Below are 60728 nucleotides of genomic sequence, written 5' to 3' on the forward strand. Positions count from 1 at the left end.
ACTCCAACTCCTCGATGAATCTAATGAGAATTCTTATTTCTGAACAATTAGTCATTGTAGGAGAAAACTAGAGACAAATTACCTTGATCTGATCATTACACATTGTATACATGTATTACAATGTCACTCATGCACACACACACACACACACACACACACACACACACACACACACACACACACTTACTATGTGACAATTGAAAATGAAAAGGAATGAACTTCATGGTTTTCCATCAAAATTCATAATTATATGTCACAAAATACATCTAGCGATTCTACCATGTATAGCTAGCATACCCAGTTTCCAAGGTGTATGCCTGCATTCAAACACAGAAATGCATTCTTCTACTTACCTCCAGCAGTACCCCACTCCACACTTCACTTTGAAAAAAACATGGGAAAGACACACCCTCCTGTGGCTTTTTTAAGACAAAAAGTACAAGTCTATGTGCACAGTTTTGCTGTCTACTAGCCTCCTATTTTGAAGAACAGTCCCCCAGCAAATGACTGGCTGTCTCTCCTTTCTACTCCAATCTTCCAAAGCACTTGGATATCTTACCCATCACCTCTTCTTTCTGAATTTCTCTTTTTTTTTATTTTTGGTTTTTCGAGATAGGGTTTCTCTGTAGCTTTGGAGCCTATCCTGGTACTCGCTCTGGAGACTAGGCTGGCCTTGAACTCACAGAGATCCGCCTGCCTCTGCCTCCTGAGTGCTGGGATTAAAGGCGTGCACCACCAACGCCTGGCTTCTTTCTGAATTTCTATTTTTTTCTTTTTATTATAGTATTCACAATCATATACACAAAATAACTTATCTTGAAAAACAAAACAGAAAGAAATCCTATCACTGTTAGCTATCTTCCATCAGGTTTCCTTATTTCAGCCAAATGCATTTTTTTTTAATACCCATACTTTTTTTGTATGGGAATCCCACCTATCACCCACTATCATCACACACTAATTTTTGATGTTTTTTCTAAATGAGTTTTATACTCCCATCTCTTAACTGTAATGGGAAAAGTTATCAGTGATATTGAAATTTAAGGAAAATTGTACATCTTCTTTCTGCCCTGCCAAATACAGATACCCACTTTTTGGTACCTGTTATTCTTTAGATATATCCTCCTTCTTCACTACTTGTTCCCTCTCAGTTCCCTTGTTTTTCATTCTCATTCTTTTGATTTGCTAATAGGACATCTCTCCACTGTCTATGCCTGAATGTGAAAGCTTTAAATACTATTTGTTACCTTTATGCTCATGGCTTTCAAGCCAAGTTCATATGTCTGAACTATCTGATGATAGCTATGAGGCTTGCTCAAATAATAACAAGAAGAAAAAGAATCAAGAAAGTAACCAAGTACATACTACATGACCTATTTGACATACTTGACATGCTTACATAATTGATCTTGCATTATTATGATTATCATCATCAACATCAGTGTGTGTGTGTGTGTGTGTGTGTGTGTGTGTTTGTGTGTGTGTGTGTGTGTGTGTGTGTGTGTTGACTATAGGTTCACACATGCCACAGAACATGGATAGAAGCCAGGAGACAACTTTTGAGAGTTGTTGATTCTGTCTCTCCACTGCCATGAGTTCTGAGAATTGAACTCATATCATTGGGCTTTCAAGGCAAGCACTTGTACCTGATGCTCCATCTCACCAAGCTCTACATCAGACTTCTAAAGTTTTACCCCTGTTTTGTGGATGAGGAATTGGAGTCATAGATTCTCCTCTCCCATCCCCTCAATGGTCTTTCTATATGGTGCAGTCTAGCCTCAGTCTTGTGATTCTCCTGCTTCAGCATCAGCCTGACTTTTGTGGTGCTCTGCCTTGAAACCCACAATTGATAAACAGATCTAGAATTTGAGACTAAGCAACTGGCTAAGCAACAGATTCTATGTATCAGATGGTAAATGACGCTGTGGTCCTGCTTTCCTGCCTGTTTCTCAAAACAGAAATCAGAACATCAGCCTTTTTTATCCCTCTACCCCACTGTCCTCATTTGAGCTCTCTGAATTCCCTGACCATTTCAGCCTCCCAGTGCACTTGAATTCACTGTTCCTTCCATTTCTTCTGTCATTCTTCAGTCCAGAGTGCTTCAACCTTAACACGATTGGCATTTTTGGTTAGTTAGTTAATTATTTGGGAGTCTCTACATAGTAAATGCTAATAGCACCTACCAGCCATGCCCCTCAATTTTTATTATTATTATTATTATTATTATTATTATTATTATTATTATTATTATTATCCAGATGTCTTTAGACATTGCCAGGGCTCACCTAGAGAATTGAGACTCACTAACTGTGATGGTTTGTGTGGTGATATCTTGCTTGTACAAATAAAGCCTGTCTGAAGGTCAGAAAATGGAGCTTGCCACTAGCTGACCATAGAGGCCTAGCATATATGACAGACATTTCTGTGAACCAGGATATTCTGAGGGACTAGACTGCCTTGTCTTGGGGATATGTGGTAATAGGCCTCTATGGTTTGCAAGTAGCAAGCTCCATTCTCTGACCTTCAGACAGGCTTTATTTGTATATGCAAGGTGTCACCACCGATTTGACTAAGAATGACCTCCATAGGCTTATATATTTGAATGCTTAGTCACCAAGGAATGGTGCTACTTCAGAAGGCTTAGGAGGTGTGGCCTTGTTGGCTCTCTCCTGTTGCCTGGGGATACAGATGTAGAACTCTCAGCTACTTCTCCTGCAGCATGTCTGCCTATGTGTCACCGTTCTCCCCATCATGACAATGAACTAAACCTCTGAAACTATAAGCCTTGGTCATGGTGTCTCTTCACAACAATAAAACACTGGCTAAAACATTAACCTGTCCAAGCCTCCATCATCTCTTCCCTGACTTACACTCTTTAATTCTCTACCCAACCTTTTTGTTTCCACACTTATTTCAATTTTTAGTTTATTGTCCATAAAGTAAATAGAAAATAGGAATAAAATGATATTGCTCCCTTTTTTGAAATGCTTAATGCTTTCCTACTGAATTCAGGAGGAAAACGCTACTGGAAAACCCCAGATTTCTACTAATCTTTGTGTGATCCTAGATCTGTCAGATTTGCCTCTCTCATTCCATTCTTTCACTTCACTGAGATAGGGCTTTGCTCAGCTCCTGGAATCACTTGAGCTTTCTACAAACATACCTTCCCTCATCTAGGAAACTGGCTGCCTCTTCTCCACAAACAGATACTCCAGATGCTGCAACTGTCCCAGCCTCATTTGTAAAATGGCTCCTGGCCATCCCTCAGGTCTCAGCTTTAGGGTCAAAGGCCATGGACAAACTTTTTCTAATCACCATACAAAAATGTTTCTCTTTGAACCTACTTCTTTATTCTCCATCAACAGTGTGTCCTATTTCTTTTATACTCTCTCCATTAGAGTTAAAGTTGCATTTGCTTTTATTTACATTTTTTAGTCTCCCATATTAGACTGTTGTTATGTGTACTCTTTCCCTCCAGCTGCCTGGGTCCCATCACAGCTTCAGCCCCCAAATAACATACAATACACTATATTAATTATGAATCTGTTGGCCATTGATTAGGGCTTCCTATTGGTTAGCTCTGTCTTAATTGCTAACCCATTTCTATAAATCTAAGTATTTCCACATCGTCTTATCTTACCGGAAAAAAGGTCCGTGCCTCTTACTCCATTGCAGTCTACATTGTGTCTTTCTGTGCCTACACTTCCCAGAATCCTCCTCATCTCCTAGACCCACCTAACTTGCTTCCCTATTGGCCAACAGTGCTTTATTTATCAGTCAATAAGAGAAGCATATTTATAGAATGACATCTCCCATCAGACTGTGAAGTTTCAAGGGCTTGATCATGTTCAATCTTGTTTAGCTTGGGGTTTCAGACCCATTGCACAGAGCCTGGTGCATAGATGCCCAGGGGGTCACTCATTGAAGGATTTGAAGATTGCATGGCACTTAGAATTTAGAGTGGAAATTTTTTTTCAGAGATTTATAAAAAGTCCACTTGTTAATGGAATGCAGTCTTGGGAAGAAGGGTGTGAGTAGAGGGGAAGCTAGCCACAGCCAAGATTTCATCAGAGCTAGCATGGTTTATCCTGGGAAAATTGGAAATCCTTGCTGGGCAACCCATGCATCCCCAAGCCAGAGCTGAGAATCCCCCAGCCACAGGCAGCTTTCTGGCCACAGTTACCTTCTGCTGTAGAGGTCTTGAGTAGTGTGGTTTTCCCCTTTTCAGTTTGTGGTTGGAATCTGGGGGAAGTACTCCCATTATCTGTTCTGCTGGACTCCATAGGCAGGAGGTTAGGATATAGGAATTAAGTGTCAGCCTCCTGGAGTAGTTTCAACAGTTGTGGTTTCTGGGGGAAGTGTTCCCTTCTCAGAGCCAGCTTAAGAAGAATAGAGAGGCTGTGGCCATCATTACTGTAACTTTTCTCTTACTATAGATGCAGCATCATCCTGCTGTGTGTACATGCAGATATTCCTACATGCTCATGATCTGAGCATTTATGAAGTTCAAATTCCTCCAGAAATATGTAACCCAACCCTCTCAGTTCTTGGAAGGACATTGAGGCCCTGAGAAATTTGGCTTGTCCACTGCCACACCATTAGTTAATGGAAGAGTTGGATTTACATAGAACTCAGCCTTCTACCCCTAACTTATTGTTTTAAAGGCTCACTTGAAAACACAGCTTCTGCCTATATTTTATTTATAGGTGAGGACTCAGAGCTTTTATTTTTGGTGTTCTGGGTTCTATGAAATGTAAAAAGACCATTTTTGCTTCCCTACCAAAAGGCCACTGTCAACAGAAGTCATAGCTCCAAGTGAAAGCCCAGCTTGGTCCCCTGACCTCAGCCCAACCCTTCATCACCACCTGTGTGGTTTCTTTTGATGTTGTTTTGAACTTACCAACCAGAAGACAGCTGCTGAGGCTCTTACTGGTATCTGCCCATTGTGCTCATGCCTCAACCACCTGTCAACCTCCCCTTTGACTACAGACCACTTCCTGACCTGGTTTTTGCTTGTTAGAAATACACATTAGCCATGCTTAAGACCTGAGCATCAGCTAACCCATTGGAGTGTTCACTTGTTAGCAGAAGACTCTGTTGATCCATCAAGAAAATACAAGCTACCAGGTTGATTTATATTGCTTGTCTGCCTCCCCTAGCCTGGATGTTCTGAGAGTTCTGTCCATCCAACAGAACAGGGAATCTTAACTGTTTTCCAATTGTGACATCTTTTAGCCCAAGAAATTTTTGTGTAAGTTCATGTATATAGGTATATAAATAACTTATTGACAGTAAATCACAAAGTAATTTATTTTAAAAGCAATTATTTCATAGGCTTAGGCCTAAAATTTTACCATTTACTAAAGATGAATGAAAACTTACATGCTAATGAGATGGACATGTTTGCTTATTTTTGCATAAAGAATTACATCTTGGATGAAATTTGATGCAGCAGGATATAGAGCAGTATCAATGTTCTTCACAGTTGATTGATATTTTGGTTGTATAACCACAGATGCTGAGAATGTAGCTCTGTGAATGTGTGGTATAAACTGGCAGAAAAAATGCTCAGAGTCATTTTAGAAATTGTTGAAAATCCTTTCTTAATCCCAATCAAAATTAATGATTTCTTTTTTATAAAATAAATCTCAAGTCAAAGATTCAAACTGAAGTTCTTAAGAAACCAAACATCCAAATCCAATAATATGAATCTGATATTATATGCTGAGGAATAATGGCAGGACAGTATGAAGTCTTTGTTTTTCATAACTAAACCATTACATTTCTATAAGAGCAGAAAATGATACTAGGAGAGGCCTGCATTCATCACCTACAAACATCTTAAATCTGTGCCAGAGCTTTTCAGGATGTGCTTGTTGGCATTGTGTGATGGGATGACCTACACATTGTAAGGTGTGCATGTTTGGTGTTCAGAACCAAAAGAAGTCATAGGATGTGCCATGGGGTCAGCATCGTCAGAGTCACCCTGAATTCACAGGGTGTTTGGTTTTGAATTAACTTTTGTTTGTAACATGTTCAGAAACCTTTGATTCTTGCCAGATTTTTCACAACTTCCTACATTCAGTTTACATGGCCTCATATAAGGTCATAACCCATGGTATAAGAAGAGTGACATAGAAAACTAGGGCATTTTGGGTATAATAAATTTATATAATTTATTATATAATTTATATAATTTATATTATATATAAATTTATATTATATATATAAATTTATAATAAATAATAAAAAATTCTTTTTTATTATAGTTTTAAAATATATTGTATTTGTGAGCCATTTTTTTCTTGGAAGAAATATAAAAACACGTACTTATTGAGAAAAATATATAAAAAGCAATAGTATATTTACTGTGACAGAATTAGCCAAAGAAGGCCAAATCATGGCTAAAGTGTGGACTGTACAACTGAAAACCACACCCTTTGAGTAATATGCTTTGTATGGGACCTGAAATCTTTTGCAGGTGACATAGGCTGAGGTTGTGCATAGAGACAAAACCATCATAGCAACTGTTTGGGCAATGGTGGTGGTGACAGCAGCAGGAGGCAATGGCTGCAGCAATCAAAACATCTGTAGCAGGCCTTAGACAAGGTCTTCTGGAGAAATGATGTTGAGCTTGCATGTTTTCCTCACATCTCTGAATGCTCTGCATGTTCACACATCTGCTTCACTCATCTAATTTAGTGCTGATTCTGTGAGTTTCCCTAAATTATTACAATAATTTTCTTTTCAAATATTATATTCATTTGTGTGTGTGTGTGTGTGTGTGTGTGTGTGTGTGTGTGTGTGTGTGTGTGTGAGTGAGTGTGTGTTTGTGTGTTCCATGACCTGTGTGTGGAAGTCAGAGGATAACTTGTGGGAGTCATTTCTCTCCTTCAACCATATATGTCCTAGGGATTGAACATGGGTCCCCCAGCTTGTCAGAAAAGTGCCTTTACCTGCTGAACCATCTCTCTGGCCTTTTAATTTTATTTTTATTTACTTTAGCTACTGTTTAATACACTGGGTGGTGTTTATACATACTGGGTGAATGAGGTGAATTAATCCTCTGTAGAATTCTACTTGGGCCACTAGATATACTCAGTGGTATATGGTATACAAGTTACTTTTTTGTGTGTTGTGGAGGAGTAGGTTAGAGAAGATCTCTGTGACCTGTGCTCTCGAAGGAGGTGAGGGGAGTATGGACATCAATGAATGTGATTCTACACATTTGCATGGCCACAGAAATAATGCTAATTGAGTAAATGAATGAAATTCTTCACCCCCACCTTCCTCCCCTTGATGCAGGTTCTCACTCTGTAGCTCTATTTGCTATATATCCCAGGGTGGCTCCAAAGTTTTAGTGATTCTCCTGTTCCCTGCTTTCCCTCTTGAATGCTGGTATGACAAAGATGTGCCAGCATACCTTGCCAGGAAATGTTTCTTGAGAGAAATTTGATTCATTTTTCAGTTTCCTACCCAGATAGATACATATATTGGTAATGATGATAGACATTAATCTGTGTGTGTCTTATTCCATTTAAGTAAGAGCCTCTGATCTTATTTAACATAAAAAAATCTGTATTATCTGATATATGCCTTGCTACATGGGGGGAATAGGATCCTGTATATTTTGACTTTCTAAGCTCTATCTCATTTGCAGGCTCTAGAAGGAAGGCATCAGAAGAAGGATTTGTCTCTGTTTACTCAATCATTGTGATTGTCTAGGCAGGGCTTACATAATATCTATGGGTCACTCTTGGAATGCCCCCATACCTCTGAGAAACTGTCTAGAGTCAGGACCTCATTTTCAAAAGGGATTGGATGTTTGGGAAGGGCTGAGGTGACCTGCAGGGCACCATTCAGAAACCACATGGAAGGCAAATTCTTTGAGACCAGGGTGGTATCTACATAAGCATCATTTCAGATAAACCTTTTCTATTTTGTTCACAGTAGATTGCTCCACGTGCTCTTGTTCTGCTTATTCTATTTCAGTGGCCTTGCGAGAGGCATGAATAAGAATCCTTTATTCCCACAGAGAACATTTTCTCTAAAAACAAAACCTCACCCTGGATTGGCTCCAGAAGAGTAGAAAGCATTCACTCCTCTGAGAAGTGAGCTGTGATCAACTGAAGAAGTTCTCAATGCATTCCCTATGGAAGGCTGCAGTAGAACTCATCACCACCTTCGTAGAGTTGAAGACACAGTATGTTCCCTGCTGCATTCAGATTCAAGGGCCACTTAGTACAGAAGGCTCACAGTAGATGTGAAAGCTGAGAGCATGCAGGGAAATCACTGGCAGCAGGTTGGGTCATGGACAGAGACACATGGATACAGTGAGAGCATTCCAAGCTCATTGAGTCACCAGGAGATCGATTTACCAGCCCAGAAGGTCACTGAAGATTCAGCCCAGAGAAAAGAGTGTCTGGGAGTCTGAAGACCCAGCTAGGGCAAACACAGGTAAGGATTTGAGAACATTTAAGGAAAGAACCTGATTGATCTTGCTGAATAGTATCCTCCTCATTTACAAGGTACCAGCATCAAACTTTGTAGGATCTTAAAGATTCAATCTTGGATGGATTTGATGAGAGAGGGCATACATCTATTTACATTTAACATGATGGTTTGACTATCTTCATATCCTCTCCATTCAAGATATGAATTTCCTCCCTTTAAACTACTCACATTCAAGTCTCTTCTCCTTTTCACAGGGGAAGGAATGGAACTCAGCTATCTGACCTAGAGTAGGCCGACCTAGAAAGGCTGTGCTCTTCTTTCAGATATATTTCCCCTGGAAACATGGGGTAGGGACGATGGAATTCATGATACATTGTCTTTTTTGATGCCATTTCTCTAAGGAACTTGGAGCTTGAGTGACAAAAGCGTGGTTTTTGCTGGCTAAAAGTTTAAGATGCAAAAAAAAAAAAATAATAACAAAAGGATTCCTTAAGCTCTGCTTTTTTTTTTTTTTTTCCAGAGGATTGGGGCATAAGAATTAGAAGAGGGCCATTCTGTAAACCTGTCAAGAGCCGATGGCTAAGAAGGTCACAGGTCCTATGAAACACATACTTCCGATGTTTTACTAAGTGGACATATCCTCAAATTGTCTTCTAAATGTTTTTGTGTTTATACCCATCCCCTAATGCTGCTTTAGCCACAAAGACGCTGCTCCCTCTCCCAGTGGACAATAGTCAATGCAGAGACTCATCTGGTTAATAATAACTGTTGAGTGCTCAGCTCTGAATGGAACTTCCATATCATCCCCTCCAGGGCCCAGAGAATGTTGCAGAACTTGCCATGAAAAATTTGTAACAGCCAGAGGATGGGGAGGACTGCTATAAAGTGGTCTTCTGGATGTGGTGTGACCATCGTACATCATAAGCTTACAGCAGTGTGGCTACCTCCATGAGATGTGCATAAAAAATCAAAGATGAGAAAGTAAGGATGGGACTGGTTGGGAAAATGAGAGTCATCTGGAGTGAGAAAGACAAGAGAGGATAGCGTGTGTGTGTGTTGGGGGAGTGAATATGGTCACACTGTATGATATGCATGCATACATTGCTAAATTCTCAATTAAAAAATAAGAGTGTTTGGAGTACAAGGAGGGATTTCCCAGTTAGAGCTGTTTGCATACATGGTGGCCCAGACCGACTGAGATCTGCATAGAGACAAGGGTGCAATAACTGTTTTGGAAACTGTGGTAGGAAGGAGGTAGTGAGTCAGTGCTTACTGCCCCCAGAAAAAGATATTGCTCACAGGGAGGCTTTGGACCAAGTCGGTACATGCATGCGGGGTGGGGCTGGAAAGATAGATTGGCCTATGGGAACTTAGAAGAAGAAAGCGGGGGAGAAAGATGTTAGTGGAGGGAAGGTGGGGAAACACATTGGAGAAACAGTACCGAAAGTGGGTTTCTTGAGGCAGGAAGAGCTGTTGAAATAGAAGAACTCCTCTGTTGCATTTAGAGCAAAGGGACATTTGTGAGCTGTGTGGGAAGCCCATGTGTGTTCATCCCCTATTGTCATGCTTCCAACTTTCATTTCTTTTTTTTTTCCTCTCCAATACATGTGAAATGATTGTGGCTTAGAATGATACTGTTTTGGTAACCTTAGGGCTATACTTAATGTCTGAGTTTAGGGCTTAACCAAACATAGCTTACCTGGAAACTGTTCTTTATTTATCAGCATTCAGAATAGAAGCTGAGTCACAGCAGTGACACTGACACATCTGGTTTCTGTCTCATACTTCCTTATTTCCTGGCTGTTGGTGATCTTCACTTTTGCTTGTTGGGAACTTGAAATACACCGTCTCAATAACCATTCACCCTGCTTACGAATGATGCCCTCAGACAGGGCCTTCACTGCTTCTCCTCCCAGACAGCAATGGCTTTGTTTTAATGACTGTTTTTCAACATTGAACTATATAGCATTTACTCAATTAACTGTCAGCAAAATAATGTCACCTGCTTAATTTCAAACACTGGCAAGTAACTTGGATTTTCATCTGTCTGTAAACTGGATTTCATTTGTGTTTAAAAGGAAGCCAGGGAAAGAACCCATATGTTTTTTGGGAAAGGCCTTTATTCCTTATTTTTCTAGCTTAGTAATCAATTATAATCTATTCACTCCATCTCCATGTCCCATACCCTGTTCACAGGTGAGGGTGGGGAGTACCACCATCTTAGAGGTGAAGCTGGAAAAACGTGGTGAGATGGATTCATACTGTACAAGATGTGAGGAATATCCTTTTTATCACAAGAAAGACTATGAGAATCCACCAATGGAGGAGTGGCTATTCACAAAGGTAAGTTAAGATGATCCTTTGATAGAAGAAAAAAAAACAGAGCTTTTTTTATTATGCTTAGTTTTTATCTTATCCTTTTGTATTATCTATATGTATAGTATATTAGTATATTGATAAATGTATATTTACTCTTTCTGTCTGTCTGTCTGTCTCTCTCTCTCTCTCTCTCTCTCTCTCTCTCTCTCTCTCTCTCTCTCTCTCTCTCTCTCTCTCTCCCTCCCTATACTGAGTAGCTTTCCCAGAAGCATAAACTCTTGTGAGATTCTTATTCAGGTCCAAATGTGCACTAGGAACTGTATTTATCTATTCATCTGGTATCATCAAAGATACTTTCTTCAGTGTAGTTATACATAAACTTCTGATGTGGAAGACAAATGAAGAATGCTGAGTGCAGAGCTAGGGATGGGCCTGCCCTCTGTGTTTAATTTAGTTTGTTCTCTGTTGTTTGGAAACCACTGTGGTAGCTTCCCAAGGATGCATCTTTGGAGAATAACTGGTTCAGTGTTTGAAATCAGAAAATGATACATGACCTGGTTTGGCTGGGCTTTTAATCCCAGCATTTTGGAGGCAGAGGCAGGTGGATCTCTGAGTTCAAGCCCATCTTGATCTACAGAGTGAATTCCAGGGCAGCCAGGGCTATACAGAGAAACTCTGTCTCAAAAAACAACAAAACAAAACAAAACAAAAACGAAACAAAACAAAACAAAACAACAGCATAAGATATGGCCTGACTCTGGGAATAGATTTCCCAGACATCTCACCAGCTAGACCCATCCCAGCTTCTTACGTGTGCCATGTGCTTAACAAACTCTCACTGCCTAGGCTAAGAGAAGGGGCCTCAGCTGCTCAGGCATGACATGGGATAGATAACTCATTTCCTTCCATGCCATCTTCCCTGGGCCTTTTCTTGCCTTCTACTGTTTTGTTTTTTGTTTTTTGTTTTTTTGTTGTTTTTGTTTTTCAGCACAGTTGACTCTACCATAGTAAGTCATCAGTATTCAAGACTATATGGTATGGATTATAGACTGTTGCCAGACTCCTGAAGCAAGCACTTCTCTGATCTTATTTCAGATGTGCTCTTGGCTCCCTCTGCAGAAGGAGTTCTACTCAAACTAAACACAGTCTCGTAGCCTGGGAGTACCTTCCCATTAGTCAATGCAATTATGTTTTCATCTGGATCAGAGATAGCCTATTTCTCAAGGAAACTTCATAGTGTCATTTATAGGGTACAATATTGTCTTCATAACCTTTGTGGGACAAATTGCCTTATGGAATTAGGAGGAAATGCAGGGTGTGGCAACTGGTAACATTACTCAGAACCTCCTCCAGTTACTGTCCACAGAGTAGCTGTGATGAGGTAGTCAGTGAGCCTCCTCTGTTTCCAGCTCTAGATCTCAAGACACCACACTTGAAAAGGCCCCAGCCAATGACTAGGTAAGGGCATGGAACAAAGACCTGGTTGCTTATGTCTGTTGAAGACTTAGTTCCAATATTGGACTAACAGACTGTATCATTATTGCACCACTCCTCCACACCCAATCCTGCATGTAGTTTTTCACAGTTGTTTCTTTACTCCAATATTTTTTTGTACTCCGAATTGTGTTTTATCATCTGCTTCCCAGAAATCAAGAGGTTGGTTATAAAGGGGAAGGAGATGGGAACCAAATATAGGATTCAGTGGGTTTTCATTTTGTTTTTGAATTAGATTTCTTAAGTTTATTCTCCTAGCTGGTGGTTATGAATAGGCTATGGGGTATCTGAGGGTTACTGTTAGGATATACATGTGTACACACACACACACACACACACACACACACACACACACATATCCACAATATTGCATACATAACATGTCTAAACACACTGAATAATTTATGTACCATTAAAAATTATATGAAACACAATTCACATAGTTTTTTAGGAGGTGCATCTTTAAACAGTAGACACTGGTATAATACACACACACACACACACACACACACACACATATCCACAATATTGCATACATAACATGTCTAAACACACTGAATAATTTATGTACCATTAAAAATTATATGAAACACAATTCACATAGTTTTTTAGGAGGTGCATCTTTAAACAGTAGACACTGGTATAATACACACACACACACACACACACACACACACACACACACACACACACTCACACTCACACAAAACTCTCAGTTTTTGAAAACTGTAAATCACTGATTTAGATGATGCTACCTTCTTGTCTTCATACAGTAACTGGGGATTCCCCCCCCAAAAAAAACACAAAATAAATAAGGAAGTAAATAAATAACAACTTTGTGAAAGACTGCCTGATTCCCACACTACATAGCTCTCATTTGACCATTTCAAAGCTGGGAGGTACTAGAATGACCAGCTATAGAATACAATGAGATGTCTCATGACTTTTTAATACAATTTCAAATCTAAAATGTTGCATATTAACTGGGAATATGCAATCTTGACCCTTTTGTGCAGAAGGAGAATTAGGTAATAGATGTTTAGCTTGTACCAAATAGCCTCTTTGTTTGGGAGGAAGTGCATAGTTTAAACATACAATAGCTCTCTTTTGAAAGCAGGTACCCTGTAGGTTTGGGTTGCTACTATATAGATCTCATACATGGAAGAGATCAGTGGCCTTGTCTAACAGAGGAAGACAGTGAGACTCATTCTGGAAAAGCCTAAAAACTTGTTGAAGCCATGTAACAAATATACATGACACATTTCATTATGGTTTGATGAGGTCAAAAGTTGCTAGGTGTTTCTGCTGCTGTGATAAAATGACCAAAAGCAAGTAAGAAGAAAGGATTTTTTTTTTTTTGACTTACACTTCTAGGTAAACAGTCCATCACTAAGGTACATCAGGGCAGAAAATCGAGCAGGACCCTGGAGATAGGAATTGATGCAGAGACCACAGAGAAATGCTGCTTACTGGCTTGCTCCCCTTGGGTTGCTCAGCCTGTTTCATTATTTGCCCAAAACCATTTGCCCAGGGGTTATACTGCCACCAGTGGGCTGGGCCCACCCACATCAATCATTAGTCAGTAACCCCCCCCCAGACTTGTCTGCAGGCCAATCTGAGGGAAGAATTGTCACTACAGAGCTTCTCTCTCCCCAGATGATGCTAGCTTGTGTCAAGTTGACAAACACGAGCCAGCACACTAGGTTTATGTTTCAGGATATGCTAGACTGTGTTGCTATGAGAAATATCACAGATGTTGTGGGTTAAGGTAAAGGAATTTTATTACTGTGTCACCCAGATCTCTAGGACACCTGTAGTCCACTTGGTGCACCATCAGTCCAAGCTGCTTTGATTTCATGACATTTCTATGTCAAGAAATGACTATGTCATTGTCAGAGCTTGTGTGTGGGACTACAAAAGGATCCCTCACTAGTAGCTAAATGCCAAGGAGACATACAGGTCACAGTCACAGGATGCTGTAAGAGCTGAGGAGACTGGGATAAAGTGAGCATTAAACATCTACATCTTGCCAGCCTCCCAGAATGCCACAAAATCCCATTTTGATGATGATGCTGGTTTATTAAGTCAGTTTTGATCAGCAGCATCTAAACTATGAATCAGTTCATTGTTATCAGTCACTAAAACATGGAAGGGAACAAACATGGGGGAAATATAAGATCCTGTACCAGTGAGGTTTCTATTGTTATGATAAATACCATGACCAAAAGCAACCTGGGGAGGAAAGGGTTTATTTCAGCTTACAGTTATAGTCCTTAATGAAGGGAAATTAAGGCAGGAACCTGGAGACAGAAATTGAAGAAGCAGCCATAAAAGAACACTGCTTATTGGTTTGCTCCTCATGGCTTGCTCATCAGCTTGCTTTCTTGTACAACGCAGGACAATCAGCCCAGTGGTGCCACCACCCACAGTGGGCTGGGCCTCCAAAATTAATCTTAACCAAGAAAATTCCCCACAAACTTGCCTACAGGCCCATCTAATGAAGACATTTTCACAACTGAGTTCCCTCTTCCCCGATGAGCCTAGCTTGTGTCAAGTTGACAAAAAAAACTAAGCAGCACAGATCCCTTTTAAAATAAATAGCCCAGTGACTTGATCAGGCAGGACAGAGTTTTTTACATGGAATGCCTGGAAGACCCGGCAGTATACATGTGTAATGGCTGAGGGCTGTACACTTGAAGGGGAGGGGGAGTGCTAAAGAAGGTAAGGCTGCCCTTGGCCATGGTCTTTGAATTTACCACCCAGTCTCATGGTCTTCATGAGTCAGGCCCTTTTCGGATGTCTGTGGTGTCATTTAAATGATGCCAAGCTTTATCAGAACTTGGATCTTCTGTTTGTCTGCCTTCCCTCCCCAGCTGTCTCACATTACATTGAAAATAAGTTGCAAGCCTCAACTCTTGGGTTTCCTGTCACATTTTCATATCTGCAATGTTGGTGGGGGTGGGGGCAGGACTGTGATGACATGATGAACATGACAGAAGAAGAAGTCAGGTCTAGTTTCAGCTGATTTATCAACTCCTTGACATTTCTCAGGCCGCTGATTTTGCTGTCTCCATGTACCCAGGAGAGGTCACCCACCCAGCCTGGGGTTTCTGTTAGTCTTTCAGGGCTGGGTGTTTATTCAAGTCCTTAAGCCATCTGGAACTGTGGGCTGGACTTGGACATCCTCTTCCTTGGAGCTCTTCCCCCTTTTCCCTTCCAAGATGGACAGGTAAGTGAGGAACCATTTTCACTCCTAGTGGAGCTGAGACATTTACTCTCTGATGAAAACAAGGTGTCAGTAGGGAATCAGATGAGAACCAGGACGAGGTCTAAGAGTTTTGTTAATTTATTCTAGTGAAGTTTTTCTTCCAAATGTTCTAATGGGGATAGAGCTTATTAGTCTAGGACAAGACATTGGAGACTGGATTCACAACCTGGCTCTACCACTTACCATTTTATGAGATGAAGTTCCTTAATCATTTTGATACCCAAATCTTTTCTTTTGAACTTCAAAATATGCACAGTTCCATCTACTTCAGTAAATTTGATGCTTGATGCTTTTAGTGGAAGATTCAGTAAACATTATTACTGTTTCGATCTGATGGGATTCTGGGAGAGAGACACCTGGTTAAGTTCACACCCGTGATTATCATTTTTACTGAGAGAACCATGCCATGGAACTCAAGATGCTCCTACTGACATGTGTGACTATCTCCATATCCACAAGTAGAACTAATGTGATCAGGCCTCCCTGCCTTTCTAGATTCTGGTATGTATCAAAGTATGTAAGCGATGTCTTGAAAAATAAATTTATACTATGAAGATATGACATACTATCCATTCTCTTCATATATTTGGGCTACTATAATGTAACATCACAGACTAGACAGTTTTGAATAACAGAAACTTAGTTCTCTCAGTCATGGGGGTTGGAAAGTTCAAGACCAAGGTATCAACTGCTTCAATGTCTGGTGACAGCCCACTTTCTCATAGATGGTAGCTTCTCACTCTACCCTCACATGGTAGAAACAGCAAGGGAGTTCTCTGTTGCTGCTTTTATAAGGACACTGCTGTAATTTATTTTCTACTGCTGTGACAAACACCCTGACCAAAACCAGTGTAGGAGAGGGAAAGGTTTATTTAGCTTGCAATTCCAGGCCCATTGTCCTGGCTAGCTTTCTGTCAACTCGACACATGTTGAAGTCATCTGAGAGGAAGGAACCTCAATTAAGAAAATAGTCCCCAAAAGATGTGGCTGTAAAATTGAGAGCATGGGAAGAGGGGGGAGGGAGCTACGAGAATGAAAAGGGAAGAAGAGGAAGGATGCAGAGGTCATGAGGGAGCAGAAAGGTTGAGTCAGGGGAATAATAGAAGAAAGGGTATGTGATAGGTAGGGTTTTAATTGGGCGGTGGTAGGGGAGGAAGGGAGGGAAAGGGGAACTGGGATTGTCATGTAATTCAATCTTGTTTCTAATTCAAATAAAAAATGATTTAAAAAAAGATGTGGCTGTTGGGTAGTGGTGGCACACACCTTTAGTACCAGCACTCAGGAGGCAGAGGCAGGCAGATCTCTGTGAGTTCAAGACCAGCCTGGTCTACAGAGTGAGTTCCAGGACAGCCAGGGCTATGCAGAGGAACTTTGTCTCAAAAAACAAACAAAATAAAACAAACAAATAAAGATGGGGCTTTAGGCAAGCCTATAGGGCATTTTCTTAATTTCTGTTTGACAGGGGAGAGCCCAGCTTATTGTGGGTTGTGCCATCCCTGGTAGTCCTGGGTTCTATAAGAAAGCTGGCTGAACAATCCAGGGGGAGCAATCCAGTAAGCAGCACCCCTCTAAGCCCTCTGCATCAGCTCCTGCCTCTAGGTTCTTGCTCTGCCTGAGTTCCTCATTGCTTTTGATGATGAACTGTTGTATGGAACTGTGAATGAAATAAGTCCTTTCCTACCAAGTTACTTTGGTCATGGTGTTTCATCAAAGCAATCTTAACCATAACTAAGACATCCATCTTTAAGGGGAAGTCGACACAAGAACTCAAGTGGCTAGTCATGTCACAGCTATAGTCAAGAGCAGAAAGAAACAAATGCACTCATGCTGACTGCTTACTTGTTTGGTTATGCTTCGTCTATCTGTACAGGAAATGGTGCCAGGCACAATGGATGGAACTCTTCCAAATCAGTTAACTATCAAGATAATCCTCCACAGGCATGTTCACAAGCCAATTTGATCTAGGCAGTACCTCAGTTGAGACTCTCTTCCCACATTATTCCAGGCTGTGGCAAGTTGACAGTTAAAACCAACCAGCACGTTCACTAATTCCATCCACCAAGACAAGCCCTCAAGGCTTAATCACCTTCCCAAAAGTCATCACTTCCTAATGCTATAGGTTATATGCCACTTCCTAATATTTTAGATTATAAAATATGAATCTGGTGAGGATTCAAGCATAGCATTTTAAGAAGTAGCAGCAACAGTGACAGTAGGGGCAGTAGTGTCATACTCTGTCCTTTAGCATTTAGGTTTCTGCTATCTCTGTGTGACTGGCATAAGAGGTCATGTTGTGTTGTATGCAGCTAGCTCTTACAGTACTTTGACAAACTTACTCCCATTGAGAATGTTGCTTTTATGTAGAATACCTCTTAGAGTCTGGGGCTCCTCTCTCAGGGATTGTGAGTCTCTGAAAGGCTGAACAGAGTCTAGTTCATAGCTGGGAAACCTTGGAATGAGCAGATCCTGGAGTCACAGGGACTTGAGGCAGTGAAGTAGCATTTGATCCTTCTTATTGGGTGTGCCTCTGAGGTTGGTACTGCCTGGATACTTCTAGTTAGTAAATAGTTTGCATTCGTGGAAAAGAGAAGGAAAAAAAAAATCATCAATGACTTCATCAAACCCACTATGCCACAGTTCCTATTTCAGAAAGAAAACTCTATTTCCCCTTAGGTAAAAATGTCTGGGGAGGAAGAGAGTCCATCTGTCTAGAGCAGGCAACTATTGAATTACATAGTGAAATATGTTGGCTCATTTTAGATGATGTCCGTTATTGTTGAATTGCTGTGAAGAGACCAAAGCAACTCTTATAAAAGAACAGATTTTTAATTTGGAGGTTGCTTACAGTTTTAGAAGGTTGGTCCATGATCATCATGGCAGGAAGTAGGCCAGCATGACACTAGAGCAGTAGCTAAAAGCTTTACATACTGATCCACAGTCAGCAAGCTGAGAGAAAGCGAGACAGAAAAGAGACAGAGGACAGAGAGACAGAGAGACAGAGACAAAGACAGAGAGAGAAGGGACTGGGTCTGGCATGGGTTTCTGAAACCTTACAGCCATCCCCAGTGACACTCTCCAACAAGCCCATACCTACTCCAACAAGGCCACACCTAATAATTCTTTCCAGATTATTCCACTAACTAGGGGTCAAGCATTCAAACATATAAGTCTATGGGAGGGGCATTGTCATTCAAACCACCACACATGGGTTCTTTGATTCTAAGTAAAGCTTTGGTGAATTTTTATAAATAAATAAAAATTACACACACCATACAGTAGCTCATATAGTCAAGTAAGAACCTGAAGACCCTTGTTTTGCATTGCACATGAATTAGGAGACCTTGGTAGGTGAACCCATTAGCCAGACTCCATGGGTCAAGCCACTCAGGATTGCATTAGTTGATGTGATGCCAAAGATCTGAGCAGCTGAAGGTAACATGCTTACTTGGTAGCCCATGAATGGCAAGGAGAAGAGTAGCCACTAATGAACTATAAAGACTGTGCCAGCTGAAGAGCAGCAGGCTGCTGAACAGGCCTTGGTAATAGACATCTGCCCCAGTTGCCGTGTATGGCATCTGTCTTACTGTTACAGTTTCTTCTCTGTGGCTGCTAGGGCCCACATCGACCCAAATGGACTCAACATGCCTCTGTTTGTAGAGCATGCGTGTGACAACATGAATCCATGTAAAGGGAGCTCTGCAGTCTTCTCACTCAACATCCATGTCTGTGGCTGTTCTGATGAAAGGCTGGCAGTCATCCCAGAGACCTCTCTGTTAGCTCCCCTCTTCCCTTTGAAAGGTGCATTCTTAGATTCAGAGGTGTCGGGCTTCTCAAGGTCCTTGAATACCCAGTCGGGCATTTGCTTAGACTGTAAACTAAAAATAAGTATTGCCAGGACTGTTCCTGTTGGCAGTGATGGTTGAACCATCACCTCACCACAAAGACACTTGTCATTTGGGGGTTTAAAAAAGGGAAACACTTAAGTGCTAGTTTATCAGACTAAAAGAGTTACAACAACAACCCCATGGACAGCACCCAGTCCACCCACAGCCTTCTGGTCAGAGATGACAGTCTCAAGTTGAGCTTGTGACCCACACAAGGCATGGAGGCCGTGATGATGTGAGGCCACAGCAGCTGCCTTTGAAAAGTTCCCAGGGAAACTTTAGAAGAAAGCAACAATGCTATTTAAAAGGCATCAGAAACAAAGTCAAAAATCTAGATGATCAGAGAGAGAGCCTGCAGTTCTGTGCATTATTAATATTTTGGGGTGTTTCTCATCCTGACTTTTTTGATCAGTAGGAAGACCTTAAGGTTCAGTGGCATTGTGCTGTAGATCAGAGCTTTGCCTCGACTATCTCCTGTCTCTCAATTGAGAATGATGCTGGCCCGAAGCAAGAGTTTAATGAGTACTAGTGTGAGGAATATTTTAATGCATGTCATTCATAAGCTTCCTTGACTCCTCTCCTTAACTTTCTAACATAAGACTTTAACATTGTTAAACATGTTTTAACATGTCTTAACTAGTTTTACTTTAATGACTTATGATATTCCATAAAATATTTAATCAGGACCCTGGCATTAGACAAGAAATTCTGTGATGGATAACCCAGGCTACCATTTTTCAAAGAAGAGTCCAGCCTTGAACCCTGTTGGGCCTAAAGCCTTGGGGCTGATACATGTGAAAAGGCAGATTTAATGAGATCAAGTCTAATAATCAAGTTCCTGATCATTTATGCAGTGACCAATTTATCATTATTTTCTTCTCATATCTTTGGAAGCTATTCTCCACTGGGTTATCAAAGAGATTTGAAAATTTAAATAAACACCAACTACTTTTAAATACTTGTTGCTAAGTTATAGAAAAAAACTTCAGGGGCCAAGAAACCACACAGACCTGGCTTCTACTTTTAACAACACATATTAAGCTTTTAAGATTTAAAAAAAAAATGAGAAATGTGTTTTGTACGGTTATTGTAACATTTATTTCCATTTGGCACTTAGTCTGTTTGTGTGACAATAATAGTAATAACATTTATTTTCAAGGCAGAAAAGAGGGTTTGTAAGCTCACGTTATTATTTTTCCTCTGAAAACTTCCTTTCTAGAAGTTTTTGAGATCCACACATTGATATGAGACCTCTTTCCTATCCCATTTACCTAGTCAGAAGTCATGCATTTTTAGAGTATTGACTGGAGCAAGAGCAGTGAAGACTACAACAAGGGCTAACCTGGAGTCACTGTGTGCATAATGTGTGCCAGGTACTTGCCTAAGACTCTGAAAGGGTGAACTGCTATATCTAATTTTAACAGAGGGAGATGTCTTCTGGAGATCTAGTGGGCCACTTGAAGAGGTTGACAAAGGCAGGAATAGTCACTGAGATGATTGTGTATGGAAGGGGGTGACCTGTTCTTCTGTTTCATGGAATCAGTGACATGGAGCATGGCATCAGTTCCATCCAGAAGACTTTTGACTAACACAGAAATAAGATGAAAGTCATGTCTTAACATAACATATACCTTCCAAATGGAGGTGGATGGTGGCAGGAGGTAGAATGCATACAGGAGGGCACCATCAATGTAGCCAGGACAATAGACGACTCCTGTCTAGACTTAGGAGCTTCAGATGGAAAGGGACAGAAGTAAATGTCTCATGATGTATTTCAGAGGTAGAATTCACAAGACTTTTAGCAAATTGCAAAAAAAGATTATGGGATAATTAAAATAATGGTTAAATCTTAGGTTATTAATCAGGATACTTAGGGAAAACATGGCCTCACACAGTTGAAGATGATAGAGTCTTGGGAACTAGCTGGCTCATGGGTGAGGAAATGGAAGATTCTATTCTTATTTTGCCATTTGAAGAACTGATGCTCTGGCCCAGAATAAAGAAGACAAAACTAGAAGCATTGACCTTTCTTTATCCAACGTTGTTAGGCAGGAAGAGAGCAAATGTTGGAGTAAGAGCAGGCTAGGGCTTGACTGTTTTCAAGTCATGTGACTTAAAAAGCTGTTTAGTCATTTTCCACTGATACTTCATTTTCCTACTCTCTAAAGGAGAGTTCATATTGCTTGTTCTGCACGATTTTCTACACAATGTATGACTAGCCCTTCATACATCAGGCACAGAGTAATTCCTTTACCTAAGAATTACTTGTGATCCTTTGAATGGTCCTCTCGAGTTAGAGCTGGTGACGCTCTAACCCTTGCTTGTGAGGGTCTTCTGCATCCTTTTCCTAGGTGACAGGGTCTGCCATGGATAGAGAACTAGCAGAAGGCAGCAGTGCTCCCACTATATGTGCCACCTATTACCTGAGTTGCTGGGGGGGAGGGTTCTATTCTTTACTCGAAGACATTGTTTCTTCCTGAAATCCTCAGGACCCTGTAGATCATAAAATGTTTAGGGCATGTTTGTCAATGACGGACAGTTACAGTGTGATGACTGAGAGCACTGATTCTCCATGGCTACCTGTGGTGGACTCTCATCTCTGTCCTTTATAAGCTGCATAACCTTAGAGAAGCAACTCACTGGGCTGTGATCAAGTCCCTACAACCCTGAGACTGAGACCTTGGAATTTCATACATCATAGGATTTTCTGTGTTAATGGAACACTCACGAACTCACAAACTCACAACACACAAACTCACACATAATACACATAAACACACAAACACATGCACACACAAACTCACAACACACACACACATACATACACACACACACACACACACACACACACACACACACACACACACCACTACACCACACCTGGGAACTAGTATCCACTATATAAACATGTGTCCAATAAAACAAAAATATCTAAAGTATTAGAAAGAGATGGCTTTGAGGTTAGCAAAGGGCTACGGAGGAGAGAGGGCAGAGTCTGGAGTTGTGGTGGAGTGGAAGCAGACACAAGACAATGGTCAGTCATGAAAGGAGCCGAGGACAGCTTTGCAGGTTCTCTCTTGTGTCTTGTACAGTTCCCAGGGAACAAAAATTCCAGGGACAAACATTGAAGCCAGGTTGATTTTTTCCTCTTAGAAGCAGCTTTTAGTTCAGCATAGACTCAGGAAACACACTTTTGTTTTGTTTTTGTTTTTGTTTTTGTTTTTTTCATATGTTACAACGTGTGTCTGTGCTGGAGCCAGATTCAACTGCAGAATAATCCTTCCCGCTGAGGATCACGAAGACTTGGAGAAGGTGTCTCCTACCTACCTGCTTTGGCCTGAGTGTGGGTGTTCTCAATCAACATAGCCAAAACAAGAAAGAAAAGGGGGTAGGGAGAGTGTCAGAGGAGGGCTGACTTTTGATGGAGAAGTCAGGGAAAGCCTTAGTGGACAACAAAGCCACAGAGTTATGAAAAGACCATTTTTACACTTCCCCTGTTGCATGAAGAATACATCAAAGGAAGCCAAGCTTGGGAGCCAGGGGACCAGTTTACAGGCTATCACAGTGGTTTTCTTGGCACTGGCAACAATGGTGCCATTTCCTTAGATGAGGCAGTCTTTGGTGGCAATGGTGGGGCAGATCATGTTGGTTGCCATACTCATTTTCACAGACAAAGGGACACCTTCACGGCGGGGTGCGGGGTGGTGGCACAGACGTCAGCCAGCTCTATTTTCACTATCTCGCTAGGCCACTGCTATAGCAGCTCCAGGCTACTCTTCCATTTTCAGATTTCAATGAAACATTGCCACAAGGTGGCTCCCTGAGAGGTGGCACAGGGTTGGTTATACATATAGGAAGTATAAAGTTAATTCCCAGTATGAGTCCTGAACAAGGAAAACAAGAGCTGAAGGAGAGCCAGACATGTAAGTTCTTTACTTCCCCTCTCCCAAGGACCATTGAAGGTCTAATGTCTCAAAAAACAAAAAACAAACAAACAACCCCCCCAAAAACAAACAAACAAACAAAACCTCCAAACTTTTTGATGACCTTCTGAGTCTCTTAGTAGCTGGAAGGTGGTGTAGGTGACGATGGTGAAGGGTCAGCTGGATGGTGACGTAGCTTAATGCCTTCTCCCTCACTTCCTGTCCTTAATACTTTGGACTTAATTCTTCTATACAATCAGTGTTTCAACCCACAGCTCAGACTCTGTTTTGTAGAGAATTCAAAAAGAAAGAATCCAAAAAGAAGGGTCAAGGAGGAAGCTAGAAGTCTGCAGCTGAGGGGAGAAGTCACATTGAGAACTATGAATTTGGGAAACTTCAGAAACATGAGACACAAGGTCATGTGATTGAGTCATCACTTCAGGATGTGTGGGCAGAGGGAAATACAGGTCAAGGAGAAAACCGTTAGGTTGTACAACACCTCCTGTTCAGATAGAAGGGGTGAAGCCTGCAGAGAGCAATCAAAACAGAGTCGTCAGGGACGGAGAAGAAAATTCAAAGGAGTGTAAGTCACACAAAAGAAGGAGTGACTAGAAACATGGGAACCCCCCCCTCCTATTGCTAAATATGTTTCCTTCCTGTTTCCATTTAGAAACAGGTGGGCTAGAAGCTATCTGAGATGCCAGAGAAGAGAAACAGGCAAACTAATAGGTGTGTTATATTTTATATTAGCTTTTTGGTGCTGTGACACAAAACTGAGATTATCAAGTTATGTATTTGTTTTGATTCATAGTTGCAGAGGTTGCAGTGTGCGGTTACACAGCCTCATCACTTTATCCAGTACATCCTGGCTGTCAGTGCATAGTAGAGGGAACTGCTCACCTTAGGGCAGTTTAAAAGCACGAAAACAGGGCAGGGGCCCCAATTCTTTCTTCAAGATCATGACCTAATTTTCTTCTATTAAACCTCTCTCTCCTAAAGATTCCAGCACCTTCCAATGGTGCCACAGGCTGGCTACCAACCCTTTAGTATACAAGTCTTTAGAAGACATTTATGAGTCAAGCTATCAGAAATGGCAAGGTGCAAGTGGATAGGTGGTTTGTAGAGAGCCATTTCGGTGAGGAAGTAAGACTGGGTTGGAGCAGGGAGGGGAGGAGAAGGGGAAATAGAAGCAGCTAGCATCATAGACGAGTCTGTGAAGAAAGTTAAATGGAAACAGGAAGGAAACATATTTAGCAATAGGAGGACTAGCGTTTACTAGGTGCTATAGCTGAAATGTGTGCAAGAGAAGCATGGACTTTAAGACATGTCAGTTATTATCTTTTCTCTGATATTCACCAGTGGAGGAGGGAAAAGCACTTCCCTCTCTAGGGATCCCCTCTTGTTAAGTGTCTCAAGTAGAGTTAGAGAACTGTTGGTTACCAACACAGTATGTGTGCCACTATTGCACCCTTAGAATTACCCTTCCAGGCTGGTTGTTGTAGTTCATAGGAATCATAGCTGGATAAAAGTCTTGGTTGCTTTCCTCTCTTGGAAGCTTGCATATCATTGTCTGGTACCATGATAACCAGTCTTTAGGGAAGAGGCTTTCAGGTCAGACCCAGTTCTGAGTCCTATGCCAAAATGTAACAATCTTTAAGGGGAATAAAAGGCACCTACCTCTTAGTGTACTGGCAGTATTAAGTAAGGCAGTGCATGCAAAGAACTTAGCACAGTACCTAAAGAAATATTAAAATTATATATACTTTATCCATTGACATAATAGAGATTATTAGTGAGAAACACTTGCCGTACACAGAAAGTGACATCTGGAGTTAAAGAAGGAAGGCTGAGAAGAACTGTGGGTGGACCAGACACAGGCAGTACTTAGTGTGGTTATGAGGACCACACTTCAGGCATTTTAGAGAAAGATATGCAGGAAAGATGCCATGATGTCAGCCACTGCTGGGTGGTATAAAATCACACTCAAATAGGAAGATGCTAGACCTTTTTCATATTTTATTGTGTGTGGACATCATGTATCACAGTGTCCATGTGGAGGTCAGAGGACAGTTTGTGGGAATCAATTCTCTCCTTCCACTGTATGGTTCCTGGGGAATCAAACTCAGGTCCTCAGGCTTGGCAGCAAGTACCTTTACTCACTGGTCCATCTTGCTGGTCCAAAATATCCAAACTCACCTTAAAACAGAACAAAGTTGTAGGATTAATTCAACCATATATAAATATATACCATATAGCCACAGTAATTAAGATAGCGTGGCATCGGTACAACAAAGAAAGCAACAGAGAACGCTAGAGCCCAGAAACAGACTTGTGCATTGTAAGTGCTTTACTTATGACAAATACAGTATCTCAGAGAGGTTCAGAAAAGATAATCTTATCAGTAAATGGTGCTGAGCTAAATGGGTATCTGCATTAGTAAAATTCAACCCCTGCCTCACACAAGAACCAAAGCAAAACCTCTGTGTGGTTTGTAGATTTAAATACAAAAGGTTTGGGTTTTTTTGCTTTTTAAATATAACCTCTTGAATATTCCAGATCTCAGAAACTGAGCAATATCAGGCCTGAATGGCAACAGATGGTTGGAGAAGAGGCCTCCTGAACACCAGGTGCCATAGCCTCTTAAAAGGAGGAAGAAATGAAAAGAAAAGGGAAGCGGCAAGGGGAAAGGAGGCAAGAAAGTGGGTACATGTGCTGTATGGGTATGGGAGGGAAACTACGAAGAGAGTTCTTGCCCTTTAGATAGACAAAGACTGCAAATCAGACACAAAAATCTGCTAAAGAATGTTTGTAAGTTCAATTTCATCAAAATTAAAACTTTTAGTTCATCAAAAGATTCAGGTTGCCGGGTGGTGGTGGTGCACGCCTTTAATCCCAGCACTCGGGAGGCAGAGGCAGGAGGATCTCTATGAGTCCGAGACCAGCCTTGTCTACAAGACCTAGTTCCAGGACAGCCTCCAAAGCCACAGAGAAATCCTGTCTTGAAAACACACACACACACACACACACACACACACACACACACACACACACACACACAAAACAACAACAACAAAGATTCAAGTTAAGCAAAAAGAACAGATACAGCGCATTGTCAACCTCTGCAGTGTGTCCATGATGGTGTTTCCTGAAAGGCTTAACTGAGGTGAGGTGAGAAGTGCTATCCTGGATGAGGGCAGTGCCGGTCCAGAGACTGGAGTTCTAGCTTGAATGAAAAGAAGAAAGTGAACTGAACACCAGCATTCATCCTCTGCTTCTCCGCTGCCCTCAAGGTGACCAGACATTCCAAGCTCCTGTGGCCACACCTTCCTTGCCACGAGGATTGCACTGCTTAACTATGAGCCAAAACAAATACTCTTTCCCTGAAGTTGCTTTTGTCTGGTATTTTGTCACAGCTGTGAGAAAAGTCAGTAATGCACAAAGTGAGAAATAGATTCATATCACATGTAACAGTAAAGGGGCCTATTCTGGAGACATAAAGAATTATACAAGTAAAAACAGGGAGCCCAAATGAAAAAACACAAGCACAATCCTGAACAGGCAAGTTCCTCGTGATGGTAGGGTGGAATTTTAGTATTTCTGTGATAAACCACCACCAAAAGCAGGGTGGTGGAGGAAAGGGTTATTTCAGCTTACAGCTACTGTCCATCATACATAGGCAGGAACCTAGAGGCAGAAACTGAAGCAGAGGCCATAGAAAATCCACATAGCAGCTTGATATGTTTTCCTCACTCTGTTTTCTTATATACCCAGGACCAACTGCCTAGGGGGCTGGGCCCTCTCACATCAATCATAGGTCAAGGAGACATCCCCACAGACTTGCCTACAAGCTACTCTGATGGAGGCATCTTCTCAATTAAGGTTCCTTCTTCCCTTGACAAAAACTAACCAGCACAAATGATCAGTGAACATAGAAATTCTGTCAGTCATCAGGGACACAAATGGAGAGCAGAATGAGGTTCAGCTTAGTTCTCTTAAGAATAAGAATGGATAATGTCAGGCCATACCTGGTGTTGGTGAGCTTGTGGAAGCTGGAACTCTTCCATAGACACTGCTGATGGGGATGAAAATGGAGCAACCATGGGGGAGGAGAGATGACTGCCACATCTACTAAAACAGAGTTTGTACAAAGTCCATTCCTGGTAGAAATGAGGACGTGAGTTCATTGAAGACAAACACAAAATATACCCATTGCAGCACTGTTCATTTGTGACAATCCCAGATAAAAACAGTTCAGCTGGCCCTCAAGAGTGGCACAGTTATAAATGGTTGTTTGCTCATAGAATGGAATGCTCCACTCCATGGAAAAAAATTAACCACTATTATACATGACATTGGTGATTCTCTCAAATATAATGCCAAGTGAATGAAGCCAATTACCAAAAAAGTACATCTTGATCTATGTACTGGCTGGTTTTGTGTGTCAATTTGACAAAAGCTCGAGTCATCAGAGAGGAAAGGGCCTCAGTGAGGCAAACGCCTCCATGAGATCCAGCTGTAAGGCATTTTCTCAATTAGTGGTCAATGGGGGAAGGTCCAGCCCATGGTGGGTGGTACCATCCCTGGTAATCCTGGCTTTTAAAAGAAAACAGGCTGAGAAAGCCATGTGAAGCAGCACCCTTCCATGACTTCTGTATCAGCTTCTGCCTGCAGGATCCTGCCCTGTGTTTATTGCCTGTGGTAATGAACAGCAACGTGGAAGTGTAAGCTGAATAAACCCTTTCCTTCCCAACTTGCTTTTTGGTCGTGGTGTTTTGTTGCAGCAATAGAAACCCCAACTACGACAATTTGATTCTATGCATGTAAAGTTCAAAGCCCAGCAAAACTGATCTATGGTGTTCCATTGCACAGTGGTGGCCCCTTTAAGAGGAAGGAGGAAGCAGAAGCATGGAAGGAAAGCAAGAGAGCTGTGGTTGCTGGCAATGTTTTACTTCTTGACCTGGTAATGCACACATAGCTGTGTTTACTTAGTAATAATAATAATCAATAGTTTACTTAAAGTTTCTGCACATTTCTGTGCGTCTTCTCTGCTCAAGAAATGATGAGGAAAGGTTTAAGAAATGATTTTTTTTCTAGTTCCATCCATCACCTGTGAATTTCATGATTTCATTTTTTAATGACTGAGTTATAGTCCATAAGAAATTTGATGAGTGCTGGTGGTAGTGTAAACTTGTACAAACACTATGGAAATCAGTGTGGTGGTTCCTTGGGAATTGATCTACCTCAAGATTCAGCTATACCACTCTTGGGCATATACACAAAAGATGTTTTATCCTACCACAGAGACACTTGCTTAACCATGCTTTTTGCTGCTCTATTAATAATAGCCAGAAGTTGGAAACATATAGATATCAATCAATAGATGAATAAAGAAAATGTGGCATACTTATACAATGGACTATAACTCAGTCATTAAAAAATGAAATCATGAAATTCACAGGTGATGGATGGAACTAGAAAAAAATCATTCTAAATGAGGTAACTCAGACGCATAAATACAAATGGTATGTACTCACATTCATATATAGATTCTAGTTGTATAGTCATTGATAAGCAAGCTACAATCCATATAACTACAGAGTTTAGGTAGACAGTAAGGGACTAGGGGGCGGGGATGGATCTCCTTAGCAAAGCAACATAGAATAGATAGTTGTGCTTGGATGAGGAGGGGGACTGAAATGGAAGGATCAAGCAGAGAAGGGGGGGGGAAGAAGGGGTGAGAAAGGTAATACAGGGAAAGGCAGCTAAAACTAAGGACTGTTTAAAGGAACCTAATACACTAGAAGCTTCATATACTATATACATATATGAAGGTAATCTGAATGAAATCACCAAATAACAGAGGAGACAGAGCCCCAACTGGACATCTCTTGTCACCAAATGAAGCTTCTACTACCAGGAATGGGTTACATCTACTTGAGTTCTCAGTCAAAGGAGTCCCATGGGGAATCCTCTAACAACCAAGGCTATTGTCAAGGCTATTGGTGGCTCTTCACAAACTGATGGGAAAGTCTTATTGTTCGACAACACCTACCTGACTTAGTGAACACAGAGAGATCTAGCTGGTGTCTACCTAAAGCTTTCACCCTTGTGGACTAGTATTCATGGTACTAGAATGTACCCTGCACACTACCAAAGGAGAAACTTCAACCCAGCTACAATCCTTTCAATCCACAAGAATGACCTGCCTACAAGATATGTTGGCACAATAGTGGCAACAAAGCTTGTGGGAATAACAATCCAATATCTTATTTGAGTTAAAGCCCACTCCATGAGAATGGATCTAACACTGCTTGGGTGACCAAATAACCTGAAACTAGATGGCTTACGGACCTATGGGTAAACCAGATACTACTGTCTGGTAAAGGAACATAGCAATAAACTGACTCCTAATGACGTTTTGCTATACTCATAGACCTGTGCCTTGCCTAGCCACCATCAGAGAAGCTTCCTCCTGTAGCATATGGGAACAAATACAGAGACCCACAGCCAGATAATATGCAGAGAGTGAGAGACCTTGTAACACTCAGCCCTAAAAGGGATGTCTCCATCAAATCCCTCCCCTCAAAGCTCAGGGAAATCTGCTGGAAGAGGAGGCAGAAGGAATGTAAGATCCAATGGGAATGGAGAACAAAAAGGAATCAACAAGGCCTTCTACACACAACAAGACTGATGCACATACAAACTTACAGAGACTGTGGCACCATGCACAGGGCCTACAGGGGTCTGCACTAAATAGGGTTCTACAGCTGAAAGGAAAAGTGGACACATACACACTCCACCCCTGAGAAGCCATCTCTAATTGATAATCACTTGCAGATGAAAATTACTTTTCTTCAAGGGAGTCTTACAGGGGAAAACAAACCACTGTTAAGGGTCACTGTTAAGGGTAGGCCCCATTCTCAGTACTAGATGGCCAGCACAAAATGAGTTCAATGGTATCTTTGGCGGTTCTTTGTCTCACAGTGTTAAGTCAAGGTGGGTTTTGTTTGTTCGTTTTGTTTTGCTTTCCATCATATGGTTCCTTTGAGTACATAGTATGGCTTCTGCTTTGGGGTTTTTATGGGAAACCTGAGTGTGTGAATGTGTATGTCTCTGCATCTATATTCTATATGCATTTCTTGTGCTTTTTCTTTGGCTCTTTTTTCTTTTTTGGTTGTTTTATCATATTCTGATTTGATTTGTTTGTTTTTTATTTATCTTCTTATTTTATTTATATTCCTTAGATGTCTGTTTGTTTTCTAAGTAGAGACAGAAAAGGTGTGGGTCCTGATAGAAGGGGAGATTGGGAGGAGTAGGGGAAGGGAAAACTGTAATCAGAATATATTGTATAAAAAAAACTGTTTTCAATTAAAAAAGCTAACAAAACCAAATTTGATTAGTGACTCATATTTAAATAAATGATAAAACATTTCATCTTCCTTTCTTTGACACAATTCCTCCACTTAAATTCTCTACTATATGTGAACTTGTTCTCACTAAATGAGTCAGTCAATATGGGGTGGGGTTAAAACTGGGATTACAATAAACTTTTTTTTTTTTAGTTTAAAATATTCCTAGCAACAGTGTTAAAAAGAAAACAAACAAACAAAATCCCAGCCAGGTGTGTTGGCCCATACCTTTAATGCTAGCACTCAGGGGGCTGAGGCAGGTGAATCTTTGTGAGCTTGAGGCCAGCCTGGTCTACATAGCAAGTTCCAGGCCAGCCTGAGCTATACAGTGAAACACTGTCTCAAGAAATATAATAAAAAGGAAAGGAAAAAACAAAACAACTCTCTCTTTTCGGATAAAATCACCAGACCTCACTCCCCTCTTTATTGCTGAGGAAAGTGAAATAGTGGCTCAGCAGTAATCCTGGGATCAGAGGGTGGGGAGTTTAAAGTTCATTCTGTCATTCACCTGTCAAATGATTGTTCAACACCCTTTGTTTCTCTGGCTCCATTCTAGATACCACATCAAGAGCAGTGGAAAGAGACAACACTCTTCTTGTTGTGGCATTTATGTTTTGGTAGAAAATACAGACACTGTAAATATTTAAAACTGTTGTGGGCATCATGGTGTTTGGCATTTTAAAAAGCCTCCCCAGCCTGGAACATAGCACAAGGTCCAGCCTGTGCAGGCCTTTTGATATGAAAATCAGCTAACCTAGAGCCACACCTCCTCATTTGTCCCCGAGCACCCCAAAAGACAGAATGTATAATCATCCAGTGTCAGACACCAGATCAGCAAGGTACAATCCAGCAACTTAGAGCTTGATGAATTAAGCAGACTAGTCAGTCTTGAACTCTTCACCCTGCTAGTCAGCCTGCCTTTCCTCATAGGAATGCCCTTAAAGTGTGGTTCCCTAAGGCTTTTCCAGGCTCCCATCTTCTGCCACCTGACCACCCACAGGCCCCAGGGAGTGTGCTGAGCCTGAGAATAGTAAATCTATTTTCTGAACTTGATATGTGTTACTTCGTGTGGCTGAACCTGACTGACCATCACCAAAAAGATGTATTGTCTCAACATACACTAAGGAAGAAGTATACACACGAAGACACCCATCACACTGGGAGTGCAGTGCAGTGGGTTTCAGGGGCAATTATTTTGCACTGTATAGATGTCATTTGAGGAATATGTCACCCAAAGGTGAAGCATGAAGGAAAGATGAATAAACAGGAGACTATTTGGGAAGACAGCCAGGATGCAGGTGTGGCCGGAGGGTTAGCCAAGAAGACATTGGTGGGAAGTGAAGTCAGAGGGAATGGCCCGGGCAGGTCACCAGAGGCTGTGAGGCTTGGCTTTCCCTCAGAGTACCCTGGAAGGCCCTGGGGGTACAGGGGTTAATGGAAAGAATGACATGCTCTGACTTCAGTTTAAGTCATATAGGCCTCATGGAGAGAATTCACCAGAGGGTAGGTGAAGATGGGAGAGGGCCAGTTAGGAAGTCAAAATGATGAGACTCATGTCTTGACAACTGTATTGGAGATGGTGAGAACCAGATGTGTCTTATGTCAGTGAAAAAAACAGGGTTTACTGTTTGGAAGTGGCCTGTGAATCAAAGTAACGTGGCAAGGTTTGGCCTGAGCAGCTGGAAGAATGGAGTCCTTGTCAACCAAGACATGGAAGAGCTGGTGCTGTAAAAGCTTCTGAAATGTTTGCACAGGTTAGGATGGCTGTCTATCAGATATCCAAATAGGAACGATAAGGAGGCAGGTGGAGATAATGGAACTGGAGTTTGAAAGAAGTGAAGCTGAAGATAGGAATATGGGGGCTGGTGTTGAATGTTTTGAGACTGGATGAGGTCACCTTGGGAGAAGATAAATGCAGATAAGGGAAGTGTTCTAATGAATGATTCTCTGAAATCAGCCCTGCCCTGGATTCTGTTTCCACAGTAGGAAGGGGATAGATAGATGGTGGAAGAGCTTTCCCCAAGGTTAGTTTTGCTCCAGGTAACTGATTTGTTACAGGTGCGAACACGACTGAAGCAGTCTCCTGTCCCCAAAGTTGGACCTCAATGAAGGCCAGCTCTTCTGTGAATACCATAAGCGAACCTTCTTAGTCCTTATCTGCCCCACCCCAGCTTAGTTGGGATTTGAACTGGGGACCAGCAAGGCCCACCCTAGAACTGGCTTTGCTAGTGTTATAGCTTTCTTCTATTGTTTATCTTCTACTTTGGTCCATTTCAGGGCATTCTGCTTTCCCTGTTGAACTCTAGACAGTGAGCAGCAGCTGAGAGCTGGAACCTGGAGAGGCACAGTCCCACACATTTTACTTATTAGCTGAAAATCTCTCAATGTTTCCCATCCTCCTTGTAATTGGTCAGCAATGAATAGGGTCCCTGCTCAAAAGTTAATCAGAACCACACTGGCTTTTCTGGTTTGAACCGAGAAGAAATGTAAGGACAGGCTCCAAGCTGATCTTTATCTCTACATCAAGACGACAAAGGGAGAACGAAGACCTTGAAAGACTTCACAAGTTTTCCTCTTCTTCAACTTTTCTGTCAGGCCACAGGAAGGACACAGACACACACAGAGACACCAGGAAAGTGGCAGCAGCTGAGATGGGGCTAATTACCCTAAACTCAGTTCCTCAGCCTACTTTTAGGGACTCCATAATTTTCCTGCCTAAGCAGTCTTTGTTTTCATTCTTTCTTTTTTTTCCCCAATTTTTTTATTTGAATTAGAAATAAGACTGTTTTGCATGTCAATCCCTGTTCTCACTCCCTTCCCTCCTCCCCTACCAGGCCCCCCAACTAAAACCCTACCTATCACATATCCTTTCTGCTTCCCAGGGAGGGTGAGGCCTTCAATAGGGGTTCATTAGAGTCTATCATATCCTTTGGGATAGGGCTTAGGCCCACCTCCATGTGTCTTGGCTGAGGGAGTTTTCCCTCTATTGTTTTCAATCTTTCATGTGAGCTTCCCATACTCACTCTCAGTTCCATTCCATTCCCTTTGTGGAATGGAAGCTGTCAGACACACCTCTCCATGACCTTCAATCCTGGAACCCATCTGAAGGTCTTCTATGTCCCCCCAACCCAAGTCCTTAGGAATCTACTATGATTTTCCTCCTAGATGTGAAAGTGGTCCAAGAACCTCACACTGAAAGGCAGTATTCATTTACTTCAAGACAGGACTCCTTCTAAGTTACCAATGAGAACATGGCACATAGTAACAGAAGTAGGGAGCTTGAGGCTAGGAAGATGCTTTAATTGGTTAAGTGCCTGCTGAACAAGAAAGAAGATCTGAATTCAGATCCCTAGCACCCACATAAAAGCTAGTCATTGTGGCCCTTGTGTGGTGGGTCTATGACCCTACTGCTAGGTGGGGATCAGAAGCAGGCAGATCTCTGGTGCTTGCTGACCAGCCAGTGTAGCCAATTAAGTTTAGTGAGAGAGCCAATCTCAACAAATAAGATGGAGAGAGATTGAAGAAAATACCTGTAGCTGTTCTCTCTCTTTTACATACACACACACACACACACACACACACACACACACACACACACACGAGTTTAAGATCACTGGAGAGATGGAAAAAAGAAAATTCTCCTTTCAACCAAGCTCCTAGAGCACTAGAAAACAAATTACAATTCAGTGTTTGCTTTTTGTGACATGACAGCTACTGTAGTTGCTGATACCACATACAAACAGTGAGAGGAATAAACAGAAATGGTGCCTTTCTTGCCCTCCCCATAATGATGTCATCAAGAAACTTCAATAAGACTCTTCACAGGCAATTATTAAAAACAGCTTTTCCTCTTGACAAACATTAAGTAGTGAAATTGCCAGCTCTAGGTGTCTTTTCTATGCCAGATATTTGTTTCATCTGTTTAAGATAGGAAGCTTACTCATTCAAGATTTTAATTCATTCACTCATTCATTTATTCAGTGCTCTATTAGTTATTTTTCTCATTGCTGGTACAAAATACCCAACAAAAGCAACTTGGTTAGGCTCTGGTCTGCCATGGCAGGGAACGCATGGAATGCTGATGCCCACCTCGCTTTCTCCTTTTCATTCAGCCTCGGACCCCAGCCCACTAACTGGTTAGGATCACAGTCAGGGTGGGTCTTCTCTATTCAACTAACATAATCTTGAAGCTACCTCACAAACATGCCCAGAAGTTTGTTGCCATGGTGATTCTATATCCTTCCAAGTTGATAATCACCATTAGTCATCGCAACACCTTTTTATCAAATGACTCCTAGATCCCAGGTCTGGTGTCTCATACTTGAGATAAAATGGTGAACAGGAACATGAGTCTTACAGTAGCAGTGGTGGGAAGGGCTATCGGATCATGGGAAACTTATTAAGTGCTATGAGGTATTGTTGGGCTGCCAGCCCAGAGAGTGAGTCTTCATGAAGTTCAGGCTAAACATAGAAATAAAGGCAAGTTGCAATTTTTATGACTTACTTTTATTTGTGACTTAGGAAATGTTTTTTGGGGAGGCACAGCAGGATATTTTAAAATGGGATGGCTTGCCCTGGAGTTAGGACATGAGGAACATCCATGACCTCATGAAGGCAGCTCACATCTTCTAAAATGCTTTTCAAATGATGTAGCTCTGACTCTCTAAAAAGAAATGAATCAAAGAAATATCCCAATCACCCCAGAACTATTGGTTTTCTAACCAACAGCTGTTTTTACTTGTGCTGGCCCCTTCTCTGGGGCTTGTAATAGCTTTGTGACATCAACTATGAGAAAATAGTTTAACACTCACTCTGGGGTTCTCGTTTGTGGGACAAGTAGATCACACCATCTCCTCGAGAGGAATGATGTATCGAGGTCCAGAGACAACATGGGCTTACACTTGCCCTTCTTCAGCTGATTCCATGGGCTGAGAGAATGCAGCCCATACCAGAATCCTAGGATTTGACAGTTTGTCTTAATTGATCACAAGCCACAAGTCTTACATGGCAACTCAGGCATGTGGCCATTTTTCTGTTTTTGGTAATCTTCTATTGATGCTCCTACAGCATGCACACATACATTTACACAGCTTCTCAGTCTAACCTCACAGGGTCAGACAGAGTCTTATGTGTAATAAAAAAGACTCTTCTTCATTGTAGCTGTGCCAGTGAGGCGGGACATCCCATGGCCACTTATTCTCTGCATTTTGAACAGTTGTGGATCTTGGCAGTAGCCTTCATATGCTTCAAAAAGAACCAAAACACTTCTTTGATGAGGAGTGATAACTACACTTATTTGTGTGTACCTAAAAGCAATACTAAATAGGCTCAGTAGGCTGTGATCTCTCTCTCTCTCTCTCTCTCTCTCTCTCTCTCTCTCTCTCTCTCTCTCTTGCTCTCGCTCTCTCTCTCTCTCTCACACACACACACACACACAAACATACATATTCTCACATACACACATTTAATAATAATTATTGAAGGGGTCACATACTTAAGAAGTATCGGAAAAGCCGGGTGGTGGTGGCGCACACCTTTAATCCCAGCACTTGGGAGGCAGAGGCAGGCAGATTCTGTGAGTTCGAGGCCCACCTGGTCTATAAAAGCCAGTTCCAGGACAGGTTCCAAAGCCACAGAGAAACCCTGTCTCGAAAGCCCCCCCCCCAAAAAAAAGTAGCAGGAACATGGGAAGAGTTGGAGGGAAGAGGGAGAGGCAGATATGAAGTAAATAGAGTACTTAGGCATGAAATTCTCCAAAAATAAAAATCTCTTCAAAGACCTCATTGAACTTAACCTCACATAGATTAACAGCAAGTGCATACACCCCTTCTGTGGAAACTTTAAGTTGATTTTATGGGAAACCAGAGTAAGAATGCCAAGAAACCTAAACAGAAGCTTTCCTTTGTTAGGGTAGGGGGCAGGTCTCTAGTGCACCCCTTCCCCTTCCCCCACACAGTCCTGTTTCTGGTCCTTAAAGCTGCCCCACATCTCTTCCTCCTTATCCACAGACCAACAGTAGCACCTCCTGATGTTGGAATGATCTGATCCTGACCCAAATTTAGTGTTTTCAACTGGCCTCTATTTGAATGGCATGTCTACCTGGTTCTACAGCCACGGGTTGTAGATGTCTGTTTCTTCCAGGCTTGCTGTTCTACTCTGACTCATGTTCCCACCCTTTGGCTTCTCACTTTCTCTCTCAGTGAAAGCTTGACCCTGACCTTGACACTACCTGACTCAGATCTTAGGGACTTGCTAACCTGCTGTCAGTTTCTCCCTTCCTCTCAGTCACCTCTGGCAAAAGCGGATTCACATAATAGTACTTCCTCATACAAATGCATCATTCAAAGTATGATAATGGTACTATGGTAGCTGTGTGATTTTAGTAAGCTAGCCTTGCCTTATTGTGTTTTTCTGTTTTACCTTAGTGATTTCGGTGGACACCTGACAAAGGGAAGTCTCTAAAGAAAAGATGTTTACTTATGAAAGTTCCAGAGATTGAAAAACTTAATGCTGAGGGCCCATACCTGTTGAGAACCTTCTGATTAATAGACAACCTCTATTGAATTCCAAAATGATACAGGGTATTACATAGCAAGACAGAGTAATCAACTAGAGAGATCACTTTGACAATAAAGCCACTTCTGCAATAATCCGTTAATCTGCTAATCCATTAATCCATGGATGGATTCATCTTCTTGGTAGGGTCCTTGTGACTCATTCACCTCCCAAACACAATTAGCTAGGGAGATTGGGAATGGACTTTCAGCAAACTGACATTCTTCCCAGAAGCCACATTGAGCAGCTCTAAACAACCTGTAACTGCAGTTCCAGGGGATCCCAAACTCTCTCTGACCTCTATGGACACCTGTTTGCATGTGGTGCACATAAACTCATGCAGGCTCCCACACATACATATAAATTAAAAAGATAATTGTTAAGGACAAAGGTATGTGATTTCAAGAAAGTGTAGAAGACCCCCCGCCACGGGACGGGAGAATGATAAGAAAACTGAGAAATAACTATCAAAAAGGATGACCTATGTAATTAATTACTTTAAACCTAACACAAAAACATCTTCTAGGGCATGATGTTTCTTACAATAGAGTTTCAGATAACTCCAGAGAATCAAATGTATAATTCCTCTTCCAAAAAGGTATAGCAGGTTTACTTCTCTCCATTCACCCTATGTGTAATTCTAAACATTACCTATAGAACAGAAAGCAGGAGATTCCAAAGGGAAAAGAGGTAGGGAACTTTGGGACATGTTGAACAAGACAGAAGTGCAGCTTCTTGTTTTGCTTTTTGCCTCAAGAATTCTGAATTCTGGAAACCTCTGAGCACAGACTAAAATAGTCACAGTAAAAGCCTCTTTCTCTAGCCAAGAAATCAGAAATTGAGTGGCCTAGTAAGTTAGGGGACTTTTAGACTTTTCTTGACTCTCTCAAAAGACCACAGAAAGCTGTTGTGATCCCACCCCTAACAATGCAAGGGACGGAGTAATAGGTAGAGAGCTAGAAATAAATATACAAAGTTGCTTTAATAGTTGACAATCATCCCATACAATCTACACCACCAATAAACTAGTGAAGAAAAACAGTGTGTGGATATAACTGATGCAATAAAAAAAGCATTTGGGAAAATGCTATTACTTACTCATGGTCAACAGCTCTCAGAGAAAGAATAGCAGGGGACATCTCCAATTTGGTAAATGAGCATCTATGGAGAGAACCTATAGATAATATTTCAGTTGTTGACAAAAGAGCAAATGCTTTACTTTTTTTTAATTTGGGCTCAAGGAATGATTTCCCCCTTGTATTAAACACTAACCACATTTAACATAAACACTATATATGCAGTAAAACAAGAATAACACTGGCATACCTTTTGGAGAGGGAGATCTAGTCATCTTTATTTCTTATGACATAAATTTCTGTATAAATGTTAAGGAATCTACAAATGTTTCTTAGGATAGATGAATTCAAGCAACCCATAGAATAAAGAATCAATATAGAAAATTAATGTCTATGAGAGTCAAAATACAATATTTTTTAGTCATTCAAAACTGAAGTATTCAGATATTAATCTAATAAACTGGGTCCAGAATTCATGTATTTAAAGCTACAAAATACCAACAAAACTCACCAAGAAAGACAAATAATTACAGAAGCAGATTGATTGTGGATTAGAATGTAAAACACAGTATATATGTCAGTTCTTTGATAATTAACATACATGTCTTAACAAGAAGCCAGTCAAATTTTGTGTAAAATATATTCTAAATATAGACAGAATCATTGTAAAATTATATTGGAACCCAAAAAATTTTTTTCAAAAAGGTGTATAAAAAGAAGAAAAAGGTGTTTGAAATCATTCTGCCTGATTCAAGATATATATAACCCAGTAGCTAAGGCCAATACTAGCAGAGGGACAGACACAGATCAAACTACCAGAGAATAGAACTCATGTGGTGAACTATTCAGGTGTGCCCAACTGTTTTTAAGATTTATTTGCTTTTATTTCATGTGTATGTGTGCTTTGCCTGTGTATATGTATATGCAAGGTGCCTGTAGAGGTCAGAAGACGGTGCCAGATACTCTGGAACTGGAGTTACCTATGGTGTGAGCCACCATACAGGTGGTAGGAACCCAACCCAGGTCCTCCAGAAGAGCTGCCAAGTGTCCTGTAATTTTTCAGATGTTTTCTTCTTAAGAAAGTACAGAGTTTCAATTTAGAGCTGCAATGGCTATTGGAAATTATAATGCAGAAAAATAAATACAAAACAAATTTCTAAAAGGGAGAGAGAGTCTCTAAAATTAGAGTACGCTTTATTTAAAGTAGTATGTAGCTCCTCAAACCTTGAATTGCACTCTTGAGAGATCTATGTATCCCATTAAGTAAAAAGATGTGTAGGATGTGCTGGTCAAGGTGACCCAGAGCAAAAGCCAGTGTCAATCAACATGCTTAAAGGTTTGAATTGTGCAGTTTCCAAAAATTATCTTCCTTTTCTAATTTAAATTTTTATTTTGGAAATTTATTTATTAGGATCCCAACTAAGCCTTGCCCTTGTGAGTAAATGTATATGTTCACATGCTTTGTGTGTGTGTGTGTGTGTGTGTATGTATGCATGTATGTATGTATGTATGTATGTATGTATGTATGTATATGTGAAATCTGCTTTGAATTTTTATACCATAACAAAATATTTTCATATAATTACTGCTAAAAAAAACTTGTACAACCACTTTGGAAATCAGTATGGTAGTTTCTCAGGAAAATGGGAATAAATGGGAATCAGTCTACCTCAAGATCCAGTAATTCCTCTCTTGGCATATACCCAAAGAATGCACATTCATACAGTAAGGGCATATGTTCAACTATGTTCATTATTTGTAATAGCCAGAACCTGGAAGCAACCTAGATGCCCCTCAATTAAAGAATGGATAGAGAAAATGTGGTACATTTACACAATGGAGTACCACTTAGTGGGGGAAAAAATGGAATCTTGAAATTCGCAGGCAAATGGATGGAACTAGAAGAAACCATCCTAAATGAGGTAACCCAGTCACAAAAAGACAAACATGAGCCTTCACCCAGTAGCTGTTCAAAGCAGAAACAAGCACCCACAGCTAAACACTGAACCATACTCCTGGAATCCAGTTGTGGAGAGGGAGGAGGGATGAGCAAAGGAGCCAAGACGGTCTATAGGACCTCTAACAGTGGAGCCAGTCTTTATCCCTAGAGCACAAATGGACTTTGGGAGCCCATTCCCTATGGAGGAATACTATTGCAGCCCAGATACAGCAAGCAGGGCCTAGTTCCTCCCCCTGATGATGTGATGGGCATAGAGGGCCTCCCTATCCCTGGGGAGGAGTTGGGGCATGGGTTGTGGGGGTTGGTGGGGAACAAGGGAGGAGGGGAGTGTGAGGGAATGGGAGGGAATGGATATGTAAATATGAGTACTTCTAAAATAAAAAATTTCAAAAGCCAGTCTTTTCAATTCATGTTAATTTTCCTGCTGCAAAAAAAAAAAAAAAACAAAAAAAACAAAAAAAAACAAAAAACTTCAGTTGTAGCCCTGAAGCCTTGCCTAGCTGCCTTTTTCTTGGTTCTGCACATTATTGTAGTCATCTCTCAGTTTGTAGCTGTTACAAGGCAAACCATCCCTCATAGTTCTGATTGACTTTTCTGCAAAGGGAGTCATGTCAGTTGTGACAGGAACAAAGTCCCCATGTACAGACATCCAAAGCAGAGGAAACTTCTGACCTGAGGATTAGCCACCAAATCTGGACTCAAGGTAACATTTGTGGAAAGAAAGGGGGTGGATTCCAGTGACAATTATGGAGGCAAAGGCATGCATTACCTCATTTGGCTGTGATATGCTTCAAGCCATGATGGTAAGGACCTCAGAGGTTGGGGCTACCAAGCTCAAGTCCAAACTATCAAGACTGAGAAACAGAATTGGCCTCTGATGGTAACATGAAGAGCCTGTCAGCATTATACCAAGTTAAAAAAAATGTGGCTCCTATTTACCGAGAAGCCCTCATTTAAGTCTAAGTGGAATTGTTTGGCAGAAATGGTTAGATTACAGGATCATTTAGGACATGAGGCAGAAAATTATGGCCTATTTTAGTAAAGGTGGTTTCATCAGTATTTATGGCTTGTAGTAGTTACTTTTCATGACCAAGACAACTTATGGAAGGGAGATTTTAATTGGAACCTACAGTTTCAGAGGGATAAAAGTCCATCACCACCGTGGTTGGGAGCATGGCAGCAGGCAAGCATGGCACTGGAGCAGTAGCTGAGGGCACACACCTTGATCCAGACACAGAAAGCAGAGGGCACACTGGAAATGGTGTGAGTCTAGAACAAGTCTTTTGAAATCTCAAAGCCTACTTTCTAATGACACACCTCCTCCAACAAGGCCACACCTCCTAATCCTTCCCAAACAGTCCTACAAACTAGGAAGTGAATATTCAACACATGAGCTTATGGGAGCCATTCTCACTCAAGCCACCACATGTTTCTTCATATACTACAAGTGGCAAAACTGAGCACTTGTGACAGATACTGCAGACTTCCAAAGGCTACCTGGTACTTTACAGATAGTGTTGGGGAATAATCATTCAGGAAGATGGTGAGTTTGAGGTCAGCAGTGCAGTTTCAGGTATGTGATTTTATTAGAGACACACCCAAGGCAAGAAATTGGATGAACTTAGAATCAAAGAGAGAAGCAAGAAGATCCAAGTCGGATGCCTATACCACAGCTGGATAGCACAGAGTATGGAGTCCCAAGTATAGTCAGAAACCAAACAAAAGAGTAGCTGTGTTGAAAGAAAAAAGATCTCACAGATTAAAGGAAGACGGAAACTCCATATGTTTGTGGGAATTCTACTCATTATGTTACGGACAGTACTAAGGCAAGGACAGCAAGTCCAATTTCAATGATTTTTCTTGTGAGTTTGAGCCAGATGTCAGTTTCAAGAATGCAGTGATATGCCAGTTCTCTACCAAGAGAGTTCAGCTAACTTCTATCTTTCTGTAAAATCAAAGGCAGATGGGTATACACTCTTTAATTCCTATTTGAGGTTGTCACTTGTCATCACCATCAACCATAGATGATGAGATTAAAATATCTCCCAGTGGGGAAATGTTATCAGATTTAAGAAATAAAAATATGTGACACCTAGGAAAAGTTTAGTTTCAGATCAACAAAGAAAGAAAAAAAAATACCTCAAATGTTTCATTGGATATTATTACACTAAGAATTAATTGTTACATGAAATTCAAATCTCACAGAAAGCTCTGCTTTTTGTCTCTCGACAGTGTTCTGGGTAATTATGACTAAATCAACCAATGTTTTAACTTCTGGGGAAACATGACATTTATAGACCTCTAGGACTTCCCCTCCCCCCTTACCCCCGTCTTTCCTTCTACATACCACGTTCTACCTATTCCATGTGTTTGTGTACCTGCAAGTATGTATAAACAGGTTCAAATGTGAGTGTGAGTGCCCATGTATGTATGTCTTGTGGAGACCAGAAGACAACAAGTAGCCTTCTACTTATTTTTTTGAGGCAGGACTTCTCATTGGCTTGGAGTTCACTAAATAGGTTAGGATAACTGGCCAGCAAGCCTCCAGGACCTGCCTGTCTCCACCTTCATAGTGTTGAGATTATAAAGTGCCCCCTTGGCTAGCTTTTATAAATGTGGATTTGGGAGCTATAATGCAAATCCTCCTGTTTATGGGGTAGGCACTTTACTGACGGAACTATCTGTTAACTCCTCACCTTCTTTTATGTCCATTCTCCTACTTCCATTCTAAGAGCTGTCCTGGAGAGACCCAGTCATATCTATTAATACTTCTCAGAATTATAATGTGGCTTTAACAGCCACTGATTGGAGCAGAGGAAAGGTGAAAACAGAAAGAAGAAGTTGCGTTCCTTAAAGTGACTCACAGGAAGGAAAGCTGGTAAGCAGGCAGTTGGATGATAGGCCTCTGACTCACTGGGGAGTCCTTTGCTAGAGCTTTGCAACCGTCTGTCACCATTAGTAATGCTGACGCTAGTTAGTGTGCTATCTGACAAACCACCGTATTTCCTTGGTAGCACATACAATGAATACTTTCTTGGTTAAAACTTAGGTTTAGACTAAACTGTTGGGTACTTGCTGGTTCCAAACAATGAATTAAAACTGACGTTTGAAAAAGCTTCTTAGACAAAACACTTAAGAACCTATGAGGTCTATGCTCGTGGTTTGAAGTGTTATGCTAGTGCTCTATTCTTTGACCTTGTTCTAGGGAAATGTTCAAGAGAAGTCAAATCTGTGGCCTTTGTCTGTGCTGTGGTTGCAGAGGATAAACCTCACCTGAAATTCAGAGGATGTGGGCTCAGATTATGTTCAGTGATGACTTTAAGAATATAGGGAACATGTAAACCAACCAAAAAACATGAAATCAGAGTGATTCCCATGACTCTCCCAGTCCACCAGTCTTCAGTAGCCCCATGGCAGCTTTAGAAGTGTTCATTTTATTTCCCTGCAAAAGTAAATTGTGACTGTAAGGACTGTGACCAGCTTACAGCCTCTAGCCTTTGCCTCAGAGCATCGTACTGGTTTTGAAGCTGAGGGCATCTCAGTCTCTCAGGCAGCCACTAGACAATGGCTGAACATGTTGGAACCTGGGCATTTCTTTAAAACTCCAACTTCTCAAATGAACAGTCTTTGTTCTGGAATTCCCCACTGGGCTAGCCAAAACTCTTTGGGGTCACTGTCATCCCACTTCCTTCTATAGCTTCATAAGTTGTTATGCCCCAGGACAGTGACTGGATGCCTCTTGCCACTGTGTTCTTGTGTTGATTTACCTCTCAAGGTTGACAGTGCTAGGAAGTAGGTCTTTGGGAGGTTACTGAGTCAACGGTGAAGTCTGAGATTAGTGCCCTTATGAAAGAGAGATCCCCAAAAGCCCTCTTTCTTTTTCTGCCATACAGGGTACAATGAACAGCTAGAATCTGCAAGTAGAAGAGGAACCAGGCTAGCATCCTCACTTTGAACTTCCAGCCTCCCAAACTGGGGCAAACAAATATGTTAGTTAAGCAACCTTGCCTATGGTACTTGGTTATAAAAGCCCAAACAAAAGAAGGCATACCATAAATCCCATCTTGAATTCTTAATTCTACTTCAGTATCTGTGCTTGAAGACATACCAGGCACAACCATGGGGCCCCCCAAGGGACTGACCATGTCCTATTCTGTCAAGGGGAAAGATACCCTGAGAAAGTAATGAGAAGGGTTAAGAATAAATCTATTTCTTCTTTTCCTTGAATGAATGAGAGTGAAAAGAGAGGTAGAAGAGTCTGGCTTTCAAATAGCAGGCCATGCCTCCCTCACTCCTTGGGTCAAACCTTCACTAGAAAGGGGACTGTAGAAGTATAGGAAGACATTGGTGAACTAAGAACACAGCCTGGAGGTGACTGAAAGCACCCAGGAAAAGCCTCTCAAGTTTTTTGGCACAGTGTCCATGGGTAATACAGTGTAGCATGGCCAGAAGGACTCTCATAGACAGCAGCATGATTTATCCCTATGTGACTACGGATCCTGGTTAAGGTCAGAGAAGTTCAGGTGGTCAGTGGAAATGCAGAGGCCCAAGGCTGGAAAGTGGCAGCTGCTGAAATGAAACATTTTGATTTCTGGTGGCAAGATATCACCAGTGTTTCATGGATATGAACAGTACTGCATGCCAAAGGATAATCTGAACCAGGAGAACCTTGAGAGACATTAGCACAGAATCCGATTCAACCTCATAGAGGTGCCTATGAAGAAAAGCCCAAGTCCCTCAGAGCCCCTTGAGTTGATGTGTTGCCTCCAGCCTCACCTCCACTACTCCCTCTCATTTTCTTCTTCAGCCACAGTAGCCCCTGTGGAATGTTCTTTCTCTGTGTTCCAGCACAACAGCTCCTGCCATCTGTTAAAGGTTGACCCTGGCAGAGCCCTGGCCTTGAGCCCCTGACTGTCCTCTATAGAATTACAAATTTCCTCTCCAATCCTGACCCCACGGCTGTCTATATGTGTGAAATACAATATAGTTTACTTATTTGTATACCTGTTATGCTAGTTAAATGTGATTTTTATCATCTATGTCTCTTACTAGAACATAGGCTTTTTCCATGAGCTCAGAAACTTCTAACTATTTTGTTCACCATGGAGCCCAACACTTTAAACAGGGCCTAGCAGGCAGTGGATACTTGCATCATCTTTATTAACTAAATGCATGAATCTCTACCCCCCCCATAAGCCCCCCCCAACTTGTTATCTATGTGGCTTCCCTTCCTCTGGCTCCTTTTAATTCTCTTCCTTTGTATAAAAGCAAACACAAAAGCTAAATACTTGCTAGAAGCAATGACACCCCGTTTTCTCAACTTATGGAAATTCATATGTAAACATGTGTTTATTGTCTCCTTCTAGATGGGCAATGGGGCATGTGCACCATGAACAGAGTAAGATCTGGGCTGGGATTCTTGTCCTGGCTGGGCTTTTCCACTGTCCCAGCTGCCATTCAGCCTCCTCCACCTCCTGAAGCTTCCACACTCACATTCCTGCTTACTGACTTCCAGTTGGCTCCTCAGCAAAGTGAGCAGAGCTTGGGCTGGACTAAGGACAGCCTAAAGGCTCTAAATTTCCACTCCTGCCCTGCCCAGCCCATCTCCAGGCCCCTGCTCATTGACTGCATTGCTCTAGAAACACGTGCACTGGACTACTGCCCAGAGCTGGGCTGCAGACTCCGTGCGTTCAGAAAGTAAATCACAGGCACAAACCTACAACTCTGGAATGGAAAGTGTATGCAGAGGCCCAGGCCAGAGCTCTGGAAGAATTCTATGCAAGGTTTCCTCCTGTCACCAAGGAAGGAACATTCCGAAGCCACATTCTGGGTAGCTGGGTGGTAGCAGCTGCCAGTGGGTGAGGCTAGAGGCCAACACCCAAATCCTTGACTCTGCCCTTCCTCCAACATCCCAAAAGAAGCCATAAGAGGAGTTGGAATGGGGTGAGGGAGTGCTGCCTTTGAAATTCAACCCCAGGCTTGCTAAAACCCACTCTAGGGTCCTCTGTGCCTCTTTCAGGAGTTGCTAGAGCCTCTGACTTCTCAGCTATGAGGGTGTGTGTTTGTGTTCTAAAGAAAACACCTGGTTCAGGGGTTTGGGCTTTTTATTTTTTTGTTGGTTTTGTTTTGTTTTTCCTTAGGGTCAGGAAAGATTGGTGACTGAGTGAATCTGATATATTGAGTGTAAAGCTGTGTGAGTTGGAATGTCTCATTACCTCAGGGCACGGCAAATGAGGAGGGGAGCCAAGAGCAAAGCCCCAAAGGTTGGATCCCCTCTGTGAGCTTGCCTACCTTTGTGGAACAAAGCACAACACACAGAGCATGCATAATGGTAAGTTAATAATACTGACCGCTCTTCCAGAGGACCAGGGTTCAATTCCCAGCATTCACATGGCAGCTCACAACTGTCTGTGACTCCAGTTCCAGGGGATCCAATACCCTCACACAGACATATATGAAAGCAAAAACACCAATGCACATAAAAATATTTTAAAAAAAGAAGCCATGGAGCCTTCTAACTGCCTACTCCAAAATCAACCACTGCTTTCCACAAGTAAGTGTCCAGATAAGACCACAGTCTGACAAACATTTGAGAGTATTGAGTAATTACTCAATATTCCTGTCCTTTCATCTTTACCCAGCCTGTCAAATCCCACCCCATTCTCCTCCCCACACATGTGCCTCTTGTATGCCCAGACCCCCATATAAAGAAGGCTTGCTTTCCCCTGTTTTCCAGATGAGAAGATGGAGCCTGGGGGAGATGGAGTAACAAAAAACAGTGCCAAAAATATAGCCAAAAGGCATTTCAAATCCTGGTCTCATGGCTGTAATATAGATGTTTCTCAGTCCCTTACGGTAGACAAGTTCCTTAAAAGTGAGCTGTGCACGAGTCTGGGGCATGAAACCACAGAGCCTACAGATGAGGTTGCAAACTGTAGCTCAAAGCCATAAGAGGAAGAGCCAAGGAGAAGAGGAACCACATTGCAGGAGGACCTCGGTGTGTCTCACGCATGCTGAGTATTTACATGTGTTCCCTATTCAGTCTCCATAGCAACTGGCAGAGATGCAAAAATGCCTCCTCACTATGTGTAAGAGGATGAGAAGAGGGCCCTCCAAGATCCTCTTTCTCCCAGCCGGCAGGGCTATTTCTATCTGCAGGCTCCATGACTTCTCCCAGCAACTATTTTGGCACGAAGGTTTCAAACAGCAGAGAGGGAGTGAATGCACTCGATAGGTATTTGAACTGCATATAACGGAAAGGCCTCATCTCCTGCTGCTGTTTCCAAATAATTATTCATAGAGCCGGGAAAGGATTTTCTTATTAAGCATTAAAGAACAGAGAGGCTGTGGTTTCTAGCTTTTAACCACAATGTTGAAGGCGTGTCTCCATTTTTCTTACAATTTCCAACCATATGTGTTACCTAATTCTCCCCAAAGAATCCAAATTGCTCTATGATGCACACGTACCAATGGTGTAAACTGAAGCTTGGAGCCAGTGAACATCTTTCTCAGAAACCTCCCATTGCAATCCTTGCTCCCACATCGCCTCTGGAAGCAAACCCTTCTGCCAGAGACCCTCAAATGTTACATGGAGATTTTGGGTTAGAAATAAAGTTTGCATTGCTACACAATTCCAACTGTGACATACATGCAACCAAAATGTTTTTAAGTCTTGACATCGAAGTCTGTGTCTTACTGTGGAGTATACGTTGTGAGTGGTAGATGACAATGCATTTGTGAGTCAATAGCAATCAAGTGCTTTGGAGGAAGCAAGAGCAAAAGCATTTCTGCCTCTTTCCAAACACTAAGATCTTACAACCCATGAATAAGACTTTCCTATAGTGAAACAGACTGCACAATCTACAAATGATGGACACAAATTCCAAGGACCATATGAAAAACTCCTGTGCAAGTGTCTCTCTGAGATTGGATTTGGGACAGACTAGTGATTCTGGTGTGGGTACAGAGAAGGCAGCTCATAAACAAATAAAATCAGAATTTTCAAATGTAGCTATCAAATGTGACTCACCCCAAGCTTTTATATGCCTTTATTTGAGAAAATCATGCCATGCACAAAGTAAAATTTATACTATAGCTATGCTTGATGGGGAATTTTCCTATAGAAACCAGATTGATTGAAGCTTTTGTTCTCAAACTTCCAGCTGGCATTTCATGTGGTGGAACATGCAAGCTGGATAGTGATTTCTTTTCAACATTCATACCAACTTTGGAAAAGAAGAATCACAAATAACAAAGCCTGAGCTTCCCTGACCCAAACACAAAGGTATATTTTTAAATAATCTATCACTTCATAAATCCTTTTTGCTTAGCAGCTAAGCAACTACACAGGAGGTTTCCCGAAGCTACCACACTTTCGCTAGGCATCTGCCAAGAATATGAAGATCATAGAAATAAATTAGATGGTCCCTGCCTTAAGACACATATGACATATATGACACTGGGAAGGAAATACACTTAGAGCTTCTAGGAGATGGCCCCAGCTCGTGGGTGGCTGTCAGACCTCACTCAGTGGCTTCCTCCTGAGTCCCTTGCTCATTGTCAGCAGGAGGCTGCTTGGCCTGGCTGACTGTGGACCAGACTGATAACTTCAGTCAACTGGGAGTTGCTGTCCACAGCCTGACACATAGAGGCTTGCCTTCTGTTCTTTCTCTAGAAGTTGCTTTAGAAAAAACACCACGTTTAAAAACAGATAATATAAATATTACCCTGTGGTGCACTTTAGAAATATTATCATAATAAACATCATGAGACACTTGTGGTGTGTACAGCACCATGTTAGATTTCAGTGACAAAGCTCTTTTATTTAATACATCATGGAAAGCTTTAAAAAGAGGTAGATGAGTAAGAAAAATGACTAGTGTATGTGAAAATAGGATATGAGAAGGCAGTTATCAGAATTCAGCTAAGTCTTGGCTCTGACCTCAGCTGGCTCATTGATTAAGCCCTGTGACTTCTCCAGCCTTTGCCCTCTTTAATTGTGACATAGGTTTGTGACTAGGGAAAGAGAAGCAGTCTACATACTCTCCAAGTTGCATTTCTGTTTACAAATTCCCTGACTTTTTGAACTTTCTAGAATTAGTCTGTACTCTATGGGCAAGATTCTCTTTGACCTATGTATGTGTTTCCTATCGCTGCCATAGCAAAGTACCACAGTGCTGAACAGTAGAAATCTATTGTCACTTGGTTCTGGAAGTTAGAATGCCACAGATCTAAGTGTCAGGAGTTTGTTTTCTTCTAAGGGCTGGCAGGAAGGATCAATTCATGCATGTCACCTTGCTTCCAAATTTTTGGCCATCTCTGACAGAGTCCTTGTCTTGGAGAAATCTGACTTTGGATTCTCATGGCGTTTTCTACTCTGCATCTGAATCCAAATTTCCCCTTTTACTAAGATACCAATTAAGGATCTACCCTGTTTTTATAATATCTTATCTATAGCATTATAACTAACTCCGTTTACAAAGACTTTCCTTCCCAAATCAGTTCACATTCTGAGGTTTTGGGGTTGGATTTCAAACCCTGAGAGAAGCACAATTCAACAGTAACAACACTTACTTGCTCCTGGGTCCATTCTGATCCAAGATAGTAAATAGTAAATTTTCTCATTTCAGTTGTCAGTTCTAACTAAGTGGAGTGATTAGATGAGATATTGTAAACAGAAGGGCCATGAGATGACATCTGGAGTTATAAGGATGTTTGGTGTTTTCTTTTGTCTTGTATACAGGATATAGAGAGCAGGGCTTTATCAGCCCATCTGGGGAGCAGAGGACATTAAAATCCCATCATTCATCCTAGAAGTAGGGAATCTCACCAAAAATGTGAAAAACCAACCACCTTCTTATCAGACCTCTTCAACTGAGATGATCCCCAAAGGCGGTAGCCAGCTTGCCCTTTACTTCTACTGCAGAAACTCCTGCAGCGTTGTTGACTCCATCTGAGAGCATCAAATCTCAAGAAGGACTGAGCAAGTTCAAGGTAAGCAGGATTGATGATCTGGGGGAGAATATGCCCTTAGAAAGAAACAGTGCCCTGAACTTTCTACATATTATCTCTGCTGAGGTGGTGGGTGAGAACTTGCTTTCACTGGAGAGTCACAGCTGACTAAGAGTCACAGCTGGATGCAGACGGAGAATGAGATTCTGGAAGCACAAAGAATGAATTCTCACTCCACTCTGGGTATGTACCAGTGCAAAACTATCAGATGATAACAGCTGCTGTGGGAATAAAGACAAGTGGACATGTGTTGAGCTCCAGCTAGACCAGAGACTACAGACAGTGGGGACGCACCTATCTGTGCCTATGGGCACAAAGGAAATACTTTCATGTCACCAAGGGAAGAGTGACTGGAAATGTTAGAGGTAGTTTGGGATATCCAGAGAAATTTTTCATTTTGAAATTTTGCCTCTGCTGAGGCACTTGGGGGCAGCCTAGGTGACTGTCTAAGCAATGCCCCTTAGGAGAGGAAATTTGGCTGGGGCATTTTCATCTGAGGGACAAATGTCACTGACATGGCACTTGCTTCATCATAAGAGTGGGCTTGGGTGGGTTTCAGGCCCTTTCACAGTTTTTCCACTAGTGGAGCGACATTACTTCCACTGTGTGGTAGAGAGATACACAGTGATTCCAGATAGGTGCACGGATAGATACATGGTGATCCCAGCTTTTCATTGTCCCCTTTGGTAGCACCTTCCCACACTGATTCTTCTGTTAGTTATGTAAATTGTTCTGACACCAGAAAAAGCTTCAAAAATCCTTTTCCTTCTTGACCTTTGCCTTCCCTGTGAGACCATGCCTGTCCCGGCTGGCCCTGCTGGAGGTAAATCAGTGATTCATAGAAATAGCTTAGTCATCAAGACGCCGCCATCCTATACCAGTTACTCCAGTCACCTAACAAATTAACCACAAGCACATGAGTGAGTCCAGCTGACATCAGCCAAGCTCCACCCAGATTAGCAGAACCACCTGGTGACCAGTAGAATCATGAAGAAAATCTTTGAGGAAAAAAGAATGGTTGTTGCTTAAATTGCTTAATTTGGGGGTGGTTTGTTATACAACATTAATTATACAGCTGTCTCCATCATGCAGGGTGAAGAGGGGGAGGGCCTGAGATTGAACTGATGTTGTGTTTACTGTTGGAACTCAGTTATTAGTAGGAAACTTTAAGGAGACAGAGCTCTTAAAAGACCACGTACATTCAGGGACAGAATTCATCTAAGAGAAGAAGTCAAACCGAGAAGGCCAGGAACAAAGACATGGTCATCATTGGCTAAGAAAGTCCATCATAGTATCTACCACTCTGGTGGGTCTCCTGGCTAAGGCACAGTGGATTCTCGTTGGTTCCTACAGTTGCAGGTACAAGGAAGAAAGGCTGAAAGGGTTACTTCAATGACAGCTTGTGGGATACTGTATCCCAAGCACCCCAGCTTTAAAATTGATCTGGAGCCAGGGAAATGGCCCAGCAGGTAAAAGCACTTGCCATGTAAGCCTTGTGGCCTGAGTTCATTCCCCCAGAATGCCTTCAAAAAAGCTGGATGCTATAGTGTTTATCTGTAATCTACTCAGTGAGGTGCGAGGCAGAGATGGGAGAATTATCCAGAAGCTTGAAAGCCAGCTGATCTGGAGGACATAGCTCAGCAGCAGAAACAGATTGCTTGGAAGGAGATAGTGGTACCAAAAGAGGAAGACATGATCTTCCACATCTGTACTATCCTATTCTGGAAGTTCTGTTTTATTTGTGAGACAACTAGAACTCAAAAGGCAGGGCATTGGATGAATCTGGCTTTTGTAGTTTACACCCCTGAGGCTCTGTTCTGTCAGGGTTTTACTTTGTGATTTTGGCCAAATGACCCTTCCCCAGGCCTTTTGTTATAGGCCTGTACCCCAAATGCTCAGGAGACTGAAGAAGACCACTAGTTCTATAACCCACGTTATAGAACAAGTTTGAGGCTATTCTATGCAACTTTGGGTGACCCTGTCTCAAAATTAAAAAAGCAAAAAGAGGCTGTGGATCTAGCCCAGTGGTAGGGGATTTGCCCACTATGCACAAAACCCCAAATTCAATTGTCGGCATGTCAAAAACAAAGCAACATTCCTGTCTGCAATACTGTTAGTTCAAGGTCTCTGCCTGAAAAATGGACACAGTAACAATACTTGTCTCATGGTTCTTGTGAATATTAAATGAGCATGCAGAATGCTCAAAAGACAGCTTGAAACACAGGACTGTCAATGAGAGCAATGAAGAGCTCTTTTAGGTCATCCTTACCATAACCGTCTCTATTTTCTCCAATCTACCTAAAAGCACATTGGTGCAATGGCCTGAATGTTTGTGCCTCCCAAAATTCATATAGTAAGACACCCATGTCCAACATGATGGAACCTTTTGAAAGACTTGAGTATAGCTCTTGTGTATGAGATTGTTGTACTTAAAAAGGAGGGATCATTTTTCCTTTGAAGCAGATCCAACTGTGAGCCCTGGGCTGGGAGATGGCTCATTTGTGTAAATGCTTGCCATACCAGTGTGAGGACCAGAGCTGAATCGTCAGAACCTACACAAATGGCAGTGGGCCTGGTAGCCTGCCTGTACTTCCAGCATGGGAAGACTGAGGCTCCCCAGACCAAGCTGGCTAGCAAGACTAACCTTACTGACAAGCTCTGGGTTTGACTGAGAGACCTGCTTTGATAAATAAGATGGAACAGCAGGGATGATGATTTCCATCATCAACCTCAGGCCTTCATATGTACATGCACACTCACTGAAACATGTATACACACATACATAAACACACAGCACATCACATACACGTATCACACCACACATACCACGCATGCTCACACATATACACACATGTACAACACATACACATCACACTATGTGTCACACACATAACATGCCACATATGTATATCATACCACACACACACACAGACACAGACACACACACACACACACACATATCATACCACACCCACACAAGACACCCATGCATACACACATACATACATACAACACACAATCTGTGCCATATGTACACACACACATTTCCACTCACACATGCACAGATACAACACACACACATGCCTCACAGACACCCCACCACACATATGTATCATACAACACACATACAACACACACATACTTGCACCACACACACATGCACCACATACATACACAACATACTCAACACACACATCATACCACACTATAAACACTAAAAAGAAACCGAAAAAGTAGATTTTCGTGTCACCAAAATAGTGGACCTTTATTTTGGACTTTTCAGGCTTCATCACTGTGGGAAATAAACTTCTGTTATTAATAAACTCCTCAAATAATGGTCAACTCTATGGCCGCCTGAACAAACAAAGACAGCTGGATTCTAGTTTTTCTTGATAGGAAGCTCTGGCCGCAGGTTCTCAGTGACCCAGCTGCCCTGTGATCTTAGGCCATGGGGCCTGGCACAAGCTTCCAAATGGAGGTGCTGTTTCCTCAGCAGTCTGGCTCCCATTCCCAGGTCATTCTTGGAATGTGTCACTCCCAGTCATGCCCAGTGTGTATGTGAAATCTGAGTTGAGTGTCACTGCACAGTGAGAGGGCAGGGCAGGGGAGAAGGAGAAGCAGGCCTGAGCCAACCAAAGCCAACAGCCCCTGGGGACACAAACTGCTTCTGCCCAACAGCTATCTACACTACTGAGGAGTCTGCTGTCTATGGGAGGAAGATGCTGGTCCCTGGGCCAGAACAACAGCTCTCAGAGTCTGTCAGGGATTCGTGTGTGAGGTTTGTGGGGAACAGGGGGACACTAAGAGAAACATCACTGAGCGGAGTGGCAGGGGTCCTTGCTCTCCCAGCTTTTGTTTCCTTTACTCTTAAGGAGCAAGATGCCCAGATGACAGAGCCCTTGCTCCACTGTGGGACAGGGTAGGGGAGGCAGGAGACTTGCCAGAGATGGCTTGTCTCCATACTTACCTCTTCAGCCTTCCAGCTACATGCTCTTAGGAAATAGTGCAAACTCTCCGTGCAAACTCAAATTCAACAACTGTATGTAGGGGGAGGTCCCAACTTCTATTTGAGGATCATTGAAATAAATGTGTGTCTTGGCCTTTTGAAGGCAAGAAGTTTTGTGCACACAGATTTCATTTACTCATTTGCTTTCCGTCTGTACCCTCTTTCTCTTTCCTGCTTACTCTCTACCCTTCCTTTTCTTCTTCCTTCCCTCCTTCCTTCCTTCCTTCCTTCCTTCCTTCCTTCCTTCCTTCCTTCCTTCCTTCCTCCCCTCTCTCTCTTTCTTTCTCCTTTTTCTTATGCCTGCACCTTAGGCCTGGAATTTTCAAATGTTTCCACATAATACCTCTGATAACTAAAAAAGAATAAAAAACGATTCACAACCAAGTGCCCAATACAGGTATGAGATTCTAGTGCTGCCTCATATTTTACTTCTAAGATTCATGTAACTCCTGGATTTTATCATATGTCCAAATGGGTTATATCCAGTTCTTGGCTGTTTAAGATAGAGTCCATTGCAACTGTTCAGACAGAACCATGGATTCTGCATAAGATAGAGGGTGCTGGCCCCCCTACATATCAGAAACACGACAAAGCCATCTTCTACTTCTCTGAGAATACCAATGGGACTCGTGTTGATTTCAGTGCTCCAGCCTGGTTAAGATGTCCTGCTTTAACCCCACTAGGGACCTGATGAAAAGATGTGCCACTGCTCCACGTGGAAATGGGTGGCTCTGCCAGAGTGCTGCCCTCTCCCATATTGTCCTCAGGCCAGTTGAAGTGTTGAGTGGCTGGGTGTGCACAGCCTAAGGCTCACCCATAACATTGCTGTAAGAGAAGATTGAAGAGTAAATTCCAGCTTCTATATGTGGACTAGTTCTTGAAGAGAACAACTCTTAAAACATACTGAGCGGTTGGCAGTGAGCCTAAGCTATCCATTGTCTGCATGAACATTATTTTGTAGCCACCAATTTGCAAGGGAAGTAAATGTTTCATAAATAGACTTCCTGTTGTTTCAAAGTTTTCTCCTTTTGCTAGTGTACATGCTCCCAGGAATGTGAATGTTATCTCCCTAGGCTCTCTGACCATTGTCATGGCCGAGACCTGGGGCTAGTGAGACTTATCCTCACAAGTGAGCAGTTCCCATCTCCAAGGGGATGAATGGTGTCAGGTATAAAACTCATGTCTAGGTCTTTTACTATAGGAGCCAGAAATCCCACTGTGAAGATCATATTCCAATGTCTCTTGTGGTTGGTTTTCATGTCTTCCTAGCACACTTTGACCCGTGAGCTTATATTCTATCTAGTGAAAGTGATTTGAATTCATAGGTAACTTTGAGCTCTCTTCATAGGGAAGAGTCTTTTGTCATAGTTAGAAATTCCTGTTGGAGGCGGGGGCGATGGCTCAGTCAGTAAAGTTCTTGTCCTGAAAGCATGAGAACACGAGCTTTGAGTCGCCCAAACCCATGTAAAAAATAATCCAGGCATGGTGTTGCCTGGGGAGACAGAGACAGGAAGATTCCAGGGCCTCACACAGGAATGGCACCCAAAATTGACCTCTGGCCTTAGCAAGCACATGCATATATGTACATAAATATACAAACATGGTTACACATATACACACATATAAAAGAGTCACAATTTCTGCTAGAAGCGAAGCCACTAGAAGCAGTCATGAAGGACCTGCACTCTCTTGGAAATTCGAGTTATTTTATTTATAGATGACCCAAAGTTTCATCCTTTCCATGATCACAAGGCCCCAAAGCTATAATTGAATATTCTAGAGAAAGAACACATGACTCAAATTTCCCTGTGGCTGAAGGTGATGGGATCATTAACCATGGAGGTTAACGCCTTTCTGCAAAATGCAAGTTGACATTCTCCCCAAAACATGTCTCTGTCATTGTTTGGAATGATTCTCCTGCAAATTCTCCCTGGGTAGTGGAATTGTAAACCAATGGCCGGATTTCAAATATGTACATGCAGAATGAGAGATGTTTTCCAGTTGGTCACTAGAAATGGAATCTATGTAGGAGCCTCGCAGTTTGTAAATTACATACCACTGCATTGTTTTCTTCTATAATTAGAACCCCATAGCTTTGTTGTTGAAGAGGAGAGAATTTGGGTCCTGTCTGAGGATTAGAAAATTACCCTAGATGTTGAGGCTGTAAATTCTTAACTTCATGAGGCCCTACTTCTTTGCTTGAAGAGAAGCCCCATCTCTTGATATCTGATTTTGCACCCTTGAATAAGGTCTGCCTGCTGCCAAGCCCAGCTATATTCCATATAAAGGATGTGCTCCATCTCTCTCCATCCTACCCATACCAGTGTGCTAGGTTGCCCAAGCTTGCTTTTGGCACAGACTTGGACCTCACTAATGTTATTTGTACTTCTTTGAGAATAACCAGTGTCTTGTAAGAGGCAGTAGATAGGCACTCAAGGTCTATATATTCAAATATGAATTTGAAACATGGCTTGCTTATCCTGACAACACATGGGACAGAGTTACAAAGATGGGATACTGTTGGCAGTAATAAACCCCTGGTTCTGTAAATCATGTACAACAGCTGTCATATACATTAGCTCTTAGTGTCCCTCTGGTATTTCTGAGTATTGTGCCAAATGTTCTCAAGAAAGCTCTTGCCATTTCTACTTTGTACCTGATGATTTTTGTCTCATTCTCTACCAAAGATATCTGCCTGGGACCATGGTTCTTCAGCCAGTGGAAGAATGCTCATGATCAAGACTCCTTCTGTGTATTCCAGGTCCCTGCTGAACTTCATAGTCTGGAAGTCTTGGCTGCTCAAATTTTCTCACAGCCTGTCTTCCTGCAAAACACTCACAGAAAGAACATATGGGGCTGGTCTCAATATGGATGCAGCTAAGACATCAACCATAGTGGATCCAGAATCATCCCATCTTTTTGTCCATGGATGCCTTGTTATCAGGTCCAACCTCTTCATTCTCCAACCCTATTCCACTGCCATCTTGTTGAGTGATCATGGGCAAAGGTTTAACCTCTCTTGGTTTCGATGTAGTCACATGTAAACTATGTGCTAGATAGTTTCTGTGTTCCCTCCTGTTCCAGGACTTGGCCCTTTGGAAACAAAGTGCTTTATCATTCAGTACACAAGAAGGCACTAACTAGTGCTGTGTCAAGCACTGGCTGCAAGAAACAACAATTTTTGTTTATTAATTGTTATTTTCTTACTCTTTCTAACAAGCAATGGTCCTCTCTGACCATCAGGCTTCTTAGAACCCTTCAGCAGCTTCCCCATCGTACTTTGTAGAAACATCAAGACAAAGTGGCATCCTATCCTGTGACATTACCTCACACTTAGTTAATACACTCCAGATGCACCAGCTTTCTTTCTGTCTCTCTCTTTCTGGAATAGGCTGAGCCATATCAACTAAAGACTTTTTGCAAGAACTTTTTGTCCTACCAGGAATGTTCATCCCCAAGGCAACCTATGATTGTCCCTTTCTCATCATATATGTCCTCAGGGTACCTTGTGAGTTAGTCTCCCCACTTTCATTTACCTTGTTTTATTATGGCTAGTGGATGAAACCTATTGTCTATAGATTCTTTTGTGCTGCAAGAGCTGGCTGAATATTATGTATGAGGCATAGACACAGAGACTGTACCATCTGCTAGTTGAAAACATTCATCATCTGGTTTATGTAGGGAAAGATTTCTAATCCCTGTATCCTATAGTGTCATTTATTCACAGTGCATATAGTATTTTAACTGTTAAACCAAACTTCTTCCTATTTTGTTTGCTTTTAACTTTTTTCCCTAACAAGAATGTAAATGCCTTCAAGTTAAGGGACTCATCTGTCTTGATCTAGGTGGTTTTATTAGCCTGACACAAAGCCAATAAATAATGGTAGAACAGATGGACCAGGTCTATTTCCTTTTGCTCAACAGAAGCAACAAAAAGTTTAATATTCATCATAAAATAAAACTCTCCACCTCCTGGCCTTTACAACAGTCCCATGATCCACTGCCAAGCTCTTCTCTACCCCTGCCTCTAATTCTCATTATGTTAATTTTTTTTTTTTTTTGCTTTGTGCTGACACTCCTAACTGCCAGTAACTTCTTTCCTCTCTCTCTGACAACTCTCTGGCCCAGTTCTTGGCCCTCAGTGAAACTTGCAGCCCTCCAGGCAGAAATTGATTGCTAGGATGCCAATTCAGGCCAGTACTGCCTCCCTTTTAGATATTTATGGGCAGGGCTCTGAATTGTGAGGGACTCATGAACTCAGACACATTTTTAAGAGAACTTTATAGTTAAACCTCTGTTTGGCTAAGGGCTTATTTTTAAAAATAATAAATCTAGGTTCTTAGAGAATAGAACTCAAGGGGCAGAAGTTTGAATCTATAAAGTTCACATATCAGTCATGGAGGAGCCCTTGCAGCCATCTAGTGTTTCTCAAACTTCTCTATCTCAGTCCACCTAATGGTAGATCTGAATATCATATCTCCCCACATGGAAAAAGAGTCAGTGCTTACACTAAATCTCCATAATGTTTTTCACTGCGATAATTCATTATAACATTGTGCTGGTTGGTTTTTGTCAACTGGACATAAACCTAGATATACCAGAGGAGAGAGAATATAAACTGAAAAAATTGCATATCTCAGATTTACCCAGGGGTTATCTGTAGGGTATTGTGGACTGTGGGGGTATAGTCTTTATTAATGACAGATGTGAGAGGGCCCAGCTCACTGTGGGCAGTGCCATCCCTGGGCAAGAAGTCATGGCTTCTATAAAGCAGCAGTCTGAGCAAGCCATGAGGAGCAATTCAGTAAGCAGCACCCCTCTATGTCCTCTCCTTCAGTTTCTACCCTTTATGATGGACTACAAACTGTAAGCCAAAATAAACCCTTTCCTTCCACATTGCTTTTGGTCATGGTCTATCTCTAGAAAGAAAATAGAAAAAAAAGCATTATATTCTATTTCATAGTGCAATTTAAGAAGTAATTTTTACTAAGAGGTTCAACTGTTGCAACCACACCTTTATAATGTTAAAACAAAAATCATGGTCTGCACCCATCTTTTGTACCCTTCTACCTGTGTTGACATTCCTAGTAAGACAGTTAGCAAGCTCAGGGTCCAAGTTGTTTTTTCCCTGAACAAATGAAGAGACTGACACTCTAATAAAAGAAGCCATAGAAATGGAGCCTTCCACCCTTTAGATCCATTTTACACCTGTGCATTAGAGAATATGTGCTTCTCTTTAGCGGCATGAGAAATGCACAGAGTAGTCTCCATTTGCCCCTCCATCTCTGCCTGTCATCCTTCTCCACTTATGCCATGACCCTCAAAGCTGGTGTCTCTTGCCTGCCTTTATTACCTCCTAACTTCTGATGGGGTTTGGCTGATGGTAGACAAGGGAATAAATTGGAGGATATCATGAGAGTAAGGTCAGAGTGCACATAGCTCCAACTTCCTCCTTGCCAGGGTTCAGGATAGTAGTCTCTGTTCTCTTTGACTGAGGCAGGTTGTGCTTTCCAGCTAGAAGTTCACTGGGTTCTTGGGGCATCGCCATTCTCTCAGCCCTTTAGGCTCAGAGTGGTTGTGGCTTATTCACAGTGCTTTACTATTCCAGTTACATCTTTGTGCATATGACTCATTGGGCTCTCTTCAACTCCTCTTGTCAAAGTATCATTTGTCTTTGTTCATGACCCTAATAGCAAATGGAACCAGAAACAGCCTAAGAAATCCCTAAAAGTGGGATTCTGGACTTGGACTGCTCACATGTTCATTTAGCAGATATGGGCTTATTATGTGAGCAGCACTGGTTGTTATGGTTTGTAATGACCTCATGATTATATAAATTACTAGGTGCAGCATGGGATGGGATGGAATGAACCAGAGAGTACAGATTTTGTAATCAATGGCCTTCAGTCTTTAGTCACTCTTGACATAGTCTCTTGGCAATGCTGGTGACAAAGACTGTGGTGTGGCCTGGTTATCCACTCTAATGAGTATACACAGCACAGATAGCAAATGAAAGTGTTGTATGTCCAACCAAGAGCATAAACAGAGCATTAAAAAGTCTCTGAGATCTGCAAGACAGAGCCTATATAAGAAAGTGACTCAACGTCCCAGGTCACTTATTCTTACTTCCCGAAGGCTTCCTGATGAGTCTCTAATGGCTAGTTTAAAAGGTATGATGTTACAGATCAGTTTATGTCTGGGTCTACAGAATATTCTAGAATCAACCAGGAATGCTGACCCTCACCTGTAGATCTGCTCAGCAGTGATCCCAGCAGATGGTAGAGATGGCCAGTCCTCCAAGTGGGTAGAGCTTTTGGAATTGAAGAGCTTTGAATAAACAGCACTGAAAACCTGGTGACAAGGAAGTCT

At 41.8% G+C, this 60728-nt stretch overlaps 2 long non-coding RNA genes across 6 annotated transcripts; one reads left to right on the top strand and one right to left on the bottom strand.

Annotated features, from left to right (window-relative positions):
- Positions 1–8189: 8189 nt before the first annotated feature.
- LOC103159729 lies at positions 8190–57327 on the top strand. Of its 4 annotated transcripts, XR_004770532.1 has the most exons (8): positions 8190–8457; positions 9268–9435; positions 10651–10797; positions 46483–46673; positions 48505–48626; positions 50085–50335; positions 50420–50536; positions 57047–57327. It is a non-coding gene; the product is annotated as an uncharacterized LOC103159729 (long non-coding RNA). The 4 variants fall into 4 exon arrangements; XR_004770529.1 differs by lacking the exon at positions 46483–46673 and having other exon boundaries at positions 8196–8457; XR_004770530.1 differs by lacking the exons at positions 9268–9435; positions 46483–46673 and having other exon boundaries at positions 8199–8457.
- On the bottom strand, positions 25373–43457 carry LOC107978116. 2 transcript variants are annotated; one of them, XR_003486601.2, is made up of 5 exons: positions 43039–43457; positions 38405–38467; positions 27368–27499; positions 26460–26565; positions 25373–25538 (listed from the first exon to the last, which is right to left on the bottom strand). It is a non-coding gene; the product is annotated as an uncharacterized LOC107978116 (long non-coding RNA). The 2 variants fall into 2 exon arrangements; XR_004770533.1 differs by lacking the exon at positions 26460–26565 and having other exon boundaries at positions 43039–43443.
- Positions 57328–60728: the final 3401 nt, after the last annotated feature.

The sequence above is a fragment of the Cricetulus griseus genome, chromosome 6 (assembly GCF_003668045.3).
Source record: "Cricetulus griseus strain 17A/GY chromosome 6, alternate assembly CriGri-PICRH-1.0, whole genome shotgun sequence".
NCBI lineage: Eukaryota > Metazoa > Chordata > Mammalia > Rodentia > Cricetidae > Cricetulus > Cricetulus griseus.